At 35.8% G+C, this 58,643-nt stretch overlaps 2 protein-coding genes across 4 annotated transcripts; one reads left to right on the forward strand and one right to left on the reverse strand.

Moving 5' to 3' along the window:
• Positions 1 to 1,144: 1,144 nt before the first annotated feature.
• Positions 1,145 to 30,218, reverse strand: LOC121421016 (cell surface glycoprotein 1-like). 3 transcript variants are annotated; one of them, XM_041615603.1, is made up of 12 exons: positions 29,469 to 30,218; positions 25,574 to 25,619; positions 25,117 to 25,143; positions 17,393 to 17,487; positions 16,512 to 16,643; positions 14,684 to 14,824; positions 13,678 to 13,774; positions 13,030 to 13,213; positions 9,277 to 9,417; positions 8,476 to 8,735; positions 6,540 to 6,578; positions 1,145 to 3,692 (listed from the first exon to the last, which is right to left on the reverse strand). In XM_041615603.1, the coding sequence occupies exons 1-12, from the start codon at positions 29,750 to 29,752 to the stop codon at positions 2,169 to 2,171; spliced, it is 2,970 nt and encodes a 989-aa protein (XP_041471537.1). In that variant the 5' UTR covers positions 29,753 to 30,218; the 3' UTR covers positions 1,145 to 2,168. The 3 variants fall into 3 exon arrangements, with proteins under 3 accessions (XP_041471537.1, XP_041471546.1, XP_041471554.1); XM_041615612.1 differs by lacking the exon at positions 25,117 to 25,143; XM_041615620.1 differs by lacking the exon at positions 6,540 to 6,578.
• A 14,191-nt stretch (positions 30,219 to 44,409) lies between these two features.
• Positions 44,410 to 56,684, forward strand: LOC121421032 (sushi, von Willebrand factor type A, EGF and pentraxin domain-containing protein 1-like). The gene is made up of 11 exons (XM_041615632.1): positions 44,410 to 44,592; positions 44,738 to 44,803; positions 48,087 to 48,210; positions 49,054 to 49,169; positions 50,818 to 51,006; positions 51,695 to 51,943; positions 52,995 to 53,240; positions 53,669 to 53,869; positions 54,244 to 54,828; positions 55,103 to 55,264; positions 55,881 to 56,684. The coding sequence occupies exons 1-11, from the start codon at positions 44,535 to 44,537 to the stop codon at positions 56,048 to 56,050; spliced, it is 2,166 nt and encodes a 721-aa protein (XP_041471566.1). The 5' UTR covers positions 44,410 to 44,534; the 3' UTR covers positions 56,051 to 56,684.
• The last annotated feature ends 1,959 nt before the right edge of the window (positions 56,685 to 58,643 follow it).

Raw genomic sequence — 58,643 nt, forward strand, 5'->3', positions numbered from 1 at the left:
GTTCTGATTTCCTATATATGGGTGCCTGATTAACACAGTAAATAATAAAAATAACTTGTATCAAACTTTTGTTACCATTCTGATTTGTTCTTTCAAAACCCTCATGCGTCATGAATGTTATATTCAGTTTCTCCCTGAATGAAAATACAAGAGAACGTTCTTTGAAAGACCCCAAACATAATATGTGCATGTGAGACAATAGAATAAAAGTAATTTACCTCAGTCAATAACTCCAATTAAACAAAAGCAAAATGATAAATGCTGTGAAATTCATCATCTAACAAGTATAATTAATGATCATTTGATATTGGCTAGTATGAAACAAAATACCCACCTACATTACCCGAGCGGGCACCAATATTGCTCAAGCAGTAAGCAAGGGCAATATTGGATTTCAGAGCGGAACAGTCTGAGTAGATAAAATATTGGAGGAATAGGCCATTGTGCATTACAAACATATCCCATGTCTGATCAGGACAGTGATATAAAGTTTTGTGATTGATCACTGGGGGCTAATTGTTATGAAATATCACACAATGAGCAATGCAATCAATCACAGAAATCAACCTCATTATTAATCACCAAGCTTTAAGTTACCAGGCCAAGATCATTCTCATGTTATTGATCTAAAGATAACGAAATCCCATTACTGCATTATTAAAGGACAAGTCTACCCCAACAAAAAGATGATTTGAATAAAAAGAGAAATATCCAACAAGCATAGCACTGAAAATTTCATCAAAATCGGTTGGAAAATAAAGAGTTATAACATTTCAAATGCACATCCTGGTCGGTATGCAGATGAGGGTACTGATGACATCACTCACTAACTAGATCCTTTGTATTTTATAATATGAAATATTCTAATGTTCTCCTTATAGTTCTGTGAAACAGAGTTTTATTTCTCCCTCAACATATGGAATTACCTGATTGTTTACAATGGTTGAGCCAAGTCAATATTTATTTTCATACCTGTAGAAATTGAGATATTGCATAATTTAAACAAACACAAAAAAGTGAGTGGGGACATAATCAATTCTCTCATTTACATGTAATTAAATTATGCACATAACTATTTTGTCAAAAACAAGCAAAACTTCAAAATGTCATAATTTCTTATTTTAAATCAGATTTTGATGAAATTTTCAGCATTTAGCTTACATGATTTTTATCTATTGATTCAAATCAATATTTTTCTCAGGTGGACTTGACCTTTGATGCATGGAGCACTGCGGATAAAAGGTGACATCAAGCAGGTTTCTAGAAGAAAATTTAAACCCAAGCTAGAAAGATTTGTAGAATTTCTAGCAATACAATATATTTCATGAGAATAGATATATGTGACAAAATTGTCAGGCATATCTTTCAGACAAGTCTTATTCCTACAAAAATTATTTAAAAAACAAGAGGTTTACCAGGCATAGCAACAAGCAGTGGGGGATACTCAAAGGATTTGAAAAGCCGGGCAAGTGCTTTTCATATCAAGACTTTAATCAGATGCAAAGTTATTGACTTCTAAATGATGGAATTACATAAAGTGACACAGCTTCTACACAAGAATTCTAAATATACATAAGTTATGAAAATGTACAAAGTGATTTATTATATATTGGATAGATGATTCTGCAGGAAATGTACATTAAAGTATTTGTACAGAGGCTTACATGTATGAATTATTCCCATGAATAACAACTAAATCAATTCAATAAATAGTAGGTAGAAAATGATATACATCTTATCCAACACAAGTATATTGTAGGTTATAAATGAGCAGAGTGAATACAGAATTTGGAGAATAGGTGATTAACACTTCCTTTGAATACATCTTCCATAGAGAAGGCGTGTTTTATGAGGTATATACATTATGGAATGATGAGAAAGGATTATAGGTGGGATGGCTGTCAATCTAAAAATGTCATAGAATAGTACAGAGCCATAAAAGTACACAATGAAGTTTGGAATGTATGGAAAAAAAGACGTTGGAAATAGCAGCAAGTTGTGCTGGAATCGAAGGTGAAGATGAATGCGGTGGGGAGTTGTAGAGGAAGCGGAGGGAGTGGAAAAAATAGATTATCGCCGAGATAGATCAAGATTAACAGGTGTCATATAATTGCATGGTTTATCTTTATGAAGAGTCTTTTGGAAGGTCTTGTGAACCTGAATGACTATCATGCAGCCACCTCTCCTTCTCTGGCCTCAGGGTCTGCGGCATTGTCAGCATCCTTCTGAGGCACAGATTGTTCATTGTCTCTGGATTCTGAGGGATCATTAGGCTGCTCATCCTTGCTTTCAAGTGGAGTGTTCCTGTCAACAGGTGACTGGGATGGTTCAGTATCACCTATAGGAGAGGCAGGCTTGTTAGCTTCCGATGCTGGTTCAGGGCCTGTAGGGGCACCTTCCGCAGCTGATGCTGGAGGGTTGGGGCTTGCGGTGGCACCTTCCGCAGCATTGTCCTCTGGAGGAGCAGAAGCACCTTGTGGCCTGGATTCAGAGTCTTTGTTAGGAGATTGGGCTGATTCAATATTGTCAGGGAGTGTGGGGTCACTCTGGGGTGCAGGTGAGTGGGGACTTGGTATTGGTTGATCAGCAAGTTGATCATCCCCACTTTCAGATGGAACGTCCTTACTGGCAGGTCTTGGGCTAACATTTTGAGTGGGTGATTGGGCTTGGGCATTGCTCGCTGCAGGAGAAGGTGGCAAATCTTGCTTCGAGGGTGGAGGTTGAGGAGTTGATGGACCTTCTACATTCTGACCACCCCCACTGACCGGTCTTGGACTAGCATTCTGAACAGGTGATTGGGTTTGTCTGTTTTCAACAGGTGGCGAAGATGGTGCATTCTGCTCCAAAGTGGTTTCTACATTTTGACCATCCACACTGCTCGGTCTAGAGGTTTCACCCTGAATAGGTGACCTTGTTTGTCCATTTTCAACAGCTGGAGATGATGGTACATTCTGCTCTGACTCTACAGGTTTGGGAGTTTCAGTGGCTTCTACATTTTGTTTATCTTCGATGGGAGGTTGACCATCCCCAGTGACCGGTTGCAGGTTATTGTTCTCAACGGGTGACTGCGAGTCTCCATTGTCTACAACTGGAGAGGCTGGAGCTTGCTGAGGATGAGGCGTGAGTGAGGATTCTACATTTTGACCATTTCCACTAACTGGCCTTGGGCTATTGTTTTCAACTGGTGACTGAACCTTTCCACTTTGCACAGCGGGGGAGGGTGACGCTTGGGGACTTGGAGCCGAACCTACCACCTCCCCACTCTGACTCTGAGGCCTGCTTTCTACATCGTTGCTCACAATCTCCTTAGGAGTTACACTTCTTCTGTGGCTCCCTGCAGGAGAAGGCGGCATGCTTCGTTTGGATGCTGGTGGGTGAGGGCTCATTCTCGACTGACCCTCCCTGCTATGTAATGAACTCTTCCGACTCGATGTCCTTTCATTGTTCACAATAGGAGTATCGACTCTTCCATTGGACTTGGCGGGGGATGCAGGGGGTAAACTCTCTTGTTTAAGAGAAGGGGCAGGGCTCTCTCTTGGTTGATCTTGTGGTAATTCCCTGCTCTCTGCATTGTTGCTATTGTTCTCATTGGGTGATTGTGCTCCTTTGTTGCTGGAGGGACGGGACACTGGTAGGTCATCATCGGCTCCATTCATGATAGGGGATATCTTGCCACCGATTTGGTCTTCATTCTACAAAATAGAACGAAATGATGAAAGAAGCCTTGAATGAAAAGTTCACTGAATATCTCAAAATAAGCATGGCAATCAAAATCAACATGTTGCATGGCCATTACAGATGTCTATATGAAATGTTTTTATTTGAATCATGAATTGGAAAAAAAAATCAATACCAATTCCAATTTGCAAATAATTTCACCTGTAGTTTCAAATCAAATCAAACTAAACAAAGCCATGACAAAAAAGGGGTTAACTCATTTTGGTGCTGACAACACAATGATAATTTTAAGAACATGCATTTGACAAAATTCATAGCTGTGAAATCATTTTGACCAATTTATATAGTTTAAAGGATAATACACAATGCCAATCATATTTTCTTTCATAGAATATGTAAACAAAATGGGGGAAATTATGGCATTTTTAATAGTTTGTGCATGAAGCAATGCAAAACACAGAATGATGAATTATAATGGTTAATGATGCATACTCACATTAAGATGATTTGGACAAAATATGGTTTAGTTTAAGATAATATCATTCAAGTAAAAATAAAATAATAAGTAATTAGCATCACAGATTAAAACAAAAAGGAAAGAAGAAATGTTAATCAAGCAAAGGAATACAGCATGAAGCAACCTAATACTAGTAAAAAAGAGAAATATGTCTCCTAAGAAGAAAATCATGTTCATTCCAAAAGATCTATTTTGTAAATGTACGAATACAAATTTATTGAAAAGATAAAGTACAACAGAGATTCCAAGTTCAAAGACCAGCTATGCGTGAGATTTTCTGTGAATCTGAGTGAGATCACAGACATTGTGTACAATGTATATGGGGATAGGCTGTGATAGTTGCGTGAGACAGAGATTTGAGGGGATGAACAAGAGTCCAAAATGCTTGAGTCTCACGCATAATGCGTGAGACTTGGTAGCTCTGGTACAACAGTTTTAAAATCAATAAATTTTAATTCCAAATTTTTCTATGTAGGTAGAGATACCATAGAATAAATAGAATAATATATATATTTTTAAATCTGCTTCTTCTTTATGAATCATGTAATAATTCAATACTCAAATTGCTATACATGTATTAGGATTTGGCAAAACTTGTGTTTTGAAACTACATACATGTATGTAATTGAATAGGTAAAATCCACAGCAATAACCCCAAACTAGTCTACATGTATAGCTGGCCAGATACATAGCATATTTGAACCCTCTTCTAAAATCTCAATACCAAAGACTAATATTAAGAGTATCAATTGTTAAAGAGTATCAGAATTTTAAAGACTACACTGTATTATGAATCAGTCTAACACATTGAAAATATCCACCCTAAAAATCAGTGGCTATGTAGACTACAGGAAACATGAAACTCAATGAAAAAAAAAAGATGTAGCCATAAAAAACAAGTTCGAAAGAATAGGCAATAAGCTGCGCAAAGAAGCTTTCATACATGAAATTTTAGAAAAATTTGAGCATTAGACTGACTTTTCTGAACAAACAGTTCAGATTTATCATGCAATTAGGAACCAATCTTTACTTTGTTTCCCATTTCTTCCTCCTTTCACTTGGTACACAACTGCACGTACAAAGCAACGAGTGGTTCCCAAAACCAAGATTCGGCCAGCAATTATAAACATAGCAGCGCAGAAAATTTGATATAGAGAGCAATAGGTTAAGAAAAGACAAAACAATCTGTCAAATATCGATTTCTGTAAATTTGATTGCGTAAAAGAATTGAACTTTCTGGACATTAATTAAGATTCAACATAAAAATATATACTTAGTGATCTCCAATAACAGCTAATAATTATTCTTTGTGACCGAAGCCTTATCTGTATACAATATTTCTTACACGAGCAAAGTCCAAGATAATTGATGATTTTGACAGATTATTGCTTGAATAGAACATTTCAACCCATGCTCTTAACACCAGTTAAATCTTGGCCTTCATCTGTGCTTGTGGCATGGGTAACCTACAATATCGCAACATTGTTTACTTAATGTCCTTTAGGTTTCCGGTTTAATGTTTTTAAGTGACAATGAAATAAAACAACAACTATGGTATAGTCAAACATAATGGGCCGTCTGACTACAAAGACCTCAAATCTGGTTTCCCTAGCTTTATATTTCGTACAATAGCCTTAAAAACAGACATACTGAAGCTATTCTACATGCACTCATCGGAGTAAAATCGTAAGCACTCATCAGAGTAAAATCATGCAATTTTACTCCGACAAGGCATGTCGAAAAACCCCAATATGTTGGTTTTTACGGCCATTTTACGATTTTGTGGTACCAAGCACTTGTTTATTTAGCTTTATATTTGAAACATGCATGACAAGAACCTGTCCATAAAGACCACTTTTCTTGTATAAATTTTCGGGATCTTTAAAAACAGGTTTCACAATACAGGATCATTGTGTTTTCAAATATCTTTTCAAATATAGTTTCAGTACGAAAAATGCACATGAAATGTGACCATGAAATTAAGTCTGGGAAGCTTTCAGTCCGACATGTTGTCGATTCTGACAATTTTCACTGATTTTTTAAATATTTTCTGACAACAACAGTACCTACGGTAACTGTCAAAATAAAAAATAATTTGTTGGATAAAACATTTCACAAGCCCTTCCATGAAATACTCACATGGATACCCATAATCAAAACACAGATTTAGACCATGATTTTTAGTTACAAACAAGTTCAGAATAAGGACCTCAGAGGTAAGGGTTAGTCATTCAGTCACCCACCACACGGCAAATCAACATCAAAACCAACAAACCACCGAGTCACACCTGTTAGGAGGTTAAAAGCCAGTAAAATGTTTAAGCGTGGCGTGGCGTCATCATACCGTATTCTCACCTAGGTCATCAGTCAGGAAAGCATTAGGCTGCTTGGAGGGATCGATTGGCCAGGGAAGAAGGAAAATATCGGCTTTAGTTTAAGACTCATGACAGATGATGATAATAATAATATGCAACATCTATATAGTGCTTTAATAACCCAAAGAGGTAAAACATGCTTTTGCAGTTTCTGATTATTCTGAATGCCAGCAATCACATGTATAATATGGTTAGAGAGAGAAAAATGTACTGAAAATGGATACCATTCCAAGTGCAGTGCATGGTGCTGTTCCTTTCATAATACAAGCCATTTAACTTTTAGAAGATCATCATTGCACACTTTAAATTGGCAATGTGATGAAAAAGAAATCACTTTATAAATGCAAATTGGCAATATTTCGGTAGTTATTCTTCTATATTAAATCTACGTCATGTATTTATTTTCAAAATGTGAAAATGAATAGAAAAATCAATCATTATTATTGCCAATTTGAGGAGTACAATATGATTAATTTTGAACTTGTGAAAGCTGTCTACCTCTTTAGGGTTAATACAGATGTTTCTAGATCATAATAAACTTGAGAGTGGACTTAAAGGGCAATGTACCATGCAGAAGTGATTTTTGTTAAAAATGCATTTGAGGATAATCAAAGTGCTGATGTATGACAAGAGCAAAATCTTTTCTTTGCATGATGGAAAGTTGAATAACATGGGCTGCTGCTGAAATGAATACTCCATGCAATGTTCCTGCATTTGACCAAAGTAGGCATTGAGTTTGAACTTAAAAGATAATTGTAACTTTATGAAGGCTCACTGAAATCTGAGCTGTGTTATCCTTTAACATAATCATGGAAATACAACTTTGAATCATTGAACCCAGAAAAATGCAATTATTTTCGAATCCATATAATTCTGATATATTTCATCAAGCCTCCATAAAATTTCCATTTGAATTGAATAAATCAATGCAAATTTTGTTTAGCTAATTTTTTGCAATGGAAAAATGTTGCCTGCAAATAACTGATATTAAAAAAAAATACGAAGATGATTTAATTTCAAAGTGAAATAATGAAATAACAATTAATGCATGCAGTAATGGATGCGTGTAGGACATGCAGGAATAGGACAAAATGGTGCAAAGTGGATAACTTGAAAATGAATTTTTGTTTCTCCTTCACATGGAATATATGGTTCAGTTAGGTTATCAAATAATATTCGGATGAAATTTGTATATTTTTTTTTCTTTCATGCATGTTAACAGGTATGATAATGGGATGAAGAAAGACTAAAGTGATTGAATACCTTCGCTGGGTGGAGGAAGGGGGCCATAACGGGGGTCTGTTGCACCCCTAGACCTTTGTTACCTAACAGGATGGTTACAAAGGAACAATTATTATGAGGTTGCCAAGACAACTAATCTGTTAGATTCACTAAAAGGGCAAGGGGGTCTACAGTATAGTACCTTATCATTTGAAATAATGAAAAAAATTCTGTTAATTTATCAGAGGATAAGGATGAAGCTACGAGCTTTAATACTTTGAATATACTATAGTCATTTACATCCATGACATAATTACAGTGGGTACTACCATCAAATAAAAGACCTTTTCTTCCAGGACTTGAATTTTTTTTCATATCTTAAATCAAAACAAACTTTTTTCAACCTCTTAAGTTGACTGGTCAATGCGCATAAATTTTGAAGAGATTGTGGAGTTGTTGGCCATATAATTCCATGAGTGAATTTGAATGAATGATTATTTGATTATATTTAATCGGTGAAGTGACTGGCAAACTGTTCCCAAACTGTATATTAAAAGCGAAGAAGATGGAAAGGGTACTGTTCCCAGGGTATTTAGAAATGGCAGATGGTGGAAAGGGATAATGGTTGACAATAGGACGGGGAGGAGGAATGAAGATGCCTTAAGAACTGTCCAAAGCACCCACCTGGTCCTCCTCCTTTTTCTCCTCCTGGGCTCCTCCTCTCTCCTGTGCTCCACCTACATTATCATCACCACCACCACGCTCATCATCACCACCATTGACCACCACATCATCTTCATTCACAGCGGGCGGGGCATCGTCTGGGATGGCTTCAGGTACCTCATCATCTTCCAGCATCCTCCCGACCATGTCCTCCTTCTCCTCCGGTGGCTTGGGACTGTCATTTGACTGCTGCTGTGCGGTGTCCTCATTTGCTCCTGGTTCTAGACAGGACAAATAAAAAAAATGGTGGATGTTACTCAAGCCACATGGGGAAGATTAGGTAAAGAAGAAAAAGAACATAGCGTATACCCATTGGGAATATGCCAGGCTAATAATATCCAAGTCCTTTAGAAGTGCATAGGGATGTTATGACATACTAGTACATGTATGTGATATGCGCTATACAAGAACTGCGTTATTAATGTTATTATCATTATGATTGAGGTAAGAATGACAAGGGTGCTCTGAGCTAACTTGCACCCGAAATGCTCCCCAATACCTGAATCCAGAGGATACACAACACAACTCTTATCCTGGTTGCTCAATTATCAATTTGATTCAATTTTATTTTATTTCCATTCCACTCCATATAAAAATAGTAACATCAAAATAACACAGATATGATTATAAAAGTATATATCACTACAATGATACAGATACAATTTCATGATAGAAAATGGAAATCGTCTGCTGTATAAAGTCACTATAAAACCCTTTCTTTTATTTGAAAAGCAAAAATGAAAAATTGACTAAAATATTTACCAAGGTCATCTTCTTCCTCTACTTCTTCAGCGGCGACCTGGTCAATGGGGAGGTCGATTGCGGTCTCACCGGTCTCTTGGACCTCAGCTGCTCCCTTGGTTTCATTCCGCTCTTCCTTGGCCTTGAAAACACCATCTGGATCTACAAGGGCAAGAAGAGTCAAATTAAAATAGTTGTAAATTAAGGGATCTGGTGCTTGGCCCCTTACCTGCAAAACTAACATGTATAGCAAGTCTTGGGGGATTATGTTAGATACTTTAAATCACAAAGACAGAAAAAAATCTATACATGCATATGGGAGGTATATCAGCTGAGCTAATAATAAGCTGACACTCAAGGATTCAATTTTCAACATATAGTGGATGCAACACATATCATGAAGAGCCTTGAGTTTGTACATAATGGATATAAATGCACTCGTAGTCATTTACGTATCATTGCACATTCTCCTTCAAAATGTGCAATTTTGAAGGAGAATGTGCCAACATCCGCCAGAGATGAAATTAACTATGTGTAAGAACAATAAACATGCACATTCTCAAGGCCATGTGATTAACAGTACTTGCTCGGTAATTTGTCTGAAAGTCAATTGCTTTCTATCCATTCATTAAACATCTATGATCTAAGAGCATGTCTTGCCACTCAGGGATGACTGATTAATGATAACGAAGGAGTGACATCTATTGAAATGTTTCCGAACAAACAATGCATCTCCAAGCAATTAGCGGGACAGACAAAGGGCACATCTAGGGAAGCGTATCATGAAAGTTGCCAGCACTGACTACATTTGTCAGCTTCGACAATTTAGAGAAATCCTTGATATGATTGGCTGAGAAGCATTGGTGTCTGACCGTTACCATGGTAACCTGGTAACTGCATCTATACACAAAGTGCTGCAAACAGGATCATCACAGGAAACATGATTAGCATACAATCTAAATATTTTCACAGTGAAGTAGTATAACCGTTTAATGTAAGCATGCTCTATTAATGATTTGAAGTTTTGCCAACACATGGACACAAATCACACAAGGAAATTCTGCAATTTAGCCCCACAAAATAAAAGAACTGGTCATGTGACACCATTCACAAGGCACAATCTATTCTGGAATACATGAAGCAACCTACTGACCATGATCATATAAGTAGTTGAACAAATAGTGATCTGCCATCTCCAATAAACACCTCCTACAGCTAAAGAATTCACAAATATTTACATGTGCTTTTACAAAATGACAAAAGAAATCATACTGTTGATGTTTAAATAAAAAATTCTCCATAGATAAGTCAGGAATCACATTCTAATCAAAGGAGAGATGTACTGAATGATAACTTTTTTGTCGATTAATTTCAAATGAGATTTTATTGAGTGAAACTGGGGATTTGTTTTGAGTATTTGCAAGACACGACCTTGAGTGCCATTATCACCCTTGTTTACATAATTAATAAACAATGGAGAATGAAATGATGTGATCAACCCAATACCATTTCCATCATCTCCACTTCCACAAGGGCAATGTCGATTGAACTTCCTACTCGGAAAAACGTCATCTGTTTAATGAAACGTTTGAGATTTGCAGGACATGCCTAATTATTATGATTGAAAGTGTGAATGGTGGGCGGTGGGAAGCAATAACTCTAAAATGAGGAGATGATCGTCAAGCAGCAGGGGTGATAAATGTCATAGCAATAACACCTCCACAAATTACAAGGAAAGGGTAAACAGAGCTGTATCAATTACCCACTGATGTGACAAATGGGACAGAAATACAAAACAATAGAAAGCACATATATGCGAAGCTCAGCAAGGTCATTCACATTAGGCAAAATAGGCCACTAATCAGCTTAGGACTACGTTTCTAATACATGCAATTTCAACAAACGATCTACATAGCAACAAGGCTGGACAGAGAATATGACTTGGCAACAGAAACGCGCATCTAACAGAGCAATAACTATCATTCTCCATGTCGGCATCTACCTTGGACTAAATGATCGATCTAACAATAAAAAGACGACATGGCAGCAGCAGTCATTCAACTCGAAAAAAAAAATATTGTAAAACTTACCAGTTATTGAATTGGATTCTGATTTAGAGGGAATTTTAAATACGATTGAAGAATATTTACAACACTTATCATTCAATAGATATCAGAGGGAAATATTACACGGGGGCTCCTGGCAATTTCGCCCTCCAAAATAATTACTGTAAAAGAAAATAAAAAAAAACAAGAAAATCCCCATTCATTGCAATATCAAAACTTCTCCAATTTTGGCAGATTTTGGGAGTAGATTGTGAAAGTAGCCCCCCCCCCTCTCCAAAAAAGAGAGAAGATTTTTTGCCTGATAGATATATAGAATAAAAGGTCTTAAATTGTTACCCCCAAAGTTTCCAAAACCTGGGGGGAAAGATCATTTGTTCACTCATCCTCCAAGTTATGGAATAGCCTCCCCGAAAACATTAAACAGTGCTTGACCTCTGAAACTTTCAAACAATACCTTATTACATTTCTCTTCAATTCTTCTTAATTTCCTTCCTAATTTCTTAAAAAGCGCCTTGAGCACTCCACAGAGTGGATTTGGCGATTTTGGCGCAATATAAGTATAATTACTATTAGATGCCCTGTGGCCTGTTTCACAAAGAGTCACAACTATGGTTCATGCAACTTTGCCATTACAGCAACTACCATGGTAACAGGACTCGGCAGCCAATCGAAATGAGTGATTCCACGGTAGTTACAATAGTGGGAAAGTTACAATCGCTTTAAGTCTTCATGAAATGGGTCAAAGATGTCTATTTCCACATCTACTGTAGATGTACATCTATCAAATTGTTAATCTATAATAATAAATCTTATTTACCTAGGGTAGCAACTCTCAGCTGTAAGCTGTTCTTCCAGCGGGCTCTGCATAACATTTCATGTTATTATTACCCTTCCCAATTCTCATACATTGAGTGCCTGACAAGAAGGCAGAAGGTCCCATTTTAATACATGTAAGTCTTTGGTATGACTATGTCAGGGATCGAACCCACGACGTCCCGTTCATGAGGCAGGCGCTCTACCACAGAGCCATCATGTAAATATTAGTCACAAACCACTGATACTCACAATTTCAACCAGTTCTTTTCTACTCGCAAAGACAGCAGCATACATTATGACATTAATCAATCTACATTCATGGAGCACTTGATATCCCATACGCACATTCATTGAAAGCACCATGGACATGATGTTTGATGATGTAAATGCTCCCATCTTATGCAAGTCTATTCATTCCTCATCATATTTCTTATTTCCTATATTTATCTCTCACGGACTTCAACCATTCATATGTTTGAGGTGGATTTACTCCCACATAAACATGTGGCAAGAGCAAGACAGACTTGGGGGCGTTGCAAGAAAATATTTGCCATCAATAGCAAAATTTCAGTTGCATATTTACAAGTGATAGATCAAGTATGATTAAAGAAAATGACTTCATTCTTGATGATGCCAAAAGCAGACCCTGTGACCAATAGTAAATTTTGCAATTAATTGCATTACTTATGACTGATTCTGGGAACTAAAATTGGCTTGCAATCGATTACAAGTTTCTTGCAACACTCTCTTGATAATTATTATAATTACATATTTTACCCCGGGTACCCACTTCAGTTCCGAAAACTGTTCTCCCAGCAGGCCCTGCTTAACATGATTATGTTATTATTACCCCGGCTTTAGCAAGGCTACCCTTATTAGTAGCATAACTGACCTTCACTGTAGTCCAGTGGACTCTCTTTCTGCTGATCTCTCTCTCTGCTTCTCTTCACTATGGTGGGTTTGTGATGGAACACCTCTTCCGCTTCCTTCTGCTCAGGGCTCTTCTCCTTCTTTATCTTTGGTGGGGTTGGCTTGGAGGGCTTCGACGGTTTGGAGGGCTTTGATGTTTTCTGTTCCTGAAAGAAACAGATATTCAATACTGTGACATTCTAATTGTTTAATGGAACAAGGTCAACAAAATTTTTCTTATTCTTCTTATAGAAGGGGTATGAAATGATGTTTTTGATTATATATATTCTCTTCACAAATAACATCACTTTCAATTTTCTGTTGTTGAAAAAATGGTATTTAGTGAATTAATGGCCCAAATTTACAAAGAGGGTTTTGAACCCATAGTTTATGCAGATTTCCTGTATAAAATATGCTTAATCTACCACCTATATAAAAAAAACTGTCCAATGCTCATGTGAGCTTTCGTCACAATATGCTATTTTATTCATGAGTCCACTATTTAAAACAGTGGACTCATGAATAAAATAGTGTGTGTATTCATGGCAACAGGTGTTAATTGGCAAACTGACAAAAATCACATCTTCATAAGTTGTTTTGTTGCATGGCAATGCAGCTCATCTTGACTTACTGTTTGAGAGGGTTTTGACGCTTTTGATTCTTTGGATGCTTTAGATTCTTTTGATCCTTTGGATAATCTTGTTACTCTTCTCCTGACTTGGGCAGGCCTATGGAAGACAAAGAAGATGGAGAGGGACAGGAGTAGGGAGAAAGCAGGAGGCAGAGTAGCAAAGAGTAGATACAGGAGGAAGATCAGGAAGGAGAGGAGGAGCAGAAGCAGGAGTAGGGGCAGGAGGAAGATTGGGAACAAAGACAGAAGGAAGAATAGGAAGTCCAGGAGTAAGTGAGAAGAAACAAAGTTTAGAAATTCACATTTTATACCCAAAAGAATTGATAAAAACAACACTCTTACATGTATATACTGTAGTATTAACTTTAATGTTAAATATCACATGTTTATTTAAGCCACTATACATGTTCATTGTTTAAATTACTGAAGGTCATTGTTGAAAGTACTGTCAAAGTCACACAAAGAAAATTGGCTCCACACCGATCAAAGATATCATATTATTTCCAATGTTAGTGTGGAGTCGGTTCTGTTGAAGTGACTGTAGAATTAACATTAAATTCTACACTAAAACAGTATACATACAAAGATAAACAAAAATAATAAATGGTAACTGAGAGAGCAATGACTGTCAAAGTTACACTTTTGTATTTAATATAAAATAACTTGATAATAATATTCTAATAATAACAATAATAACAATAACAATACTACTACTAATACAAACAATTATTATAATAATAATTATAATAACAATAGTAATAATGATGATAACAATAATAAATGACAAAAAATACAGCTTCTACTACTACTACTACTACTACTACTACTACTACTACTACTACTACTACTACTACTACTACTACTACTACTACTACTACTACTACTGCTACTACTTCTACAACAACAACAAATAACTTCTACTACTAACTCTTAATCACACATGTATATAAAATGTCACCAACTATTAAACCTCCCAAAATTAATCACACTACAAAAAGTTTCTTACCTTGTTATTCTTGGTGATATGATAACACCATCCTTGGGGTATGGCACCTTCTTGAAGGCTTCTTTGCCAGCAGCAACATAGAATTCATGATCTTCAAGTTCTTCTGGTCCTTGCAACTCCCTGCCGTTAAGTGAAAGTAACCTAGAAATGAAATAATCAGATGGAGATGATGAGACTATGGCAAAAAGAGGGTTAAAAAAATGCACACAAATACGATATCAATTGAAAAACTTAGAGTTTACAAATAAGAATTTACATGGAGGGATAGAAAGAGACACGATGAGAAATAACAAAGAAAATAGAAATAAAAGGAGAAAGGACAAAGAGGGAGAGAAGATATAACACTGAAGCGATACTTGATATTTAAAACACCTATCAGTATTCCCTACAATAACTCCTCCCTAGAACAAGAATAATCATTTAAACAAAACAATAATATTCAAAGGGTGTAATAGTCATTCAAAGTTTTCTTATGTTTTCTAAAATTAGATTTGTGTATTTCATAATACATAATGCCTATCAAAGTTGCTCCCTTACTAATTCTAATTCAAACTATAAACCCCACTAAAGCACCTTTTTTTTCCTGAGATATAACAGATGGAGTTACTTATTAATAACCTTTATTCATCCCTGCACATTGGATTTATTTTTATGTTTTTTTTTCAATTCTTACTGCGGCCCATGTTATCTTGTGGGTCCTATGGCCTCTCATGATAATGAACGTTTGTGGAAAATGTGTTATAAAATGAATGGATTATAATTCACTCTTTACTTTAATAAATCGACCTATTTAATTAATAATGGATTCAAAAATCTGAAAGCAAAGTAAGTACAAAAGTTGTGCCTTCTCCCATGCAGGCAAGACAACGCCCATTACTAAATTCCTTTTTACCATTTATTTTTTCTTCCACTATACTGTTTACCCCATTGTCTTGGCAACGGATTAATAAGAAATGAGAGAGTGAATACCAAATTGCCCTTGTGATATAATTAGCTGCTTCAATCATAGCAACTACAACAGTCGAGAACTACTGCAAAGAAAAATGGAAGGAGGTGAAACAGCCCTCATGCAAGAATCATTTTCAATAGCACTTTAGGGTTCCCATTCAAATGGCTCCGCTGAGCAGGTGGACGGAACTTCCGTTCTAAGGAACCTACGCGGGGTGACTTGTGGGGGGAAAAGGCAGGATGACCTAGGTGCGAGGCAATCATCCAGTTTGTGTGCGAGATGTGGCACATTCACCACTCCCCAGCCCCGCACCAGCTGATCAAACCAATTTTCTATTTTCTATCATTTTCCTTCCTTTTCTAACTCCTCTAGTGTTAAATCTGGGTTATAAATTCCCTATGGAATTTTGCTCATTGATATCATCTTACAGTAACATATATCCTTTTTAAAGAAATGAAACAAGTCATGAATAAACAAGATTTATATATAGACAGGGAGAGAGAGACCGAGAGACAGAGACAGTGACAGAGAAAGAAAGAAGAAGATGAGGATCTAAATCATACTTAAGGTGCAAATTTGACAAGACATCAGAAAAATAATCTTTGATATACATTATGTATCCACACAAATATAACAATGAGGTAAAGGAAAAAAGGGTAATGTAGGGGACTTTTGATAGCATCCATGGGAATAAATATCTTTGTAAAACACTGCTTTATCAAGCAAAATTTATGAAAATTCAAAACTAGAAAAATGTATATGTTTGCACTTTAAATGGAACATCTTTAATTAATGTTAGATGAGATGAAAAGCATGTTAAAGTTGCAACTGCATCAAATTATGTTTAAATTGACTTTCTACTAAGAATAAAATGCTTACTTCCAAACAACTCCTGTCATCATATTGACCTTCCGCGTGACCTCGTTTAAGACCACATCATAGTTTTTTAGCATGAACTTGGTGAAGAGGATTTTGATAGCTGGATTGTTGGCATCTCCATTCCGAAACACGCTGTATGATGAGGAGGAAAAGAACATACATGTAGATGTTTATAATCATTTTCATAAATTTTGTTCCTTCCTTCCATCCATCCATTCATCCCTCTACCTACCCATCTATCTATCTATCAATCTATCTATCTATCTCTATTCATCCATGATACATCCATCCATCCATCCATCCATTCATTCATTCATTCATTCAATCACTCAATTATTTATCCATAAAATACATCCATCCATTCGTTCAAATTTTATGTAAATAATTCATTTACACAAATAATACCTCAAAATGTATGACAATCTGTGTTCATTGAAATAGAGATATCGGGGGGTGGGGGGAGGCAGTTAAATGTATTGCTGTACACATGCGTGACCAAATTACTTCCAAACAACCCCAAAGGAGTTTTTCTCTGTGTGCAAAATAACCCCCTAAACAAGTTGTCACCAGAATGACCCCGGGGAAAAAGCTTGGGAAAAAACATAACCTAAACAACTTTGGCTAATCTTTATATAAAAAAAAGCTTTGGAAGAAAAAATACCCTAAATACGTTTGACCATATGATTGACAAGTCTTTAAAAAACCACCCTTTTTCTGGAAAATCTGTGTTTTTGATACCCTTAACCAGTGAATGCGTGGCCCGCGTCCACAACTGAAAAAACCCACCCCTTTAAACATGTTTTTTGGTCACGCATGTGTACAGCAATATATTTGACTGCCCCCCCCCCCCCCCCGGAAAGATATATGATTAATGTACTTACTAGATGACTTTGCTTCCAATGGATACGGCTGCTCTTTTACACCTTGCTGAAACTTTGAGTCTACTGTGTTGAACTGGTTTGATGATGGGTGGAAGCTGCATATGAAAGAACAAAACAGACAATATTTGCAATAATTAAATGACTTTCAAGCCCATCTTTTTAGGCTTCTATTTAAACACAACTTGCAAACGTTAAGCTACATAAGCAGATGGTCCTTCTACAATGTCCATTGGAACAGAATAAAAGGTTCCATGACTGGAAAACTGACATACATGTAAAACTATACATAATAATATCCAGTGTAGAAACTATTAAAGAAGGTATATATTCTACTGCGCTATCTGAAACTCTTGATATGCTTGTTATATATTAAAAAGATTTCTATTGAGTTTTGATTTGATGTCATTTTGGGATGGTGTTTTCCTGACTTATTATGCTGATCATGAAATCAATAAAATATTTTAATTATTAAAAAAATATGTGTTATGTATGTATGTACGTATGTATTTTGTTTCTGTTTAAACTATTGATTAAATAAAATCAAAGTTTTCAATATACCAACTTGATTATAACAATAAACTGATAAGACAAATTACTAAACATACATGTAGATCTACATACCGGTACAGTATTTCTTTATTAAGCATTCAATACTTTACCATTGAATAAAGATGGACTTCAGAACCTTTTCATAGACTTTTGCACAAAATGGGGGAAACGTTAAAAAAACACATGTGTTTCTGATCATAAATAACCCAAACAATCCCACACGAAGTAAAATATAATTCAAATTTTCAGAGAGAACGACTTAAGAAATGTAAACATTTATAAAAACCTTAAATACAGGGTAAACAAAACTACACTACAGTAGATCCATCACAAAATGATAAACAAATACGTGTTAACGACATCAACAAACTACATACTTCTTCATTACAGTACATCAACATGTAGATTCTTAAAATTAGCACACATCAAAAGCTTCCCATCTCCTATATATCCAAGTCAATTCATCAGTTAATCTCTAATTCTCTTAGCTATTCTTAGAGTGCTCATTAAGGCTGCAATTGTCATCCTTATCAGCAATCATACTAGCACTGTCCAGTGTCAAGCCCATCTGCTCAATAATTCACTGGATAATTGCCAATTAATTTACCTATTAACCACCGACCGAGACCCGGCCAACTTATTATTTGCATTTCTATCACCTATCAGCTATGAGCATTTTTCCTTTTTTTCTTTCTTGTTTATAACAAAATGTCTATTCATATGAAGAGAAAAAATATATACCACTTTGTAAATCTGTATACATGTGCAATGCCAGAACAATATGAAAACAAACAAATTATACACATACGTATGAGAGAATGAATTAATGCATGAATTAAGGGAGCTGAAATGCAAAAAAAAATAATAAAAATAAAATAAAGAATTAATTAAAGAAATGATGATTAAGGACAACAATTTTCCTTTTACTAGTAAATCAAAGTAGAAAATCTATTTTGGTTCTTTACTTTTTAAAACTCACTGAATTTGATGTACCTTTGCGAAATGGAATTCAGGTATTTGTTGTGTATATTTTCACTGAAAACCCCCCACAAAATTAAAATTTTAGAACTAGCTTGAAATGGAATTACACGTTTTCAAAAACGGAAAAAACATTTTATTAAAACAGCAATTCACTGTCCCAATAAATGTGACTGAAAGCTCAAAATGGGCCTATTGGAGAAGACTCAGTTTCAATCCAGTAGTTCATCATCTCAATATAATATGCCACTTTTAAAAAAACTTTAAAAAACCTAAACCTTTCAAAAGAAGATGTACATGTATCATCTGCACATCAAGTTCAGGGACAGAGACCTTGCCCCTATCAACAATTAAACCACCTGCCATTCTGATCCTTTCAATAGGTTAATTCCAATAGGGTATAGAGCTATAATTCAAAGTTTGTTGTTACTTTATGCTTATTTTCATTTTTTTTCCAAATCAATTCATAGATAAACAAATGAGCTGACTTTGTTTTATATATTCATTTCTATCTGGACCCTACATGTACCTCCATCCCTCCATTCACAAATCACATATTGTTGTTTATGGAAATAATTAAAAAATATAAATGTGACAATTCTCATAATTGGTCAGATAATTTATCAAATGTGTCAAAAGATCAGAAAGGCAAAGACATAATTATTCTGTAACACCACCTGCTGGAAGGCTAATTTTGAACATACAATCGGTGCATGTATGTATGAAATTGAAATAGCCATATAAACCAAGTGCTAGATACAAATATTTAATTGATTTTAGACTATGTACATGTAGATTATCTTTTTATCTATTTCAGAGAAAGACTCTCTATTCAGTAGGTTAAAATAGTCAACATTAAAGAATACTCTTTTACACCTACATGTACATCTATAAATATAGCTAAATTCGATGAAAAGTCATGAACAACAGAACAGAGGCATGCCCTACCATTGCTTTTCTTGAAGCAGAGCACATATCTGTTGAGTGTAGTCATGTCAACAAAAACGAAATATCTGTACATGTACATTACCTATTATTACTAATGACTGGAATCATAATGTGGTTGCTAAGCCTATCATTAAAATGATTAATTACACTTAGCATCAACAAATTTCAGGTGCCAGCTCATGTGTTCTTTCTACGTTTATCTGTTTTGTTATCATCAAAACCACATTATTATATATTGCAATCATCCTAATTGAAATGAAGTCATATTTGTAGCATTCATATGGCCTTCAATACCATATTCAATTTTAATTTATCAGTGCTAATGCTGGTCTTTGCAGGATGCCGAGTTTGATATATCAAATGTACACATACATGTACGTACATTTACACCTGTAATTTTATCCTATACGACTCCAAAACCATAAGAATTACCAACTTATCTGTCTTTACTGTACATGTAATACAGAAAAACTTGAAGAAGAACTCAATAAAGAATGAGAAAAAAAGAGGGAAAGTTACCTTTCTTTATCAACTTGCACTTACATGGAGACTTACAGAAAAGCTATCTCAGGCAATACACTGCTGACATTTATGGGAATATTGATTGATTATTGATCTAATAATTGATTAACTACTGCTCAATGAAATCCATATAAACAGTCAAGCCTTGAATAAAGTTGGAATAAAATATTTATTGATATCAATTTCAATTGTGATGCATTTTTCTGCTTAATAACACAACAATAAAATGCTTTCTCAGCCAGAATGCAATATTGATTTTAAAAAGGACGGTTTGATTTATCTCAAGCTTTGATAGTAGAGTGTAAACAGAATGAAAAGATCTAATCATGTGAGAATAATAATTTTTCCAATTTGTAATTTGTCAGTACTCAGCAATAACTTTTTAAGCAATAATCAGGGGCGGTATTTTGAACATTGTCTTTTCTCAGAGATAAGACAGAATTGGTATTCTGGTGGATGTCATAACTTATGTCATAAATTTTGTCTCTCCTCTTTAGCACACACCAAAATCACATGATTCAAAACCACATGATCCCAGCAAAAGATGATAACATTTATGACAGGGTCTAGCTGTTATAAATTTTGTAATTTCTTTCAGTACCATAGTTTCTTGATACCATGTAAACTATGTCAATCACATATTATTATTATATTATTATTTAGATTTAATAGATTGTTGTATAAGTTTCATTCATCATCCATGACTATTTTCAGATTTTTTTTTCATACTACAAGTTGTTGGGCAATAGATATTAATTCCTCTTTTTATCTGTTTTTCCTTTTTTCAATCTCTCTCTCTCTCTCTAAAGTCTAAAGATCCTTCTGAGCTTGATGTCTCTCTTTGCAATTAAGCGCACCAATATGTGTGCAGTTGTGTGATGCCAACTCTTATATTGAGAATACACCTTATGAGCACCAGGCCTAACTATTGGTTAGAAGGGCTCCAACTCAGATTTAACTGTGATTTTGATTAGTTTGCTTCCGAAAAGATGCAGGGAAATATGAAAGGGAAAACACAATGTTCAGAAGACAGGTTCGTGACAATCATAGCGATTTCAGAGAGAATGAGAAACTCTATTACAAAAGTATATGACAGTGTTCCAGCATACTACCCACGGTCATTAAAATATTTGGAATGAAGAATCTATTACAAGATTAAAACAAAACATAACAACAAAGTGATTGATGAGTACAGTGTAGATTACTGTACGTGTACATTGTTGAGAACATTATTGGAATAGCATTACAGAGTATCCAGGCAACAGAGTATCAGTTTAATATTAAACAGGTTTGTTCTATATGCACACATGCATATGTCACATTGTGTTTGTACAATTTGCAATTCATTTTCAGTCAGAAAGTGAAAAAGCGCATCGTGTTCAAAAACTTACGCTACCTTGACCTTGTTTTCCATCCCCTGGTGCAAATGACTTGATACTTTATTGGTTTTGTTTAGTCTTTGCGACAATTTTTTTTAAACAGGCCTACATACATGTAGAAATGACAATTATTGACTGAGTTTCAATCATAAAACATGGTACAAGATTCATTTCCTGAAAACAAACTAAATCAGAAGCCCATAAAGTGTCAAAAGGGAACTCTGCCTTTATGGCCACTACCATAGTAACTGGGATTATCAGCCAATCACAAAATAGCATGCTGATAACAATAACACCAGTTACCATACATCATTATAACACTTTATGAAACAGGCCCCTTGTAGCAAACAAATAAAATAGAATGAAAATGTAAGAATGTATGTAAGCAGCAGTCCCAGAGATTATTTCTCTTTCATCAAGACTCATGTGTTTTTCACAATCCATAACCAAGGTACACCATGTTATTCTTAGCACCCATATAACTTAAAGATCAATAATGGTACAAAGAGGCATAGCAAGCTGCAGCAATCAGGGTATTATGGCTATATAAGAGAAAAAAAGACAATGCTGGGAGAGAAGTGGGTTCATTCAAAATAATGGGAGGAGGAGGAAAAAATCAATAACACCTTAGTGACCAAGATACTACGGGGGTGTAATGGGGTTAACAATGCTAACCGGTCCCTGTACTGTTACAGACTGGCCAGCTCATGACTTGAGGGGAAGCTTTTTTCCCCCAACCTATTCCCCTTTTCCAAATTTCTTTTTCTTTAATAATATGCTATTCTCTCTTTTTACCCCCCACAATATGTGCACAATGTATTCTTTGTACCTGCACTGTTTCTTTCCATGTCCTTTTCTTCCACAACATTGAACATCTATTCTTATGCCATATTCTTTAATGCTGAATTCTTTTTTTTCTTACACATGTACCTCTATCTCTCTCTCTTCTCAATTTCTTGCCATTTCTTGTCATTACTTATGTCATCCCCCCTCTCATGTTCATCATACTATCATTTTTTTCAATTACCTTCTATCTTATGCCAATCTCCCTTTTTTCGTAATTTATTTTTCTATGTTAGGATATTCTCATCAAGGTAAAGGTATTTTCTTACTAAAGTCAATTTTTAAGTCATCCTTCCACCTCCTTTTAATTTGTGTGTCCTGAAATACTCTGCAGGTTTTTATGAAAAATGGTTCAACAAAAATGTGTGTAGAACTGCAGCCAAAGTCTACAGGATAGTACATGTATGTGGAGGTGAATGTAGGTCAAAATTTACAAATATTCTTTCAGGGGCCACTTTACACATTCTACGCCTGAACATTGAATAAGCATTAACATTGCAAAGACTGGGATTTTTCTTTTATCATTTCGGGGGTGAAATCCCCCAGAGTCCCTGTGTATCCCCCCCCCCCCCTTTTGAATATCCTTGAACAACAAAATATCCAGAATCCTTAGTTCCTTACACACTCAAGGTGGGTTTTGAACCACAGATGTATCATGTTCATGTACATGTATTTGCTTTAATACATAAATGTGCATCTGCTATTCTGCTTCATTAATAATATCAAATGTACTCGTTCAATTACACCTCCAATACTTTACAATTTGCAATATTATTTTGTTTTATGTGAAAGTTTGATGCATCTTTGATATGGCATTTTGGCCCCAGTACTGGAAAAATGCAGTATGTATACCCAAGTTAAGTTTGAATAAAACTTTGAAAGACAAATTAAAGAAAAAAAATCAACAAACAAACTGGACTTAAGGTATTGTATACATGAATGTACATGGGTCTTTCCATGAAGTTGGGGCACAAATTATGACATTTCAGCACAGGTTAAAAATCACAATTTGTACATTCATTTGTATAAAAACCATACAGATTTAGAATATTTTTTAATGAAGTTATATCATAGCGTCAGGATAATTACATTTGGTCCTAAAAGTCAAATTATGGCAACTGGGTTTTCCAAACTTTGATACAATACATGTACATGTATGCATGAACCTCAGATTTCCTTCGCAAACTGATACTTTAAAAAGAAATCTGAAAAACTTTCATTATGCTAGCAGGTGTAGCATAAAACTGTATGGTCTATAGTATACATGTAAATAATAAATGTATTTTAGAATTGAGTTATGCTGAAATGTCACTATCTACACGCACAGTCCAACTTCATGGAAAAGTAAGACCAACAATGAAAACTCTTACATGTAATTCCTTCATTAATTAATTAAAAAGGTGACAACAAAGACATTACAAAAAACATCAACTTCCCACAACCCAGTATAGATTTTCTTGGTTTAAAATGAAAGTACAAGCTTAGATTGATTTTCTCATTGCTCTTGCTGACTGAAATTATTCATAACTTTACTTGTCTCCCTCAGCAACACGAGCTAGAAAAGCCAATTTACCATATTTACAAAACGTACACAGATTCATTTCAGCTGTGGCATTGTACATATCGATACCCCCCACAAACAGAGTGAATAAACTTGAAGAATCAAGGATACATATCTCTAACCAAAGAATAATGGGAAGTTTTAGCAAATCGCACTGTTTACACGTCACTAGGCAACAATGTTCAGGTATCTAGCTAAAGGTGAATGGATGAGTGCTAGCGCTGTTTGAATAGGAGATATGAAGAGAAATGGCACGGATAATGTACAAAGGTGAATTTGTATTTCACAGTCAAGTGCACAATATGAGGCATGCGTTTACTTGTGTTTATTGGCCCTTTCATGAAAATGGGGGTGAAGTACATGTAAGTAGACATTGGGTAATTTCTTGTTGATGCTGGTTCTGGTTTTGTTAGATTTTGGAGATTGAAGCTCCAACACTACTGTATTTTTATTGAGTTGACAAAAAAAAATCACATTTTGATGGATTAATGTAGCAAAAGTCATTCCAATATCAGCTTCATATATGATTTGTTTCCATGCCAGCTGAAGTACATGTATGTAAACAGAAACACCATGGTCCATGTTCTCAAAAGAAGTTTCAATTGTATATAAAACCATGGACTATGCAGATTTCTTGTATTGTCACGCTTCCTTAGTACCCTTTGCCAAAAGACTATGCAATGAAATGAGCATGATTATCAGCATAGATCATGGTTTATACCATGATACAATTGACACCTCTTTCGAGAATAAGGGCCCAAACACCGAACTTGAAATCACCCAATCGGTGATATGATTATGTGGCAACATTTAATGAGGACAAAACACACTGGCAGGGGTTAAAACTTGGCAACAACACCCAAAGCATTTATTCTATATATTTGACAGCTTAATGAGTGTATTAATGTTCCATTCACCAAACATGAAGACAACTTTAAACATACCTTTACAGCTGGGTCTAGTGGGTCAGTCTGCAAACAATTAATTACATCATGTAAATTAAGTCTTGTTGTTATGTTTAGGTTAAAACTTCCACAACAATGGAAACATTGTTTGTTCAAAATCATAAATAAATATAATATCAAATCAATGTTTCACTTTCAATTGATTGAATTTTAATCTGGTCTGGCATGTGTACCCATCATTAGACAAAGGATTTTTGGACATACAAAAGCAGGTATAAGTGGAAAAGTTACATACTAAATAAGATTCCTCTTCGACCAATATGGAAAATACACAGTATGATGTTTTTTTTTCTATATCAAAAGCTGCAAATGTCATGCATGAAATAAAAATAATCATGTGTGTTTGAAAAAAAGTGACATGCTTTCCATTCTTTCATGAATACAGCATACATGTACATAGTTCGATTGACAAAAATTTTCATGAAGGCACACTTACCGATAATCTTGTCTTTTGTGGAGTTAATGTTTGAATTTTATTGTACCTGGTTGGGGAAAAAAGGAAAAAGAAATTGAAGGAATGAATTACACATTTTCATAATTAACCGTAATATCAATCTAATGACATTGACAAGTTGATTTGAATAAAAAAAAAGTATATTCATTACATCAAATAATGACATTCTAAAGTTTTGCTCAATATGACAAAAGAGAGATATGAAGAAGGGTGATGGAATGAAGGTGACGATGACAACAACACTCTTTTCTTCTTAACTTCATATGAAATACTAGTTTGAGATATTTCAAATCTTTATCCTATTCCTATTGGCTCAAACTTAAAAAACATCAAGTACATGTACTATTATTGTAGCTTTTTCAAAAGTGAGCTTAAATAAAAAAAAATCATAAAATTAAATGCAAAAAAACAAAAAAAAAACATGTGTAACATCGTCAGCTTTCTCAGCTCCGAATCCCGTTAAGTTGAGTGAAATTAATAGGCAAGACTTATATGACTTCCTAATTTACAGAGATACATGTATCTGAATATGAAATATCAGTGTTATCCCTGTGTGATTTTTCTGTTTATTCAATATATTGTAGATCATTCAGTGGATATTTAATTTGGTAAAAATATATTCTGGAGAGGGAATAATTTTTGGATTTGTGACTGGCAGGCAAACAGAGAATTGTCCTAGCAAGCTTGATAATCAATGAAACAAAGGTGCTGTGGATCAGTGGAGTTTGATTTGTTCTTTGACTGTGAACTGAATGACAGTTAGGGGTGTAAATCCCACCATGGTATTAAATTGTTGTCACTTTGTATCCATTTGTTCAACAAGGTTACAAGCAGACCTACAGTTAATTCTCAGATGAGATCGCCAAATACCAACAAAGTTAAACCCACTATCAATAAGGTCTATGGCCATTTGGTCTAAAACATCACTTGGCCTAATGACTACTAGTAGATGGTCTAATTTCCTAATCTTAATCTACATTGCACTGAGTAAAACAAAAACTACCGGTACCTGCAGTTCATTTAACCACACACTAAATGGACATTAGACTTGGTTCATTAGATAAAATGGGTATGGGCTAAATGACTTATTAAATTTTTAGACCAAATGTTTAGTAGACATCAAGGAACTGATTGAACATGAAGATAGTATTAGACCATTTGGGGGAGGCCAAAAGGAAAATACAGTAGACATAGACATTGTAAACCAGGTGACAATTGTATCTACAATGGACATGTAAATGATATTACCCTGTAGGCCTGCACGATCATGGTCAGGGTGCAGTCTGCAGTCTTATTTGATTTACTCTTTTTTTGTAACAGATACAGGAAGTATATTTCTAAAAATGGTGAATCATTCTTAGCAGCCGACGCAATGTTCACAACTTATGCATGTACATGTACAGGGAGTGTGTGATTGCTGGTCACATTTACTGCAACAATTCATCATACAATATTTATCTTGGAAAATCTCTATTTACTATTATAACAGTTTTTGAATTAATAACTTTGTGGATTCATGTGATGTGCTGCCCATGATTACATAAAATTATTTAAGATATCCCATAAGTGAAGAACATTGTTCTGTCGCAATACTTAGAGATTTATGCCTTATATAGTGAACCATGCATACAGTAAATGTCTGTGTGCCTGCATGGGAGGCAGGGATATATTTTATTAGAACATTTTTCGTGATTTTCAGAGCAATGACATTTCTATTTTGGAAAATAATTTATGAGCGTGGTAAGGGTGGATCTTAACTTTTTCCAATTCTCTATCACATTAGGGATCTTTTGTAAAAGAGCCACATTATCTTCATAAATGAGTTGTATACAGTACTGTACATTTCACACATTCTGATTCTATTGACTTTCCTAGTTTCCTTACAGTTGTTAACAAACCTTAATGAATGCTTTACAATTTAAACATTAAATATCAATTTTCATGCAATGAATATCAATAATTCAACATGGTTATTTAACTTTGAATGTCAAAAACTTTGTTTACAACAAAATATTTACAGAATTCTTGATCAATTCAGATAAATAAAGTACCGTAATAATAAACCAAGTTGCATCTTACATGCTGTAGATTATCCACAAGCAAGATCTGTATAATGAATTATGACACACACAGCTCCAAAAAAGTCTAACTGAACTTTTCACCTGGGTGAAAAGGCCTGAAGCTCTGCAGAACTTGATTAATTCTAATCCAAATCATGTTTAAAGGACAAGTCCACCACAACAATAAGTTGATTTTATCCTACCAGCTTACAAGCATGACACTAAAAATTTCATCAAAATCATAAAGAAGAAAATTAAGGCATTTTAAAATTTTGCTTGATATCGTAAAAAATCAAATAGGCACATCATGATCTGCATGCAAATGAAAGGACAGATGACATCACTTGAGACTATTTTATAATATTTCATTATGAAATATTAATATTTTCTCCTCATTGTCCTATGAAACAAAGTTTCATTCCTAACTGAACATGTGGAATTACCATTCTTTTAATATTTCAAGGTACAATCACTTTGAAATGATGAAATATTACATTCAAACAATAAAAAAGCAAAGAGATACTTGTAGTGACGGACATCATCGATTTTCATTTGCATGTAAATTAGTTGTGCATATACATTTACAAATTGTACATAACTGTAACAGACAAACATTCTTACATTTATGAAATTCTCAGCGTATGCTTCCTTTACTTTGATTTTTCTTTATTGATACCTGTACAAATAAAGGATTTCCTGTGCCAACAAAAAGGTTGTCTAGAAGTCCAATCATGAATATAAGATCTAGTAGATCTGTTTTCTTGTCAGTAAGTGGAAATGAAATGTTCTCCCACCCCCCCCCCCAAAAAAAAAGTTTAAGGTAAGCATTAAGCAACATAAAATCATTAAAACTTTGAGCATGTTCTTTAACACAATATGCATTATGCATGAATGAAATAAGATTTAGATAGATCTAGATCTATCTACTCTTCTTGACATTCTCTAATACCCTTTTCATAAACCTATCCTCCAATTAGCCGCCTAAGTAAGAGTAATGCGGATAATTCAATAAAAATTGCGTTCACAAACTCCGAAAATAAGCCGCATTATTTTTACGAGCGCCCGTCCTGAAAAAGGCGGATAATCGTCATGACAACTGGACACGCCCCCTCAGATGCGGTTGTGTTGGAAAAGGGTGACCTTGTGACCGCACCATGGCAATTATCCGCATTATTTGGAAATGCGTTCATAAACTCAAAATCTTGTCCCGATGCTGCTATTATGCGGATAATAGCAGCATCAAAATAATGCGGATTACTCTGGTCCTCCTCCGATTTTATGACCAAATTATGCTGCTATTAGCCGCATAATTGGGTTTATGAAAGGGGTATTAGATTAGATCTAGTAGGCCTCTTCAACTCTTCTACATCTACACATACGGTAGCTAGTCACAGTAACACCCGAGACTACCGGTACATGTAGCTCCAATCTAGATTCCAGACTAGAGTCTCTGCACAAAAACAGCCTAACATGCCATTGGCAGGGCTCAACATTAGCAGTGGCCCGGTGGTCCAGGGCAACCAAAAGAGAGGGTCAGGCCACCCAAATTCTGTAAAAGCCCAGACTTGGTTGCCAAGTTGGGCTACCAAAGTTATTGATAAATTGTAATGTTTTCTATTGTTTTAGGGCAACCACATTTGCTTTGCGGGCCACCAAAAATATGAAATTGATTTTTGTGGACTGATTGGGCCACCAAGTCCAAGAAAAAATGTTAGCATGGAACCTTGCCATTGGACACTGACATAAGATTAGATCAAACATTGACATGAACTAAATCAGTGTAAATCTACACATGTGACCCTGGCCTAGCTACTTACTGATGTCTCTTGAATCCTTCACTGCCAGCTGCAACATAGAAATGGTTATTTTCAATGTCTCCCAAATCTGATACTGCAGTCCTGCCAGATGGTGTATATACTCGTCGTACAACACCACCAGTTTTTGTCTTCACTCTTAACGTGACAAGTTCAATAAAAGCGTCCCAGTTTTTAACTTGTCGTGGATTGACGACAACCTTTTTACACTGAAAGTTTGTATCTCCATTCCGATAAACAAAAATACTTTTGGCCGGCGTTGATTGAAGAGTTGTTCCAGATGCCATGGTGAAATAAAAGTTTGATCGACCAATAATCTGGCCGATCGGAAATTATTAAAGAAGTTGTCCTTAAAACGTATAGATATACCGCCAACGCGACTCACATGCAGCTACAATCACCACCGTACGGCGACACTCCTGATCGATCCAGCGGCAATCAATGAACTACGCTCCCCGGGAGTGCAGGGTCTCATAACACACTCACTCTCGCTTCTCGAGATTCCGAAGATGGGAATTGGGGAACACCTCCGCAAACATTGTTTAACTTTCAAAGAACATCTTGACCCTTGATTTCAACTTGCTGCTTCGAAATTGATTAGTCTAAACTTGTCTTTCCATTGAAGTTACAGCGTAAATAGTATGTTTGTACAAGTTTCTTGTTTCTCGCAAATTTAGAAGTTTGTTTAATGAAGATGATGCCGATTTTTTCCAGTGCATGCAGTGCATGATGGGACGACTGTTTACAAAGCGTGTGTGTCAACATCTATGTTGTCCATAGTTACCGCATGTACAGAGCTTGCGGAAGAATTCTTCCAGCTTCGTACAATTTCATTCAACCTTGCAATAATAGGGTTTTATTAGGAATTGCATTGTCTTACTTCATTTTTGTTTGTCTTCTCGTTGAAGGGCAGAAATCAAGCAATTATTTTACTCATTAGTAGGTTTAAAATTTAGCCCCCTCCACTTGGCGCTCTAGAATAATTGCATAAGTTATTTGGCGAGTGCCTATATAGAGTTTCGTCCAATTTCATGTAAACCCCCCTTTGTTGTGTATCCGGACGGGTTGTGTGTCCGGACGATCAATTTTAGAAAGTCATTTGGAAAAATTTACAAGCTAAGTTTCAGCAATTTTTAGTACAAAATGTTAGGAAATATTACAAACAACAAAATACAAAATGACTACAAAGATTGAATTAATATTCTTACTGTAATCCAAAGACAAAAAAGAAGGCTTCAAAAATATAAAGTGTCCGGACACCCCACCCCCCATCCTACATTATGCCGGCCGCGCTGAATGAGTTTGAAATATCAATTGAAACAACATCAAAACAACAGCATCAACGATTCAAAGGACAAGTTATTATGATAACCATCTCATGAAGTTTATGGATGTTAATTGTTATGACTAATAAGAACAACATCCATAAAATTGATGAGGTGCTGGTGATGAGATGTTGATGTACATGTACATGTATGTAATAAATTCCACTTTAAAACATCTGCGTAAATTGTCTGTGATCATCAAATACTAGTATAGAAACGATGATGATGATGAGGATGATAGTAATAAAAATAATAATGATAATAATTACAATAATAATAACAATAAATAATAATAATAATAATAATAATAGCAATAATTATGATAATGATAATAATTAAGATGATGATGATAATAATAAATAATAATAATGAATAATATCAATAACGGTGTTGTTATTATTATTATTGTAATAGAATAATAATTATTATTATCATTGAAATAATAATACTACTAATAAAAAGATAATGATGTTAAAGATGATGAACAAATGACTATTAAGCGGTCAATTATTCACTGATTATTAACTAAAAATTGATGGCAGTCAGAATCACTAAAAAAAGAGAAGGAGACTTAAAGTACCATCATAGGAATGCAAATAGGAGGAAGAAATTTAAAAAAAAAAGAATATACGCGGATTGAATCGGAGTCGCCGAGCGAAACATGGGAATCTGATCTGCTCATTTTAATTCTGAACAAAACTGGGAAAAAATTAATGAATATTTTTGCAGATACGATGCTTAGAAGATTAGGTAGTCGATAAGGGGTAGTTCAAACCATACCATCACAGGAATGCAAATAGGAGGAAGAAATAAAAAGAAAGAATCAGACTAAGAAAATGAACTCAAGCTAAGGGGAAGGAAGAATTAAGAAGGCGTGAAAGCGGAAAGCGTTTTCAAAACATTCGATAAAAGTTACCTATCAAAAGAAAACTGTATACCCAGTTGTTGTGTATCCGGACGGGTTGTGTGTCCGGACGATCAATTTTAGAATGTCATTTGGAAAAAATTACAAGCGAAGTTTCATCAATTTTTAGTACAAAATGTTAGGAAATATTATAAAGAACAAAATAGATAATTATTACAAGTAATGAATTCCTATTTTTAATGTAATCCACAGACAAAAAAGAAGGCTTCAAAAAAATAAAGTGTCCGGACACCCGACCCCCCATCCTACGTGTAAATCGAACTGCAAAATGAATGCCTTGGACATGCGATTGAAAGCTAAAAAAGCAAGAGATTTTACATTGTATTACGGTGGATACATATTTTGGTCGACCATTGTTTTGTTTTGTTTTGTTGTTGTTCTTAAAAGTTCGTTCAACCTTGTAAAACGAGCGCGTCGAGGCAAGCGCGTAATAGCACCAGACGCACCTTACGTGGCGCTTAAATATAGGTCAACTCCAGAGGTCAGTTTTTTTAATAACTATTATGATGTAACAATTAAACAAAACACGGTAATCTTCTGTTGCGACGTATTACTAATAATAGCCCGATATGAATTTCCAATATACAATAAAAAAAAACAACTGAAAACATGAGCTAAAAATAAACCTGCACGCCTGACTGGTACTATCAAGCTCATAGTTTTTATCATAATAATTTTATTTTTCCCCTTTTTTCAGGAGCTTATATGAAGAGGGTTGTGGTCAATTACAGTCGATCATGCATGGGGAACATAATACAGAGGCGGTGTCGCAGGGGTGACACGACATTTGCTCCTCAAGGCTTTATTTCATCTAAGATGTACTAGGCTTCGGGCTGCAATAGGATTTCATGCGAAGTAAGGTATAGTGCATAAATTCTGGGTTTGAGTTTGTCATTTGAGTTTGTCGTTTTCGGGGTCGCGCCCTCACTCGGCTTAAGGTGTAAAGTCGGTGGATGAAGAATTCCGTGCATGGCCCCGTTGCATACTATGGTAACTTTGCCAATCAATCCTAACTACCATGAAATCCCTGATTCTCATTGGCTGATTAGCACTGTTACCGTTGAAAGGCAAAGTTTCTATAATAATAATAACTTAATGCAACTTTTATGCAATGGGGCCCGGAGCTATTTACTGTTTGCCTCATTGCACGACTATAACCTTCTTTGAATAAACAAAACAAAAAGTTGTGACAATTCTTCAAGTCCTCATTGCGTGAATGAACATGTGACTTAATTTAATTGAAATGCTGTTCTATCTAGATCTGCATCAACCCTATTCTGATTTCTATTCTTTTTCCTCATACTGGCTTTTCCTCGTAGAAGAATTATTGCAATTTTTCTTGCTCATATTATATACTGTATAATGATACATTAAAAAGCAAAGCTTGAAATTACATAAATTATTTTAAAAAGGGGGAAAGAAGGTTATTTTACGATATTTTTGTTTTAAAATGGCAAAGGGGGACGGAAAGATTGTGAGGGGGAAAACGGGAGGGGAGACAGAAACAAAGAATTATGAAAGTTAACTAGCAAATAAATGAATTCCTTTTGTGAGATTGAGCTGGGCAAACACAGTTTTAACTTCCTCTGAAACGAATTAATGGAGGGGCAAGTTTAATATCTGCACTGTATGTCTGGTTTTCTTTCCCCTTTTCTTTCGAGGCCATCAATCTCAAGCTCCAGCTAAAGATGGCGGTATATATATATATATATATATATATATATACCTATTATCATTATGAAAAATACGAGACATTTGGCTTCCTCCTGCTCGTACGCACGGGCGTCCGTCGATATAACACATGATATTTTTATGAAAATATGCACCCTTTTTCTTAAAAGTTGATGGAGAGGGGGAAAAATTAATCGTATCAAGTCGGGGTATTCAGTAATGAGTACAGGAGAAACTATATTTCACTGATTTTTATGATTCATTCCATTTGATTAACTCATCTATTCGTGTTTTGGGGCTAATCTTTCCCTTACGCATTGCTTTTTGGCAGAAGTTCTATGGAAAATGCACCTTTTTTCACACAAACTTTGAGACACTCTGTATTCATTCCCCCATTGCTCGAGAATGAATGGGCAGTTAACGACGGGGTTAAAGATTTATTGAGGAATGGAATGTATATTTCATGAAAATGAAAGCCATTTCCCCATTGGATGTTATCTTCAATACGTGTTTTTAGATGAAGTTAGTTGTCGAATAGGCTCTCCTGGCATTTGAGGTCTCTATCGGTGACGTCACTCAGGATTGTCATGCCTGAACCATCGGCCTGGCAGGGGTCGCAATGGTAGTATGATTTATGCATAATGCACTCGATAATACAATAATCTTGTCCTCCCGTTCAAATGAATGTGAAACTCATATAATTTTCATCAGAACATTCAACAGGAGTACTGTAGTACACATTTCTTTGTTATAAGTGAATTAAAGTCCCTCCAGTGAGTTTGATCACCCCTATTGTGAAAATGTATCACCCCTACGTTGTAACACAGTCAGCTGTTTGCACTCAGGGTCACTCCGTGACCTGTGTGTGCGTTCAAGAGTTGTACACGATTTTCTGTCTCATTTAGGCAGAAATCTTTCATAATGAGTATTGTTATTATAAAACTGTATATGTATGTATATATATATATATATATATAAATGTGTGAAGCTATACATGTACAACAGCTTTGGCAACTCTTTTTTATTTAATATTGTAAAGAAATGGATGAAGAGAACAATGGTAGACGTAGCTTAAATCAAGGTTCCCCAGAGCTATCTACCCTTTGGAAAAATTGGTTATGCCGAAAAAATGTCTCTGCGGGAATCGAACCCGGGCCCCAGCTTTGAACGCCGGTGCCTTAACCACTAGACCACAGAGGTAATTGGTATAGTGTCGAAAATCTGTCTTTCTGACAGTCAATCGGATCTCGGTCGGCCTAGCCACCAGCCCGTCTCTGTGGTCTAGTGGTTAAGGCACCGGCGTTCAAAGCTGGGGCCCGGGTTCGATTCCCGGCAGAGACATTTTTTCGGCATAACCAATTTTTCCAAAGGGTAGATAGCTCTGGGGAACCTTGATTTAAGCTACGTCTACCATTGTTCTCTTCATCCATTTCTTTACTATATATATATATATATATATATATATATATATATATATATATATATATATATACCTATCATTAGTCAAGGCCAAGGCATGGAAACCCAAGGCCAAGGCCTGAAAACCTCAAGGCCAAGGCATTTCAAAGTTTCGATACATGGAACAATGAGCCAACAATGCTTAGGCAGCAGACATGGCACACAGGGCAAAATGTATAATAGGTGAGAGCGAGCGAACTGAGCGAGCAAAAATTTTGACCTTTGTACATGAAAAACAAAAATAATTTCATGGTAGATTTAGACATACAGGTGTATTAAAATAATAATATACCTTTGTATAATAATACTTATTTTTATTATTGAATTATTATTATAATTCATTATTTTTTTATGCAATTTACATTGCAATAATATTATTATTACCAAGGTCATCTGATCCTGGCATGCCCATTCTCAACGTATGTCTTTCTCCACCTCCTGGGACAGGGGCGTCAGAACATATTTTTGTTGGGGGGGTCAAAACCAAAAAGGGCACTTTTATGTCAAAATTGGCATTTGCTGCGAACAGATATTTTCAAAATGAGATTATCAACTATGTGAAGTAGTTGTGTATTTTGTGGTAATTAAGTTGACCAAAGCCTTTTTTAGTGATTTCTCATTGATTAGATAGATATTTTGAATTAGTGCTTTAAAAAAATTCAATTCTGAAGTTGAAAAACTCGATGTTTGGTGAATTACAGTGCTAATCACTTTTAAAGGGCATCCTTGCGAGATGTTGCCAGCGCGGATCATAAGCAATTAAAGCTTTTTGACATTTTGTGTAATGAAACATAAAAAAATAGATATTCCGGGCTGTTTTTGTAATCATGAAAAAGATGTGTATCTAACTAAAGAATTAAGCGCGAGCTGAAATTTTTAATATACTGACAGGTCTGCAAAGTAAGCTGTTAAGGACTGCATTTAGCATGTTTAGTTAATATACTCATAAATATGATACATAACTCACCGATCAGATAATGCGAGCGCAGAGCGCGAGCTCAAAAATTTGTGATATTCCAACCTGAAAATTGGACATTCTAAACATTTTTTTGTAAACAAGAACAGATCGAGTACCTTACATGTACCTAGCAATAATTGATGCAAGTGCAGAACACGAGCCAAAAATTTGTGATATTCTAACCTGAAAATTCTGAACATTTTTGTAACCATGAACAGGATTAATACTGTACTAAACAATAAATGATACAAGCGCGATCCAAAATTTAGCGATTTTTTTTGGAACCAAAAGTGTATTATAATTTACTATAAAAAAGGTATTTCATTTTAAAAGGGCACATATTTCATTTGGAAAAGAGAGCATTTTTTATTTTGGAAAAGGGGCATATTTTCATACAAGGATTTTTTTTTGAGGGGGGGGGGACAAGAGAGCACAAGTTGAAATTTTAAAACGCTGACCTGAAAATGAGTCACTTTTAGGACTCGTGTACGTTTTCATGTTTTTTTCCTGCTCACAATACCTTTTAAATTTCAATTCTCATTTCTTGTATCTTCTTCACTTATTTTACCTCAAAAACCGGAATAAAGAATACTAACATAATAAAGTTATATTCCCACTTTCTCACCTCTGTACAAATATCAGAACCCTCCCCCCTCAAAAAAGAGAGAAAAGTTCCACCACCAAGAATAAACTTAGAAAAGGAAAAAAGGAAAGGTAAAGGAGTAAATGTGATAGCATTTCTTAACATATTGTCACAATCTATCACAAAATTAGCTTTTCTTATAGTAAGAGGGTGAAAAATTTTGCTTGCTCACTCACTTCAATCGCTTTCAACTTTTTTTGGCAGAAATTTTGCTCTATGCCATGCTTGGCCCCTCAAAACTTTTGGTTCATCATGCCATTGACATAGCCCATTTGGATATGACAAAATTGAAGATTGTGTTCAAGTTTACCAAATCTTTTCAGAATATCATTAAGACTTAAAACATTCTTCTTGGCCAAAGAAAATAATACAAGGAAAATCCTTGTTATCATTCTTTATGAAAATTGTTGTCAAAATTAGCTGTCAGATCTGTCAGAATTATTCCTGTCATCAAATCACTGTAATCTTTATCATAATGATTATTACTATCATTATTATCATCATTAGTCATGATTACAACACGTTACCAATAAATAATGTTATTTTTCATCATTACTGTTTTCTTTGTCACATACATGAATATGATGATAATTCTTGATGATGGTGATAATCACAATTTATGGCACTGCTAGTACACTTACTACTGCTGACTGGAAGTAGTGCCATTGAATATACAGAAAAATTAAAAATTAAAAATAACATAATCACATTTATAATTACTTATATAAAAAAAATGAAAGTACAAACAACAAAATGCATTGAAAAAGCCTTGAAAATGCCTTGAAATTTCAAGGCTCAAAATCCTCAAGGCCAAGGCCCTCTCAAGGCCAAGGCTTGAATGTTCAAGGCCAAGGCTTTGAAAAAGTAGGCCTTAAGGCGCTTTAAGGCCAAGGCCGAGCATCAAGACACTACAACACTGGTATGTAATGTCTATCACATTCATTGGACATTCGTAGGCAATTGAAAAATATTGATTATCTTTTTTTTTTCGCATATACATTCGTAATTCCGAAGCTTCGTATTTCCGAAGGTTCGTAAATCCGAAGGTTCGTAATTCCGAAGGTTCGTTAATCCGAAAACGAAATGAGGTTCGTAATTCCGAAGGTTCGTTGATCCGAAAACGAAATGAGGTTCGTAATTCCGAAGGTTCGTTAGTCTGAAAACGAAATAAGGTTCGTTATTCCGAAAATTAAATAAGGTTCGTGTTTCCGAAAATGAAATTAATTCATTTTGGTAACAAAAAACGGTGTTGTCATTACAAGATAACACGATATTATGCAATAATAGTAAAAACGATTGAGGATACATGTGTATGTTGTGGCCAAAGCATGTATTGCATTAAGAATCGGCTTAAAGGAGAATGAAACCATTGGAAAAAGATAGCTTGTGTGAAAACAGAAAAATCAAAGAAACAGATCAACAAAAGTTTGAGAAAAATCGGACAAATAATGAGAAAGTTATGAGCATTTGAATATTGCGATCACTATTGCTATGGGGATAGCAAATTGGCAATGCGACAAAGATGTGTGATGTCACTTGTGAACAACTCATATTTCACTTGAATTGCCTCTTTTATCACATCTATCCATAGATCATGTGTTCTTTCTACATGAGGGCATGTAATACATATTTTTTGAGAATACATCATGGATAAAGAGTTTGTATCATCATAAGAAAAAGCAAAAAGAGACATTTTGAGGGTATTTTATATAGTCCACCAAAGGGAAAGTTGTTCATCAGTGACATCACACATCCTTGTTGCACTGCCAATTGGAGGATCTCCATGGCATCATGAAGACGATGCATGTTTTCAACCAGGGGCGGCGGAACGTATTTTACTTTTGGGTGGGGGCAAAGCCAAAAAAGGGCACTTATATGTCAAAAGGGGCATTTTGGTGCAAACATATATTTTGAACATGAGATTATCATCTGTGTAAAGAGGTTGTGTATTTTGTGGTAATTAAGTTGAGCAAAGTTTTTTTTAAGTGATCTCTGATTGATAAGATATATATTTTAGGTTTTATTTTTGCGAGCGTAGTGAGCAAGCGATTTGGAAAAAAAAATTAAATCTGAAGTTTTTGGTCAATTACTGTTAAAAGGGCATCCTTGTTAGATGTTGCGAGCGAATCTCGTGCTCAAACCTTTGGAAATTTCATGTAGGCCTAAAATAATTATTATAAAAATGATATAAATATTATTTACCAAGGGAAGCCACTTCAGTTATGTTCTCCTATCTATTATTATTACCCCGGAAGTTGAATGTTCAAGTTCATGTCTTGTTACATGAAATGTCTAATAGTTTGAGCTCGCGATTCGCGCTTTCAACATCTCACAAGGATATCCTTTTTAAAGAAATTAGCGCCACAACCTCAGATTTGATTTTTTTTTTCGTAAATGTATATGTTATCAATCAGAAATCACTTCAAAATGGCTTTGCTAAACTTAATTACTACAAAACACACAACTACTTCACGCAGATGATAATCTTAGGTTTTGACATTATAAGTGCCCTTTTTTACTTTTCCCCCTAAACGAAAATACTCTCCGCCGACCTGCCTCCATTTTTAGTAACAAGAAATTGCCCTCTTCATAATGTTAAACAGTCCTTAATGATCAATTCGATCTTCACACTTGCATTGATTTGTTTCTTGAGATACACGACTCGTTTTTTATCGGGGAAAATGTAAGGAAAATCCCCCACCCCCGCATTGGGGACAGCTGGATCAGCCCCGGGAGGTAACGGAACTGATCGTGAACTACAAAGGGTTCACTCTTTTTTTATTATTCGGAACCCCCTCATAGAAAATCATGGCTTCGGCCCTGATATGCACGAACACACAACACTCATATATGAGCATCCCTCACGCAACATACACACACATAGGCCTACTGTTCGATGGATACGAATTTAAATGCATTCCATTTTTAAATTTCACATGAATTATGATAAAAAAAGAACACTAAATGTTAAGCTGTTATCATTTTTATCGTCATTAACATTAATTGTCAACACTAGGCGTAACGATCAATAAAATATTATGAACATTTATATTCTTTACTAACATTTTTATTATGATCATCGTTTGGATTATTATGATCACCATTAATATAATTTTATTACCAGCAGAAGCTGTTATTAAAAATGACATCCCCTCCAATACAAATCCTATTATCTGGAGGTTACTCGCACGCGACCAACAAACTTATTCCCTGCATCCTTAAACCATTTGCTTAGGCAGCAATTGCTCAGATAAAATCGAAATTAAAGGAGAATGAAACCTTTGGAACAAATAGGCTTAATTGTGTAGAAACAGAAAAATCAAAGAATAAGAATAAAGAAAGTTTGAGAAAAATCGGACAAATAATGAGAAAGTTATGAGCATTTGAATATTGCAATCACTGATGCCATGGAGATCCTCCAATTGGCAGTGCAACAAGGATGTGTGATGTCACTGATGAACAACTTTCCCTTTGGTGGACTATATAAAATACCCTCAAAATGTCTCTTTTTGCTTTTTCTTATGATGATACAAACTCTTTATCCATGATGTATTCTCAAAAAATATGTATTACATGCCCTCATGTAGAAAGAACACATGATCTATGGATAGATGTGATAAAAGAGGCAATTCAAGTGAAATATGAGTTGTTCACAAGTGACATCACAAGAATACATCATGGATAAAGAGTTTGTATCATCATAAGAAAAAGCAAAAAGAGACATTTTGAGGGTATTTTATATAGTCCACCAAAGGGAAAGTTGTTCATCAGTGACATCACACATCCTTGTTGCACTGCCAATTGGAGGATCTCCATGGCATCAGTGATTGCAATATTCAAATGCTCATAACTTTCTCATTATTTGTCCGATTTTTCTCAAACTTTCTTTATTCTTATTCTTTGATTTTTCTGTTTCTACACAATTAAGCCTATTTGTTCCAAAGGTTTCATTCTCCTTTAATTTCGATTTTATCTGAGCAATTGCTGCCTAAGCAAATGGTTTAAGGATGCAGGGAATAAGTTTGTTGGTCGCGTGCGAGTAACCTCCAGATAATAGGATTTGTATTGGAGGGGGATGTCATTTTTAATAACAGCTTCTGCTGGTAATAAAATTATATTAATGGTGATCATAATAATCCAAACGATGATCATAATAAAAATGTTAGTAAAGAATATAAATGTTCATAATATTTTATTGATCGTTACGCCTAGTGTTGATAATGTTAATGACGATAAAAATGATAACAGTTTAACATTCAGTGTTCTTTTTTTATCATAATTCATGTGAAATTTAAAAATGGAATGCATTTAAATTCGTATCCATCGAACAGTAGGCCTATGTGTGTGTATGTTGCGTGAGGGATGCTCATATATGAGTGTTGTGTGTTCGTGCATATCAGGGCCGAAGCCATGATTTTCTATGAGGGGGTTCCGAATAAAAAAAAAAGAGTGAACCCTTTGTAGTTCACGATCAGTTCCGTTACCTCCCGGGGCTGATCCAGCTTTCCCCAATGCGGGAGGTAGGGGATTTTCCTTACATTTTCCCCGATAAAAAACGAGTCGTGTATCTCAAGAAACAAATCAATGCAAGTGTGAAGATCGAATTGATCATTAAGGACTGTTTAACATTATGAAGAGGGCAATTTCTTGTTACTAAAAATGGAGGCAGGTCGGCGGAGAGTATTTTCGTTTAGGGGGAAAAGTAAAAAAGGGCACTTATAATGTCAAAACCTAAGATTATCATCTGCGTGAAGTAGTTGTGTGTTTTGTAGTAATTAAGTTTAGCAAAGCCATTTTGAAGTGTTTTCTGAATGATAACATATACATTTACGAAAAAAAAAATCAAATCTGAGGTTGTGGCGCTAATTTCTTTAAAAAGGATATCCTTGTGAGATGTTGAAAGCGCGAATCGCGAGCTCAAACTATTAGACATTTCATGTAACAAGACATGAACTTGAACATTCAACTTCCGGGGTAATAATAATAGATAGGAGAACATAACTGAAGTGGCTTCCCTTGGTAAATAATATTTATATCATTTTTATAATAATTATTTTAGGCCTACATGAAATTTCCAAAGGTTTGAGCACGAGATTCGCTCGCAACATCTCACAAGGATGCCCTTTTAACAGTAATTGACAAAAAACTTCAGATTTAATTTTTTTTTCCAAATCGCTTGCTCACTACGCTCGCAAAAATAAAACCTAAAATATATATCTTATCAATCAGAGATCACTTAAAAAAAACTTTGCTCAACTTAATTACCACAAAATACACAACCTCTTTACACAGATGATAATCTCATGTTCAAAATATATGTTTGCACCAAAATGCCCCTTCTGACATATAAGTGCCCTTTTTTGGCTTTGCCCCCCACCCAAAAGTAAAATACGTTCCGCCGCCCCTGGTTGAAAACATGCATCGTCTTCATGGCTAACTGCAAAAGGTCCTTAACATGTCCCTTTTAGATCAGGTCAGAGCTTATATTCAAAATTTCTGTTCGCGCTTCTTGCTCGCAGTTATTATCTAGTTACATAGGCATCTCGTTTTGAAGATCACAAACATATTTCCCATCTTATTAAAAAAAAAGCTCGCGCTTCGCGCTCGCATTATTTAAAAAGGACTTATGTTGTTACATATTTACTTTATTTCATGAGAATAAAGGAAATTATTGACTGCTAGGACTACCCTTTCAATGAAACAAACAAACATCAAGTTTGAGCTGCCGATCGGGGAAAATATGGGTGAAAAGTTTTTTGCCCCCCCTCCCCTTGGCGAAAGTTGGATCCGCCGGGGAGGGGGGGGGGGGTTGGGGGCACTTGTACCCCCCCAAAAAAAAACAAGGAAATGCTATTTTTTTTCGAAAATGGGAAATTCCCTTTTTAAAAAAAAAAAAATGTGCCGTTTTTCGAAATAAAATACTTTTTTTAAAGTATTCATTTTTTTATTAGTTTTCAGGCTGGAATATTACAAATTTTCAGCTCGCGCTTCGCACTCTCAATTATTCGATTGGTGAAATATGTATCCTATAAAAAGGTCACTAAATGCTTTCTTTAACAGGTTCCTTGTCTGGTCAGTATATTTAAGCTCGCGCTTTGCGCTCGTGTTAATTCTTTAGTTAGATGCACATCTTTTTAATGACAGCAGAAACCTGCTCGTTTTTTTTTTATTTCTTACTGAAATGACCTAAAGTTTTAGCTTGTGATTCAGCTCGCAATACCTCACAATAATGCCATTTTAAGAATAATTGACCCCCCCAAAAAACAAGTTTTACAACTTTTTTCCAAGCCGCTCGATCATTTTACTCTCTCGCGAAAAATAAAGCCTAAATATACATCTCTCCATAATCAGAAGTCACTTCAAAAAGGCTTTTCTCTACTTAATTACTAGATAAAACACACAATGACTTTACGCAGATGATAATCTCAAGGTGAATATATCACCAAAGTGTAAATTGGTATGAGTTTCATCTTTGGCTTTGCCCCCAAACGAAAATTGGTTCGGCCGCCCTTGCCTTCCCATCCTCATAACAATTGAACAGAAACGGTGTCCCCCCCACTTGCCTCTGCCTCTGCTTTCCCGGTTTTCATTTTTCGGATTAACGAACCTAATTTTGTTTTCGGATTAACGAACCTTCGGAACAACGAACCTTATTTCGTTTTCGGATTAACGAACCTTCGGAACAACGAACCTTATTTCGTTTTCGGATTAACGAACCTTCGGAACAACGAACCTTATTTCGTTTTCGGATTAACGAACCTTCGGAACAACGAACCTTATTTCGTTTTCGGAATATTGAACCTTCGGAACAACGAACCTTATTTCGTTTTCGGATTATCGAACCTTCGGAATAACGAACCGTCGGAATGACAAATGTTTGGATTAACGAACCCTTTTTCGTTTTCGGATTAACGAACATCGAGGTATAGGGAATTTACGTGTTTTGGAATTACGAACCTTCGGAATAAAGAACCTTCGGAATTACGAAGTGTAACCTTTTTTTTATATACGCACTGTATCAGTTCAAAGACCGCGATTGATGACGATAATCTTTCAAGATCTTTGGATATATATACACAAAGCCTTCTTTTAGATAGAATAATAACCTTTGTTCAGGATATAGATAGTTAAAAAATTGCGGAGTAGCTTTATATCATGCCCGAGTTGAAACCAAAATGAATTTCCACGAATTAGACGACATTGGGAGATACACAGAATTCAGCTCCTCTTACTAACCTATTACTTATATCATCTTGTCTATGTTGGGATTATTGTTTCATATCTTCACAGTTTACTTACTCAGAAAAAGTACGACAGAATCGACGTGTTGTAATTTTTAGAAAAGGAAATAAACAATAAATAAACAAAGAATTTTTACCGAAATGCATACAAACAAAAATAATGGCGAAATTACACATGCACAGTCGACGGTATAAATGGTTGTGATATGTAATATTCAAATTTCTTAGTCTGTGCTGTATGAATATAGATTAAAACAAACCCCCCAAAAAACAGCTCAAGTGGGCGGCGCTAGCTATAGGGGGCAGGGGCAACTATACCACTATGTTTTTTCAAGTACAGTAGTGAAAAAGGGCGGAGAGAAGGTAAGAAGACCAAACAAAAAGAAGCTTAACGAAAAGAGAGGTCAGTACTTATTTCGAATTCATTGAAACATTCGTCCAATCATGCACTTGTTTTATTCAATTATTTACCAATCTTTTCATTTGTTTCCTACTTCTTTTGACATGATAGTCCCAAACCATTAGTGCAGCGCAATAGAATGAAATAGAATGAAGATTTAACTATATGCTCTTTAAAAATAGGTAGTGCAAGATTTCTGGTAAAAAACCCCAAAATGTGTTCGATAATTAAAGCAAATGAACACATCCTGTTTTAGCGATAAGAAGCAATTGATGATGACGCAAGACTAATGTTTATCATTCAATCTCTTGGTTTGGTCTGTGAGGATTCAAGCCCGTTATTTGTATTAACCAAAGATCAAAAACCATATTTTCATTCTGCTTCCCTATAAATAGGTTTACTGGATATTTCTCCTCGATTAGAGTTCCAACACTAACGTCGATTCACAATGAGAACGACCTCGATTATCGTTTTCATTTTATGTATTGCATTTCTTAAAGACGCAGGTTTGTATATAGGCATATCAACGTAATATCATTCTGGAAATGGGACGAAGTTATTAACCCTCTAAAATAAAGTGTATTTCTCCTTGTCGACAACTAATGAGGGAATGCATTTGACTAAATACATTGTTTATTGTTGATGTTTCAGATGCATGGCGTCGTCGTCGACGTCGTCGGAGATCGGATCCTCCTCCACCACCACCTCCTCCTCCAAGTAAGTAATATGTGATTTTATTTTATTATGTCGGTCGATACATTGCCGTTTGTTTGTTTATTTGTTTGAATAATTATTCATCAAATCCGTTCATATCAGGCATTAAAAAACAGGTGAACAAAAATATATGGGATTGAATGAGAAAAGTAGAGTAAAGTAACAATATAACGTGATTGTTCACACACGCAGACACACACACCGGCATGACCGGACACATTCCCGCTCACACAAAATCCACCCTCTCCCAACTTACGCACTACAGTGCGTATCAAAAAAAAGTTTACACTTTGAAAAAATCCTGTAAAATTACACATATGTAATTTCCTGAAGATTTTTCCAAACTTTAACATTGGTACAGATCCATTTAAGCAAATGACGATATAACTGTCGAAAAATATTTCCGCTTGAGTGAGCACCACTCACTTTTGAAAAGTTAGTGAAAAATGATTTGCGCAGAACTTTAAAATAGTTATGCGGATAAAAGTAGACCTTAATCATGAAGAACGTGTGTAATTTAGATAGGAAAATTGATTTGAAGATATCTTTTACCTTTTTAAACTTGTTTCCTTGCCAAAAACACTTTGAAGAGTGCATTTCACCCCACCCCACTTCCCCACATACTGAGGCCATCGTGACGGTATTTGCTTTACACTGAGCTGTAATTTACATGAAATGGCTAAGGCATGATTTTCATTTTGATAATCATTGTCAAGCTTGGGAAAAGTGTGGAGAAACAAGCATTAAATGAAAAATAAAAAGTAAACCCACTTTAAATGATAAAAACTTAGTGAAAATGGCTAAAGATGTCTGAAATAAACTTTTGTTTAGATTCAGTTATGTCCTAAGATCCAGCTGGCACAAAAAGGTTAAAGGTTATGCTTACTAAGTGTTAAAATGTCAATTTGGGCGGCAAAATTGTTACAAGATGCTTGAATGTATCCGTTTTATTTCAATTGACTAAAAGTGCAAGGGAAATGTATGAGAAATGTGTCGGAGAGTAAGTTTAATTTCGCCCTTTCCACTTGACACAGCGTGAAAACGAGCATTTCTGCGCAAACAGATTTCTGCGAGCTTTACAAAAATGGACAGTGCTCACTCAAGTGTAACATTCTGTCAAAACTTTTACTTTCATTGGATAGATGAGACCCAAATCTAAGATAATATGTAAAAAAAAATATCCACATGTTGTATATTTTTTAATTCCCAGGTCTTTTTCAAAGTGTAAACTTTTTTTGATACGCACTGTATATCGCTTAAGGAGCAAATATTATTTTCAGCATTCAGTGTCTTTAAAACATCATGGGATAGAAGTCCGATGTGCATCTGATAAAACAAAAGAAAACATTAAAGGGGAATAAAACCTTTGAAACAAGTAGGCTTGTGTCAAAACAGAAAAATCAACGAATACGACAAAGAAAGTTTGAGAAAAATCGGACAAATAATGAGGAAGTTATGAGCATTCGAATATTGCAGTCACTAAAGCCATGGAGATCCTCCCATTGGCAATGCGACAAGGATGTGTGATGTCACATGTGAACAACTTTCCCTTTGATGGACTATAAAATACCTCAATAATGTCTCTTTTTGATTTTTCTTATGGTGATACAAATGTATTCTGTAAAAATCTGTATTACATTCCCTCCTATAAAAAAATAGAAAGAACAAATGATCTACTGATAGATGTGATAAAAGAGGCAGTTTAAATGAAAAATATACTAAAGTAATGGGGAGAGTTGTTCACAAGTGACATCACACATCTTTGCCGCATTGCCAATATGAGGATCTCCATAGCATTAGTGATCGAAATATTCAAATGCTCATAACTTTCTCATTATTTGCCTGATTTTTCTCAAACTTTCGTTGATCTGTTATCTTATTCCAAAGGTTTCGTTTTCCTGAAGCAATTAAGCTTGTGCTTATACTATCAAACTATTTAAGGGTTATCACCCCAAATTTAAGGTCATTTCGACGAAAATAAATTGAAGAAGCCAAAATAAAAAGGGTTCTCATCCCAAAAGTAAGGTCATCTCGTCCTAAAATACATGTTTTATTTCAATTTTGAATGATGTATTTCTTACCATAATAAAATACCACAAATAGTAGGGGGACATTTGATATTGTGTCCCCCCTACTATTTTGAGTAGGGGGGGGGCACGCCCCCCTGTCCCCCGTGGGATTTCCGCCCATGGTTGGTTTATATTAACACCATAGTTTTCTGAGTAATAATTTGCCACACATGATGATAATAATAATATAGGATTTGTATAGCGCACGTATCCACCTTGCTAGGTGCTCAAGGCGCTCCTATTATTTCCCGGCTGAGCTAGTCTACCGATTCTGGTGCGCACAGCTTTTTGAGGAATTTCTTCCTGCCGGTACTTATTTACGTCACCTGGGTTGAGTGCACAGTGTGGATAAATTTCTTGCTGAAGGAAAACACGCTGTGGCTAGGATTCGAACCCACGACCCTGTTTGAAAGGCGAGAATCAGAACCACTAGACACGACGCGCCCGCAACGCATGTGGTGGAGGCTGATAGGGCAGATCCGCCCAAATTATGCACCACATCCTTCAGTCTTTGATACACACACGCAAACAGTGATCATCTTCCTTTCCTTATTAATGATGCTGTAGAACACATACCCCGATAAACTGCGAAAAGAAAGTCATTTTGAAAGTCTGTGCATGGTTTGCCCCTTAATTTCAGTCTTTAATCTAAATCGTGAACAAAAATCAAACATTCAAAAGCAGTGGCGTGCAGATGGACGGCTAGGGGGCACTTGCACCAACAAATTTCACGACCAAGAAAAGAAAAAAAAAGAGAAAAGGAATGGTATAAAAGGTAAAATATGATATTATTTTCTGAATATTACACCAAAATCTTTCACAAATTTGATTTTTATCATAAAAGTATTGAAATTATTGCCCGATATCTGGCCCCATCAAAATTTTTGGCAATTAAGCCTTTGCTAAAAATGTATTTAGACGTTTCAGTGAACTGGGTGGGCAGGTTAACTGTGATCCCGAATATGTGATATCAACTTAAACAATCGCAATTATGCTATCATGCCAGAAGACCTGGGGTCCGTTTCATAAACTAAAAAGTTACAACTATATATTGTAACTTTAAGGCAACTACCATGCTGGTAACAGGCCTCAGCAACCAATCAAAATCAAGATTAAAATGGTAGTTGCCATAATGGCAAAGCTGCAACAGTTGTAACTCTACAAGAAACGGGTTCCTGATAAGAATACCTACCGTGAATATTTGACTCTTCTTGCAGATACTCCTCCTAGTTTGAACAACTGCCCGCAAACTCTCCCTGTTCAGTACACCACTACTGCTACTGCTGTCGTCATCTGGGTTGAACCAACGTGTACCGACTACGAATCATCGTGTACTGTTAGGTAAAGATACCCCCTCATCAAACTGGAAAGAATACTATAATTCACTGGCGGAACCAGGGGGGGGGGGGGGGGGAAGCCGGCCCGACCTCCCCCTTTGAGAGTCACAATTAAAATTTGTAATGTATAAATGCTGTTGAAGCAGAAGTGTGCCCCCATTTTGAAAGTGAAGAACTTTTTTTCGCTTGTCGAATTTTTTTCGTGGACCAAATGTTCTTATTTTTTGTTTAAAAATTTTTTTATTTATTTTTGCTTGTCAATTTCTTTCCTCGGCAAAATGTGCCCCCCTCCCTTGGAAAATCCTGGATCCGCCCCTGATAGAATTGTAATATCAAAGCGAGCCCCTCCAGAAAAAGCATGTTGATCTGACACCATGCAAAGAGTGTAACGAAAATGTAAAGTAACCGAGACGTTTATTTCCAAATGAGTCGTTCTTTTTAAAACAGTGCCGTACAGGCACTTGCCCCTCCCCTAAATCTTATTCACTGTCAAGAATAAAAGGAAAGGAAAGGAAAAAGAGGAGGGTGAAATATCTATATATATTTTATGAAGATTATGTCAAAATCTACTACAAAATTGAATGTTTGCAATAAAAATTGCAACATTTCTGCACACTCGCTTCGCGCTCGCTTGCAACTTTTGTTTTAAAAATTGCCCAAAACGCCATTATCCGGCCTCCTCAAAATTCTTGGCTCATAATATAACGACACTGGTTTAAAACATTATCAACAATTTAAATTCAATTTAATAAAGGGGTAAATTTTACAACCCCCCAAACATTCAGGGGCCAGCCGCATTGTATTGTCCTCCTCTCTAACTAATACTAGTATATCTCTCTCTCTCCAGTCGAAGTGGCTATCCTCCGGGGCATTCTTTCGGTGAAGGTAGTCAAAGCATCGCATACACTGCCAGAGACACTGGTGGACTCTCTACATCCTGTACCGTTTCTTTTACTGTTAGCGGTAAATATACATATGGCTCTTTCGCTATCATATCTCATTTCTCAGTAATCAGAGATCATGCAGACTAGTGGGTGCAACATCATCCTACATCGAAAAGAATTGACTTAGGATGTAGGCATACATGTTGTAATATCCTGTTCTTTTTACATGTTTTACAAACACATATATGGATCGAGGTTATGTGATCATAATTGTCACAAGCCATGTTCAGTAACAACCAACTGCAGAACTAATACATATTTCTCATGATAAATCTGGATTGATATTTTCAAATATATTTTGTGATCAGTGATGCTCTTATATTACGTGATTCCGGATTCCGGAACCCTTCTTTCCTTTACGCTTTCATCATCAATTTCCGTCGTTTATTTTCACATAAATTTTAGAGATACACAATTATGGTACATGTCTCTTATAGCTAGATTAATGAAATATGAAAGAAAACGGCGTGTACACATAAATCATATTAGAATAGAATCACAACAGGGCGGTACATTCTGAACCACATTGTTTTTGCCTTTTTCTCTCTTCCCAAACAGAGTTTTCTCCATTTTTATTTATCTTCTGATTATAATGGACTTCGCTCTGTTATCTTAGTTTCTTGTCGACCCTCCTGTGCAACATTTGGTTTTACATGTATATTTAGTTTGTGTTTATGCAATATGATCTCTTTTTTTCAATTTCCGCTTTAAAGCCTACATAATAAATGGAGTTCTCGCAACGTACGGAGGGTTCAACAATACAGTAAATACATTCAGAATGCCCACCAAATGACAAAGAACAGCTGTCGAGCATAATGGTGAACCGAAACAGCAGTTTCGTCCTCTGTTCTGGGAGCTGACGAAAACTTGCAATATATGTCGTTTGTCCAGACTCCAGGACGAACTGTTGTACTGAGTCACCAATTATTGAAAAAAAAGCTCTTGGTTGCTCTTTGTCATAATTTTGCTGGGCATCAAATAATATATTTTCTCTGTTCTTGTGCCCACCGTACGTCGCGGAGCAAAAAACCCCATATTATAAAACGGTCGTAATAAGTTTTGAGGATACTATTTATAGACAAAGTCACTCACTGCATCATGATCAATGGCAGCTTGTCCAATTGTTGACGCTGGTATAATTTCTATTTTCTTTTATGTGTTTACTTTCCCATTTATCAATTTTTTTCAAATTATTTCTAAAGTTTTGTTTTTGGCGCCGTACTGAAAGTGGCTCGAGGGCGGAAATGAGCTCTCGCATCCACCAAACAAGCCAGACATTAGCTGATGAAGAATTTTATTGGACTCAAATTATTACATTCTCGTAACAAAAGCATGTGCCTACTTTATTTTTTCCTCAAAGCTCTAAATGTTTTAAAGTTTAAAGTTTATTTCACTGCACAATCATAACAGAGCAGATTATTATAACTCGAAGAAGGTGACAATACAATCCGGAATTGCAATACAAAATTACCCCATTAAGCGTACATCACTAAATATTGTGAGCGAAAAGAACTACAATAAAAGTGCATTTGTTTGTACAATTAAAGCTGAGGAAATTATGTTCTCTCGAAATGATGAACATGGTGAAAGTTTCTCCAAATTCTGATACAAAGCAAGAGGCATTCGATTGAGGATTAAAAACAATAACCTCTCTGTGATTCTTTCAGTGATCCGCTGTAGTAGTGCCACATCTCCCCAACACTGCTCGGTGAGCTGTTCAACATCCAACTCGGTAGGGTCAGTCTGTACCTACCAATGTGCCACAGGACTTACTCTATCAGGCTCATCTCAACGTGTTTGTCAAGAGGTTAGCGGGAATGCAGCGCAATGGACTGGCACTCAACCAACGTGTACAGGTAATTCAGAAGTATTTCATCAAACAGCTTTTGCCAGTGATTTTATCTGATGACAGATTTGCTATCATTCAATCAGATGCAGGGAGTTCACAAGCTTATCATAGTTGCCAGCGAAGATTATTGACAAATACTTCTAGGAACACTTTCCTCAATAACTGGAAACACATTTTACTTTTACCAGAATGAATAAAAAATCATAAAAACATGTTAAAAAAACTAATTATTTTTAATGACAAAAAATAATTTCTGCACTCACATCAGTACTGAAATAAGAAAGGAGAGAGAGAGAGAGAAGGAAAAAAGGTTTGCCCTGAAGGTGAGAGTTACTCTGAGATGATCTAATCTCGAATTTTATGAAGCATCAGCCTGTCAAACCAGTGACCCCTCATCATGTTCATTGCAAAAGACTATAATCATGATAATGTAAGATGTAGGCTTCATTTTTGTGTTTGTTACGAAAATATATACGCTTTTAATAAATTGAACTCATGTGTATCCACGATAAGGACTAATAAATTATGCTAAATTCTGAAAGGTCGTAATACATTATAATGAAATTTTGAATAGTACTAATTTTGTGTTAATTCCCCAAGACGTACATTATCTTCCTCGTATTTACAGATATATTTTCATGTTTGAAACCTTATCATCATGAGCTTATTTGCGCTTGTGAATCTCTTGTACACAGATGATTACGCTCCAACGGTGACGCGCTGTCCATCTTCGTTTGTCGCCAATCGGACTGAGCACTGGGGTGTCGAAGTCACATTTACAGAACCAACTGCCACAGACAACTTCGATCAGACGCTACAGACATGGGCAGTCCCTGCGGACCTCACATCTCCTTACATCTTCACTGCTGATACTGCTTGCGAGTATCACTTCCAGGATGATGCCGGAAATGCTGTTACATGTACCTTTGATGTCGAGATACACGGTAACGCATTTTTGCTGTTCTCGGATTATTGCAAGTTCTTGTATGTTAAGAAAATAAAGCATCAGTTCCTAAAGACCTTACGAATATTCTTACGTAAAACTGCAGGCAGTCTGATAGCGCAAACTATTTCCAGTTAATATCAATCAAATGATAATGTCTCATTATGAAAAATACGAGACATTTGGCTTCCTCCCGCTCTTACGCACGGGCGTCCGTCGATATAACACATGATATTTTTATGAAAATATGCACCCTTTTTCTTAAAAGTTGATGGAGAGGGGGAAAAATTAATCGTATCAAGTCGGGGTATTCAGTAATGAGTACTGGAGAAACTATATTTCACTGATTTTCATGATTCATTCCATTTGATTAACTCATCTATTCGTGTTTTGGGGCTAATCTTTCCCTTACGCATTGCTTTTTGGCAGAAGTTCTATGGAAAATGCACCTTTTTTCACACAAACTTTGAGACACTCTGTATTCATTCCCCCATTGCTCGAGAATGAATGGGCAGTTAACGACGGGGTTAAAGATTTATTGAGGAACGGAATGTATATTTCATGAAAATGAAAGCCATTTTCCCATTGGATATCTTCAATACGTGTTTTTTACTAGATGAAGTTAGTTGTCGAATAGGCTGTCCTGGCATTTGAGGTCTCTATCGGTGACGTCACTCAGGATCGTCATGCCTGAACCATCGGCCGGGCAGGGGTCGCAATGGTAGTATGATTTATGGATAATGCACTCGATATATACAATAATCTTGTCCACCCGTTCAAATGAATGTGAAACTCATATAATTTTCATCAGAGCATTCAACAGGAGTACTGTAGTACACATTTCTTTGTTATAAGTGAATTAAAGTCCCTCCAGTGAGTTTGATCACACCTATTGCGAAAATGTATCACCCCTACGTTGTAACACAGTCAGCTGTTTGCACTCAGGGTCACTCCGTGACCTGTGTGTGCGTTCAAGAGTTGTACACGATTTTCTGTCTCATTTAGGCAGAAATCTTTCATAATACATGTTTTCATTTAAATCTGCATGGTAGATACGGTCGTGCCAGAATTTTTGACCTGTCCATCCAGCCAAAATCTGCGATCAAGCACGGATATGACCTTGGTGACTTGGGATGAACCGACGTATAGGGAAATCCCCGGTGATGAGGTGCGACTTGTTTGTAACTTTGGTAGTAACAGCGTCATATTACCATGGGGAAATAATCACGTGATCTACAACGCAACGAACATGAAAAATGGGCTCAGTGAGATTTGCGACTTTTATGTCAATATCGAACGTAAGTATTATATATATTTTCTCTAATCAATGAGGTATATCTATAAGTTATTGGAGGATGTTTCAATTCTATTTCCAAATTTAAAGAGCTAGTATTATTTAATTCTCTAAAGTATGAAATTCAGACGCCAGTTCAAACTTTATGACAATATATTAACTTGTATATATTGAGCTGCATGATAGATTTGAAACATGCACAGGAAAATCTGATATGGTGTGATGTTTTGTTTTCAAAGTATCATACTTGCATTTTCGTTTTTGGTATAATTTGGTTCATGTCAATAATGATATAGGGCAAGAAAACGTCTGATCACATACTGATGGGTCTGTATTTCTGGTAATCAATCATCATGTCTGATTTCATGAGGGCCCTTTGTCAACAATCACTATGGTCAATGATTTTAATCATTTGCTTTTTCTCCACTTCAGCAATGCCATGCATGAAGCTACGTTCGCCGTCACACGGCGCCATGTCGTGTGATACCTGGGCCTATGGTCGATACTGTAGTATGTCCTGCAATGACAATTATGATATCCCTCCTCCTAGCCCGTTCCAGCCCATTTCCGATGTGTTCACATGCGGTTCATCCGGTCAATGGAGCCCTACGTCCTATGTGCCTGACTGTTCACGTAAGTACAGATTGAGATACACATATAGCCATTAAACTTAAGTAGAAAGGATCCTTAACCCATCTAGGCCAATAATGGTCAGGAATATAATAAAAAGACGAATGCACAGGATGATAAACAAAATTTATTCACAAATTGGCTTACAGCTAGCATACATCATTTTTCAAAGTGATTGCGAGATGTAACCTAAAATAGATCTATACCCTGTAGACGCTCATAAAGTCTTTCTTGATGGTGTTCAGTTGCCGGGAATATAGGTCTTCAAGAAAAAAATCCTCACCGGAAAGTCAGTAAATAAAAACAATGTCCAATTTCTTACTAATTACTTATCAATAAAGTAATTGATAATCCCTTCATGTTTTATTTGTAACTAGAAATTCGAGACCCGACCAAGATCAACCTTCCAACAGATCTGCTCTACTATAGTGGCCACTGCGGTAGTCCAGATACATTGTCTGATATTGCACAGTCTTTCATAGAGACAATCGAGAAATCCATCCACAACGGTATCTGCAAAACCAACGGAGACTGTACTGTCGACAATGTCGCAATAACATGTGGTTTCCCGACCCGTCGTAGAAGAAAACGTGCCCTGGTCAGAACTCTAAGATCCGGTGCTACAGGGTTGTCTGTTGATGACACCGATAGTACTTCGGATGACATCGATGGAAGACTTCTCGAAGGGATGCAGGAGATTCGCATTTCGATGAACCTAGGAGTTGGTGTCGGCCTATCTGAAGCAGACACCGCGTCAGTGAAGGAGGCACAGGAGAAGCTTGAGAATCTGGCCAGAGAAGTGTTGGACATTGTAGTATCCAGAAATAACGGGATTTTTAATATCTTGGGGGTATATCATGATGATACTGAAGATCCCGCAACCGAAGCCTACCTGTTCATGAATGATCACTATATAGATTGTCCTGATGGTTACGTCGCTGGCCGCAATAACACCACATGTGGTAAGTAGATGGAAAATAGGTGTTACTGGTAAGGGTACCGAGGATTTGTATTATGCTTATAGGGGTGTGTACGTACATGTGTGTGTGGGGTGGGGGGGGGGGTGGATGCGGGAGTGTTACAAAAAGGTGGTTAGTGAGCTAGGGTGAGCAATTAAGGATGTGGGTGTGCTTGTATGAGAGAGAGGGAGATGATGAGGCCTATTTTGTTTGAAATGACAATCTGTTTCTTACTTTTCTAACCTTCTTACTTTTCTCCTACTTATCATGACTTTAGTCGCTTGTACAACTGGTCACTACTACGATACCAAATCCAGGGCATGTCACCAATGTGGATATGGATTCTATCAAGACGAGTATGGTCAGGTGACATGCAAGTCATGTGACCTTGGTCAGTCTACTCGAAACAAAGGCAGTCCCAGCAAGGCTGATTGTGAAAGTGAGTATTGGAAGTACCAATAAAAGTTATATACAAGCCCGTATATGATCTGGTCTACAAAGTTGTGGTTCAACTATATGGAATGAAATTGTGAGATAATTCACTACCAGCAGAGATTCAATGTATCAGCTCATTTTACTCTGACATCATTTCTCAACTGTCTAGGAAGGATAAAAAAGATAGCTTTCTTCACGATTACAGAACTAAAGAGTTTAACAATGGTCTCAGACTCTTAGTTAAACCCGACTTGAGGAGGTGAATTCTGGGGCCGTTCATCTAAACACTTTATTTGACAAACTGTAAAAGGAGTATAACATGTATAATGTCAGTTGATTCTGATTGGCTAAGAAGTCATATTAAGTAGACATTGCTGGATAAAATAATCGACAAGCCTTTCGTCAAATGCTCCTGTCCTCCCATCATTTAAAGTTCAGTTAAGGAATTAGGCCTAACTTTATATTTATGTCAGTGTGAATGTCTGATACCAATAATAAACTATGACAAAATGATTTCAGTGGATTTTCCTTCAAAAATTTGATGTTGTGTATTGATTGGACACTAATATCGGTTGTGTGTTTCGTTTAATGCAGATCGTTTTAATCATTATGTTATACAGATCAATGCGAAGCGGGTCAGTTTTCAACATCAGGGTTATACCCTTGTATCCAATGCCCATTGAACACGTTTCAGCTGCTGATTGGTCAGACGATGTGCTTTGAATGCCCGGATGTAAAGAAGACATGGAATAGAGGAGCTTCTGATGTAGACCAATGTCTTCACATCTAACTCTGATCACGTGACAGCATTGCTATGTAGAGACCTTTGCTGGCGACGCAGTTTCCGTTCAAAGAAAATCTATTCCTGGTGGAAATTAAACTGTTGCTTGAAATTGAGGATACATTGAAGTAATAGAAAAACAGTCCTAAGAAAATAGTTTACGAAATGGGCGATTTATGAAAGTGTCATAAGTCTCAATTTACTTCACAACTCTTCACAAAGTCACATTTCCTAATTGCTTCTTATCATGGTTGTCCATCTCGGGGATGGGGATATACCCCCCCCCCAATATTTCAGTTGGGGGCGGGGGGCTGTGTTATTATTCCCCCATTAATTTGAGGTCGAACATTATGATACTTTTAGTGATCAATCATATGACAAGATATTATCATCATTACTATAATTACTATTATCATTGTCATAATCATAATATTAATAACAATTTTGATGATTATCATAATGATCTTAGCGATGGCTATCTTATTTACGCATAATGACCATTTATATTGTTTTGCTCATAATTTCCTTACGTTTATTGCTATTGAATGAAACCATTTCTTTCTGAAACTGTTACAAACAGAAAGTGGCGTATCTGCGGGGGGGGGGCATGAGGGCACGTGCCCCCCCCCCCCATCAGCTGACAAAAAAAGAAAAAACGGTGAAAAGGAGAAAAAGAGGGAGAAAGGAAGAGAAACGTAGTGGGAAAGAAGAAATTATTATTCATTATAATATTATATTATGATTATGTAATGTTATATTACATAACAAAAATTTTTATCATAACTTTATGAAACACAATTTGCTCAGGGCCTATGTCTTCATTGTTCCTGGTGCTCGCATTGTCTGTTTAACGAGATGTATAATCCTGTTGTACTAAAACATCCCGTTTTCAAGTCAATATAACCAAATATATGTCCTCGCACTTCGAGTTATTATTGTTTTATGTAGTGACATATGCTTCTTTTTCATTACTATTTAAAGTGGTTATCCCATGTTAAGGTTTTAATGTAATTGAATTCCGGTTCGTGATTACGTTCACATTAGTGGATTTGTGAGATATGTCTGCTCTCCGTAAATTCCTAAAACCAGTCCTTAAAATGTCTCGTTTTCTGAATATCAAAAATTTTCAGCTTGCGCTTCGCGCTCGCATTATTTGGTTAGTGAAATACATATGGTCTTCGTGAATTCGTACACACAAGTCTTAGAATGCCCCCACTTCAGGTCTGAATCATCTTAATTTTCAGCTCGCGCTTTTCGCTCGCAATATTTGATTAGTGAGATGCGCATGATAATCATGATTACAATGACTACTATACTGGCAAAAAGTGCTTCATGTGTTCAGCTGTAATTCTAACGAAATCAGCCAGCCCTTGGCACTCGCATTACATGACTATGATGAGATATGCATATTTTTAATGGATTCCTTTAAAAAAAAATCCTTAGAATATCCCTGTATGGGGTCAAACATTTAAGCTCGCTCTTTGCTCTCGCATCATTTGGTTAGTGGAATACGTATATGGTTTCGTGTATTCCTACAAACAAGCCTTAAAATGCCGCTCTTCAGTCTGAATTTCCTAAATTTTCAGCTCGCGCTTCGCGCTCGCAATATTTGATTAGTGAGGTAAGTATGTTGATTACAATGTCTACAAAATCATGTGTTTAAAGGTAATTCTAACAAAATCAGCAAATTCTTGGTACTCGCATTAGATGAATGTGGTGAGATATGTATACTCTTAACTGATTCCTAAAATATAGTCCTCAAAATCTCCCTGTTTGGGGTCAATATATAAAAAAAACAAAAAACAAATTGGTCAATCAAAGAATTCAACCAGGAGACACTCTTCAAGATGTCTGGCGTTATCTCCGGGAAGAATGGGACATCACCCCAGAGCAAATTCGCCGACTTGTGACAAGCATGCGACGTCGATAGAGCCAGGGTGGACAAACGAGATATTGAATTTTCGTTTGCTTAGGCCAAGATACTGAAATTTGACATTTGTTTCATCGATAAACTTTGATTTAAAATTCTAGTGGAATAGTGATGCATCCAAGGTAGATCACTTTCTCTTCTCTTTTAGAATGGTATTTGACTTTAAGTTTGCTTTTATCGTTTGATGGATATTTATGCCAAATAAACTTTCACAACTGAAAGAATGACTAATAGTTTTTTTTTTTCAATTTTCTTTTACTGACATTGTTTAAAGCATTTAATCACCCATGCATGACTGTTCACATGAAAATTTCACGTCATACTGGAAGAGGAATATTTTCTGGTCATGCTATGTTGACATACAATAATTTGCCTTTAATCAAATATCTATATATATGGAATATTTTAACTTTTTTAAGTGTCCAAGAACTTTATTTTGCTGAGTGTATATTGATGATCAGACTTCTAGCTAATCAGCAGACTCTTGACATGATTCATTATCTTTTTATATATATATTTCTTGTTCATACTCTTCTAAACTTCATGCTCGTCGGGGGGGAGGGGTGCAAAATAAATATTCAAGCTCGTCGGGGGGGGGGGGCAAAATAAATATTCAAGCTTGTCAGAGGGGCAAAATAGGTTTTCAAGCTCGTCAGGGGGCAGGGATACGTA

This window comes from Lytechinus variegatus, chromosome 1, assembly GCF_018143015.1.
Source record: "Lytechinus variegatus isolate NC3 chromosome 1, Lvar_3.0, whole genome shotgun sequence".
Taxonomy (NCBI): domain Eukaryota; kingdom Metazoa; phylum Echinodermata; class Echinoidea; order Temnopleuroida; family Toxopneustidae; genus Lytechinus; species Lytechinus variegatus.

Excerpts from the sequence above, each read along its gene's own strand:
- LOC121421016 (XM_041615603.1), bottom strand. The coding sequence starts at position 29,752 with ATGGCATCTGGAACAACTCTTCAATCAACGCCGGCCAAAAGTATTTTT. Across the intron at positions 13,775-14,683 it reads ATATCACCAAGAATAACAAG|GCCTGCCCAAGTCAGGAGAA; the intron begins GTAAGAAACTTT and ends TGTCTTCCATAG. Across the intron at positions 3,693-6,539 it reads ATGACCTAGGTGAGAATACG|AATGAAGACCAAATCGGTGG; the intron begins GTATGATGACGC and ends TCTATTTTGTAG.
- LOC121421032 (XM_041615632.1), top strand. The coding sequence starts at position 44,535 with ATGAGAACGACCTCGATTATCGTTTTCATTTTATGTATTGCATTTCTT. Across the intron at positions 53,241-53,668 it reads CTTTTATGTCAATATCGAAC|CAATGCCATGCATGAAGCTA; the intron begins GTAAGTATTATA and ends TCTCCACTTCAG. Across the intron at positions 54,829-55,102 it reads CCGCAATAACACCACATGTG|TCGCTTGTACAACTGGTCAC; the intron begins GTAAGTAGATGG and ends TCATGACTTTAG.